At 36.0% G+C, this 72,089-nt stretch overlaps 1 long non-coding RNA gene across 1 annotated transcript; it reads left to right on the top strand.

The window, feature by feature from the left end:
• The first annotated feature begins 27,034 nt into the window (after positions 1-27,034).
• LOC121394147 lies at positions 27,035-41,243 on the top strand. Its single transcript, XR_005961509.1, has 3 exons — positions 27,035-27,555; positions 28,082-28,132; positions 39,635-41,243. It is a non-coding gene; the product is annotated as an uncharacterized LOC121394147 (long non-coding RNA).
• Positions 41,244-72,089: the final 30,846 nt, after the last annotated feature.

Genomic DNA, 72,089 nt, shown 5'->3' with positions numbered 1-72,089 from the left:
AGGCTCCACTTCTACCGTTATTATTTATTTTTTTGTTTGTTTCTTTCCTTTAAGGTCAACCTCTACTCATATAATCATACAAATACATGTTTGGAAGGGTAAGGGGCACAACAGGGTCCTACATTAACTCACCTCCCCCAAGTGGACCAGTTCAGGTAGGTGTGCCCTAAGTTGACTAATAGTATATGCTGGCACCTAAATGTATTGTTTATTAATAAAAGTATGGGACCTGTTATCCAGAATGCTTTGGACCTGTGATTTCTGGATAAGGGACCTTTCAATACTTTGGATATCAGTATCTTAAGTCTGCTAAGTATAATTTAAACATTAAGTAAACCCACCTATAAGGATTAATGCAGCTTACTTATCATCAAGTACAAGGTACCATTTTATTATTACAGTGTAAAAGGAATTTTTTTAAAATCTGTAATTATTTGCTTCTAATGTACTCTACAGGAGATGGGTTTTGTGCAATTCAGAGTTTTTTACAGTGTTGCAGGTTACCAGGGGCAGCATCGCTCTCTCTGCGCTCTCTCAGCCCCCCCCCCCAGCACAGTAAAAGAGTGGAGAGGGCGCTCCTGCATTAGAATCTGCATTGGTTTTCTGGATAACAGGTTTCTTCCATATCTGTACCATTAAAACCACCTATACATTTAAGATCAACCAACATCACCTAAAATATCTGTGGTGATCGACAGTACCCATAAAAACAATTAAAAACCCATAGGTGAACCATTATCAGTCATGGCTTTACACTATTGTGTTTAATTACTATAAACAAAATGGATTGTTGGTCCATACATTTCAAAATATTTAAGTTGGCTAACTACGTCATCCCTGATCTGGTCAGTTTTACACTCGCTTTGACCTGATTCATTAAGAATTGTATTACCTGCAACTTGCTCTCAAGATTAAAACTCCCAAATGGTTGTTACTGGCCACCACTGGGATCACCTAATTGTAGCTGAGAATGATGGTTGGATGATGGACGATGTAGTTGGCCAGCTTGAATGTATTCCAATATATTGAGAAACAATCCCTGTTTTCTTTAAGAGTAGCTTAAATACTTTAGTGTCACAGAACATAGATTCTACATTCTGCTGCATTTCTGGGTTCAGGAGCAGAGGAGCTGCTTTTCAAGCTTCATGAGCAGAGCGGGGGATTGAATGGCCCCTGGGGCACAATCACCCATGGGCCCCAAGATAGGGGCACATGAATTCCACATGTCCTGCTGCTGTCTGCACCTTCCACACCCGCAGCACCACCCACTCACCAGATATTCGCTGAAGACTTCTGCCTCCTTTTCGTGGGACCTCCTCCTGCAACCCCAGATGGATTGTCATGCGTTTTCCAGGTTAGTGTTACACTTACACACACAAACACACACATATTACACTGATACACACTTACATTCACACACACATGCATTTTTGGGGATTGGGGGGGTCACACACACTCACAGCATGGGTACCAATTTTAGATTCGGTAGAATATGTACTTTCCAAAAATATATGGTTTTGGGGGGTAAACATATCTCTCTGTGTTTTACCCCAAAATAAATGCAGCCAATGCATTGATTTTCCATTAGCTGAAGTTACCCATCGGACTATTTGTATGTGCTAACTTCATATTGGGGTCTTTTAATGCCAGATACTTTGGTAATCATATGCACAATGGGCATGAAACTGTTCAGTGGACCCCTAGAAATCATATTCAGGGTGCTTTTTCTTGGTACCTAATACAGTGTGGGAGATGCGGAACTGCTATGTTCAGACAAGCTTTGATATTTGGTAGTTATGAGCAGAGAGATTCAGTGACCCATTTTGGAATCAGCAGAATGTGTACTTTTCAAAAATAAAAAAAGGAAAGGTTGTGGGAGCACTCCATGACTTAATAAAAATGTACTAAAATACAATGGAAGTGCTACTGATCTGGCCAAATTAACTACAGACATAGAGAAAAAGAAGAAAATTTGATCAATGCACATTCCCTGGTCCCCTGTCATATAAGTAATCTATGCAGATTATGCATGTATTTACAAAGACAGGGGTTTTTTACTTACAAAATTATAATCATAAAATTGATAAGCCACCATACCACGTCAAGGTAAAACCCATATGGCCGTCCCTAACTATTTAATTCTGGCCATAATTTCAAATGCTAAAGCTTCCCGGCATAAGAGCATTACCTGAAATAAAGGTCTCCCGACCTGGGCATCATATGGTATATTTGAATTTGTTTATTTACCGTATATGAATGTTTAGAGGTTTTAGAGGTTTCTTTTGCAGATCGATCAGTGATTTTTTTTCATTCGTGCTTTTTCTATTCTTTTATGGCATTCGTGGTTTTTAGAAAAAATGTGTTTATTTGTGGTCTCAAAAACCTCTAAAACGACACAAATTAAAATTTTGATGAATGGGCCTCCCCAAATCTTAATCATGGATTTTATTTGACCTCGATGGTACTATTCAAAACAATGAACCATTTAAGGTAATATTTATTATGCTGTGTAAAAAGCGCAGAGTTAATAAACCAATTTTTATTTGTGCGTTTCGTCAGAAGCAATGTAAAATAACTGCGTCAAATATGGCATTCGCATGGTGTAAAATTGCACACACCTTGATAAACTCGCCATTTATTTTACACAGCTTTTTACACCGTTTTTTCTGCAAATTTCATTTTACACAGAAAATAATCTAAAATAAATGGTTTGGGCAAATGTGTTTGAATAATCATAAGGTAAATGCTTATTGAGTTAGTTAATAGTCATACTGTATAACAGTTGTGGAACTGTTCATGGTGAACCACAAGTTGCAGTATAAAAACTTACCTTATAAAATGCTTTGGTTCTCCTTTAAACTCCTGAAAACACATTTTCCTGCCACTGAATGGAGGGTGCACAATGTTCTGTCTTATAGAAGATTTAAAAACTGATGGCCATGCAAGAGGATTGCAGTAGGTAATTTAGAGGATTAGTAGACTTCAGTGGCCTAGGGCTGTTAGACATTGGAAGTGACACAGTAAGCTTATGTCATATGACTATTAAAATAAATCAAAGTTGAACTGGGGATTTAGTACAGAATATATTACATTTCTTATATTTTACAATTCAGCCGATTTCCTCATTACATAAGAAACACTTATCAGTGCTCTTTTACTTCTTTTATTGATGGCTCATGGGACTATTTTCAGCAAAAGTTGAGCCAGTTTCCTAGATAATCCTCATTCCATATTATTGGAAGTTCTGCATTGTAAAGTTAATTTCACAGAAGAAAAGCGTAAGGCGTCTTTTCTTGTTAGATAATGATTGATAACACACAAGGGAAAAATAAATTGGATTATAATATAATCTCCCAGGGAAACATAATTAAATTGTAAAACATTCCCATGAAATGCTGAAATCCATATATCTACATACTGCTGTGACATATATTATGTAATCAATAATAATCTCAATTAAGGGAAATTACTTAAAATAGATTTTACGAACTTTACCATTTTATGTTTTATCTTGAACTGTAAAATAATAGATGAGCATAATATTGATTGTAACATTATCCCAGGTTAAATAGTTTCACATGTAGAGTATTCACATTTCTCTTTGAAGGATCATACACTGTACCATGAAACAGAACAATAACAGAAAACTAAAACAGAAAACATGTTTTAGAGGATTTCACATTTCCATTGCTCCAAAAGACGAACATAATTATATATATATATATATATATATATATATATATATATATATATATATATATATATATATATATATATATATATATATACTGTATATACAGTAAACAGAAATTACTTTATTTTCTTTCAGAATTCTTGAGATTTTTTAAGGTATTTCTTAGGAAGGAGTGACTAGTAAATTGAAACATTGAAATGCTGATTTTTTTTATATGATGATTTATTGTTGGAGATATTAAAGAAACAGATAAGAAAACAAATATATCCATATATTAGGATATTAGAAATCATCCAATACATATAGATATACAGTATATATCCTCAATTCACCAAAGTCATAAGGAGGTCCAGTTGCACTGCCTTCAACCTTGTACATATGAGCAAGCACTCAATGAGCAGTCTAAAAACCATTAAAATTAGATAAATGGGCCTCCCATTGTTATAACAACACAAAATGTGTAAGGCTGCCACTTATTGGTACTAAATAAATTTACTTTATTTTACTTTCCTGCCTTAATGTATTGAGTGACTGTTTAGATGTACATGGTTGATAGTTACTATCAAATACAAGGTACTGTTTTATTATTACAGACAAAAGGGAACTCTTTTAAAATATGCAATTATTGGCTTAAAATAGTCTCTGTGGAAAATGAGCTTCCTGTAATTCTAGGATTGCTAGATAATATGTTTGCAGATAAGGACATACATACACAGTTATACTCATTTATAAACACTGGGCAAATTTGCACCTGGGCAGTAACCTGTAGCAACCAATCCGTGACTGACTTTTTACAGGCAGCTGCAGATTCAACAATTAAAGCAAACATTTGATTGGTTGCTATGGGTTACTGCCCAGGTGCAGATTTGCCCAGTGTTTATAAATGATGCCAAATAAGATTTGCTTGTTTAGCCAGGTCACCGACGAGTGACTCTTTCCACTCAATCAAATTACAATGAAGGGGATATGAAAAGTCAGTGCAAGGACCACATCAATGAGCCAATGCTGTCCTTGATCAACAGAAATAACAAGCCTGCCCGATCAACATCTAGTTCATAGTTAAGTTGGTGTAGGGAAGTAATGTAAAATCCTTGCACTTATCCCTCTGCAGTAGTGTGTGTGTGCGTGCGTGTGTGCGTGCGTGTGTGTGCTGTTACATATATAGACAAAAACACACTCAAACCGACCCTCCATACACTCACATAAACTATATATACCAATATCTATAGCAAGGGGTAGATTTATCAAGGGTCGAATTTCAAAGTATTTTCAAAAGAAATTTTTTTTTGCGGGCGAATAGGCCATTTTCATTCAAATTCAAATCATATGAATCGAAGTAACATCATATTCGATTTAATTCGATTCGAAGGGTTTTTTTTATAAAAAAAATTCCAATTTTTCAAAGTCCACTAATTAACTCCAAGTAAGTTCTAGGAGGTCCCCCATAGGCTAAAACAGATATTCAGTAAAATTTTTAAAGAGATAGCACATGATATATTTCGATATTCGATTTTTCTGACTTTTTTCAAATTCAGATCGAATTTGGACTATTCCCTAGTCAAAGTACAAAAAAACTAGCTCGAAATTCAAATGTTTTTTACTTCGAATTTTCACTTGACCCTTGATAAATATGCCCCTAATAGTAGATTTAGTATTACTATAGCTTTGGATATTGTGCTTGTAAAATAAATCATTGAAGCCCCACTTAAAGGCATTAACAGAATCAGCATCACAACATCACCAGGACATTCCACAACCTCTGGCCCAATGGGAGGGACAGGCAGGATAATTCTTTGCACATCTGCTTAAAAAATACAAACTATTCCACTGCCAGTGTTTTTAACCACCAATACCCTCTTACCAATGGCATCAACCTAACTCCTGAAAGGAGCACCCATTCCATGTACCTGTGGGGGTTGGTGGCTGCTAAGTTTAGCCACATTACATCTTCTCTGAGATTGCACGGCTGTTGTAGCCAGGCTGGAGCATCAGCATTAAAAGTCAACCTGGTCCTTACTTTCAATGCACATGATCCTTGTAGTGATACTGGTCAATGCTTACTGTTGTGGAGCTTCAGACAGACTGTGATGTTGCATAACATATGTACCTCTGCCCTTTTAGTTGCAAAATGATTCTTTTTAAAAAGAATTGGTTCTTCTTGCCAAAAATGTAAGACCAAATGATTAGCCTACATTTTGTTGAACAAACGTAAAATAAAAACAGCAGAGTTTAAAAAGAAGACAACACAACAATTAAAGCAAAGATAATCATGAAATACTGTGAATTAAATTTGTTTTAATTTAAGCAAATATTAACTTAGATCACTTCAGAGGAAAGCTAATAGGCATGGTGGTCCTCTACCATTTGCCAACATGAATTATCCTTGATCATGTCCTTTAATCTCTGAGGGGCACATTTACTTAGGGTCGAGTATTTTTTATTCTATTCCTTCACTCAAGCTAAGTAAATGTGCTCCTGAGTGTCCTACTTTAAAAGTGTGAAGCCATTTATAACACAAAGCACTGTTAAATGTTACATCTGTGCTCAGCAACCTGCATAGTAATAAGATCATTACAAGAGAGTGGTTTGAAGAACATGTTTACTTCATTGTGGTTTCTGTCACCTTCTACAGCTGACTCGTTAATATGTGGTTTGAAATTCAAAAAACACACAGGGCTAATTTTCTTGAATTTGCCCAAAAATGAGGTTGCATAGTTCATCTAATTTCAATTCTGCTTTTTATGTGTGGGTGTTACTCTTTGTAGAGAGTACTTCTTTTCCACGCCATTGAACTTGAACTCGACTGACCTTTCCATAATGAGTGAATTGAAAACATCTCCCTTTGCAATGCAGTTTATAGATACAGTGTAAACCAGTTTTAAGCATCTGATGAATTAAAGAGATAGCGTTATTATGTAACCATGATCAAATAAAACAAGTGTAATTTGTTATATTCTGATCATAAGGGATATTGGCATATCTGAATAATCAGTTTAGCAGGTTGGCACCATTGCTTTTAAAATGCATGAAAAATATCTCTACCTTTTTAACCATTTCTGCTCTGGCTCTAAATCCCCTTCATTATTTTGCCTCACAAGCAACTAGATCTTTGGTACAGTTCCCCTTTATTTCATAAACTGAAGAAGCACATTTTAAACCATTGCAACATAACAAGACCTGTGTTTAGATGAAAGAAATAAGAAATATGAGATTAACATTTATCATTTTCTGGTTGTAAATGGTTATATTAAAAAATATTTATATAAAGAACAAAAAATTTTAAAAGTGATTTTTTTTAGAATATTTTGTGACCACCTACCATAGAAATACACTTAAAAAAATCCTTCTTTTGTGCATTTTTAAAATAAAATTTCTACTGCATTTTTATTTAAAGAAGTGAGCAGATGGAAGACAGATGAACGTCCCCAGCAGTGTCTAATCTTAATCATAAAAACATTGTTCTGTCTTCTTTGTCACAATCTATCACAGGAGGACCATCATCTAAGGAGTGACTTTTTATGTCATATGATCTTATGAATGATAAAATGCTATGGAAATTGTATTCAACTGTGCAATCCAATTTTCACTGCTGTCATCCACTTTATACTGAAGCAGCATGTACCGTATATACTCGAGTATAAGCCGATCCGAGTATAAGCCGAGGTACCTAATTTTACCTACGAAAACTGCGAAAACTTATTGACTCTAGTATAAGCCTAGACACAACTACAGCCCTGTCTCCCAGCAGCGCACATTCCGCCAAAGAGACTCCCCCAGCGATCAACCGGACTTCTTTGTAAAGTTGATGGTGACAGAGAATTGTGCAGAGAGTGCTGTGTGATATTGCCATCACTGTTAATCTTTCGTATAACCAACAGATGGCGCTGTGTGATATTGCAGTCATGGTTAATCTTTGATATAACCAACAGATGGCGCTGTGTGATATTGCAGTTACTGTTATTCTTTGATATAACCAACAGATGGTGCTGTGTGATATTGCAGTCACTGTTATTCTTTGATATAACCAACAGATGGCGCTGTGTGATATTGCAGTCACTGTTATTCTTTGATATAACCAACAGATGGCGCTGTGTGATATTGCAGTCACTGTTATTCTTTGATATAACCAACAGATGGCGCTGTGTGATATTGCAGTCACTGTTATTCTTTGATATAACCAACAGATGGCGATGTGTGATATTGCAGTCACTGTTATTCTTTCATATAACCAACAGAGGGCGCTGTGTGATATTGCAGTCACTGTTATTCTTTCATATAACCAACAGATGGCGCTGTGTGATATTGCAGTCACTGTTATTCTTTCATATAACCAACAGAGGGTGCTGTGTGATATTGCAGTCACTGTTATTCTTTCATATAACCAACAGAGGGCGCTGTGTGATATTGCAGTCACTGTTATTCTTTCATATAACCAACAGATGGCGCTGTGTGATATTGCAGTCACTGTTATTCTTTCATATAACCAACAGAGGGCGCACTGTTATTCTTTCATAAAACCAACAGAAGGCATTGTGGGATATTGCAGTCTCTCCCCAAGTGAACTGTTGGTATAGGAATGATTAAAAGTGACTGCAATCTCAGCTACTGCCCCCTGACCCGAGTATAAGCCAAGGTAGACTTTTTCAGTACATTTTGGATGCTGAAAAACTCGGCTTATACTCGAGTATATACGGTATATGCATGATTTCTATTTCATATGTATTGAGTGGATCATTTTTCCAGTTGTCCTGAGAATTGATGACACACAGGGGCACATTTACTAAGGCTCAAATTTCAAAGTGCAAAAAACGTTGAAATTTGAATAGTGTATTCTTTTTAAAATAGTACGATCGTACAATAAAATCCTTCGAATTGAACCACTCGAGCGATTTAATCGTACGATCGTACTATTTTATCAAAAATCCCTCGATTTCTCAAAACTTGCCCAACCACTCAAGATAGGTTATAGGAGGTCCCCCATAGGCTACACAGCAATTCGGCAGGTTTAAGATGAAGTGTCAAAGTCTAACTTTTTTAAAGAGACAGTACTTTGATTTTCAAAGTCGAAGTTTTTCACTTCGAATCAAAGTCGAATTTGGCCTATTCGATGGTGGAAGTATCCAAAAATTACTTCGAAATTTGACATATTTTTGAAATTCGAAAATTCACTTTGACCCTTAGTAAATGTTCCCCACAGTGTATAAAGAATGATAACCCCTGTACGAAGTCACTTTTTTTTGGCAGGTTGCAGAATTGTCAAAATATATTGACATATCCGTTTTCTGCTACGTTTTTCTGCCTGAAAGACTGCTAAAATGAACTTTTGGGTTGGCGTTTGCTAAATTGGATTGCAAGGACTTCATAGAATGACCAACAAAAAATAATAACCCATCTCTCAATGCAAATATTTTGGAACTGTTTCAGTCCTAGAGGCCATTTTTAAAAACACAAGTCTAAACACAAGTTTGCATTTGAATCTTCAAATATTCAATATATTTAGTGATGTAGTTTTAGTGAACATAGTTTTTCCCTCTCTTAAATTCCACTATTGAAGGAAAAAAACTTTTCCAAATAACATTCCCTAATACAATTTCCTTTACTCTAATTCCATGTTGTTTGTTTTACAGTGACCAAATATATGCACCCGTCCTGCCATGCTTCATGCTGCATTTATTTTATTATTCATTGTTAGAAGTTGCAAAATAAATATTTAATGATACAGTTAATGATCAGTTTCATTATTTTTTGCTATTATATTTCAGTTGGGTCAAGTATTATCTAGATATTAGAAAGGGGACATAGAAGGAATGTAGAAACACATTGTGATGGAAAAGGAGATAGAGAGATGACACTCCTGTTACTGGGAGAATAATAAGTAGTTGAGTGTGTTTTATATTTCTTACAGCATATATAGGCAAGATAAAATAATCAGTCCATCCTTTCAGATATTCAAGTATCCTTAATGAAATGAGATATATGTGTTCTCTGTATTTTCCATTTCCATTATAAAGACAGGCAGGCGGGAACACCTTTGCTCTAAAGTTATAGTCTGCTTCAGACAGTGTAAATCTATTCTAGTGAAGTATCAGGATTTTATAATACCCTCCCATTCACCTTTCTCTCAAAACATTCCTGACTGCCTTTCTCAGTTTAAAGACATAATGGCCCCATCCCCCAGGTGGCCCTGGCACAATGCCCATGTATACATTTGTATCTGCATTTTGAGTGTTTTCAGAAGCCCATTAAGTTGTGACTTGGCAGGCCAGACAGGCTCAAGGAAAGGACCCAAGGATAAAGGTTATTACCAGGCACTCAGTTTCTGAAATGTTACAGTCATATAAGCAAATTATTCTGTCCATTACTGAAATATTCATTCAAGTGTGATTTGTACCTTAACTGCTAATATATTTGACTGTTGCTAATTGTCAGTATTTATTTGGATTATCTTTCTTAATTTTACATATTTGTCATTTATAGCGATGAGAGAAAATTCACAAAACCACTGGAAAATTTGCTAAACTGTGAAAACTAGCAAAATGGCTTTTTTTTGGCTTTTTTTTTTTTTGCAGCAACTTTTTTCACGTATATTGCAGTCTATAAGTATTTTTTTTCATGGTGACTTTTTCCATGCAAAATACATTGAAGTCTATGGCTGTTTTTTGTGTGTGCGTTTGGGGGGGGTGTGATGGTGAAACAAAAATATTTTCTGACGGCAAATAACATAGTAACATAGTAAGTTAGGTTGAAAAACACACACCCGTCAAGTTTAACCTTATAAGTCTATATATAACCTGCCTAACTGCCAGTTGATCCAGTGGAAGGCAAAAAAACCCATCTGAAGCCTCTCCAATTTGCCTCAGAGGGGAAAAATTTCTTCCTGTCTCCAAGATGCAATGGGACCAGTCCCTGGATCAACTTGTACTATGAGCTATCTCCCATATCCCTGTATTCCCTCACTTGCTAAACACCATCCAACCCCTTCTTATACCTATCTAATGTATCAGCCTGTACCACTGATTCACTTCCCAGCTCTCCCTGTAACACCCCTTTCCCTCCTCTAATCTCATTGGCTCCCTCTTGTCTGCTGGGAGGAGCTACTGGTGAATAAAGCATCCAACCCTTCCTTGTACCTATCTAATGTATCAGCCTATACCCCTGATTCACTTCCCAGCTCTCCCTGTAACACCCCTTTCCCTCCTCTAATCTTATTGGCTCCCTCCTGTCTGCTGGGAGGAGCTACTGGTGAATAAAGCATCCGACCCTTCCTTGTACCTATCTAATGTATCAGCCTGTACCATTGATTCAGGGGGAGAATTTCACAGCCACAACCATAAACCTAAAGAACTGGATGTACTCTCAGGTTGCAGATTTCCCTGCTCTTTTTGCTTTGACAACAGAATAATTCAGACATTAGAATGTGTTTCATATGAAACCAGGGCACTATCTTCAAGAAGTTTATATGTTCTTGTCCTAAGTTGATTTCCTCCAGGTTTCTACCCACGTTCAAAAAACATACAGAATGGTTAAATAGCTCCCTATAAAAATGACTATAGTGTGTGTGACTGTTATAGAGACCTGGGGCAGGGAAGGATTCAATTTACAGGTAATATAATAATAAAAGTAATCACAGTATGCAAAAACTAAGGCAGACTTTCAAGTCTCCTTTCTCTTTTCCTCTGTGTTTTATTCTAAAAATTATTAGAGAAATTTCTCTATTTCTCAATTTATAGTGTATAACATTTATTTTGCTGTATAATTTCTAAACCTCCAACACCATTTGCCAGAAAGGTGCAAATCATCAAAGCTTTTGACATATTTAAACTGTTTATTTACTTATGAGCAAGATAAAAAAAAGCCCCCCAGCTTTTCAAGCTAGGAGTGGAACAGCTTTGCAATTTGCCTGTGAAACTGTATTCTGATCTGAAAGGAACAGTAACACCAAAAAATGAAAGTGTTTTAATGTAATGAAAATATCATGTAGTGTTGCCCTGTACTGGTAAAACGTATCTGTTTAAAATACTACTATAGTTCATATAAACAAGCTGCTGTGTAGCAGTGGCGGAATTTGAAAAACGGCTATATGGCACAGGTTAACTATTGGATAACAGATAACACCATTAGACAGACAGACAGACAGAGCTTATTTGGTATCTGCTGTGTAACCTGAGCCTTTTCTCCTTTGAATGGCTGCCCCCATTGCTACACAGCAGCTTATTTATATAAACTATAGTAGTGTTTCTGAAGCAAACACAGCAGTTTTACCAGTGCAGGGCAACACTGCATTATATTTTCATTACTTTAAACACTTTTATTTTTTGACATTACTGTTCCTTTAATGAATCTAAAATGGCTCCCATTAAAAGTAAAACCGATTATTTCTGGTCTTCCAGGGCCTATAGCTTTTTGACTGTCTTGGAGAGTCACAGTGATCTTTCATTAAAACTTCACAGCAGGTCTCTCTCGCCATCAAATCAAGCTTTGCGGTATAAGAGATTGGCTACATTTAAAAGTAATTTTCAGAAATCTACACAGCTTTCCAGTTTCATAATGGAAGTCGGGAGACAATGTAGACCGCATTTGCTGAGCATTGTGACAAATTAATGTATAACTCACATTTATTAGAAATTAAACTGCCCTGTAACTGTCATTTTGATGGCAGTTTGCCATTTTATCTCCCATGCCTCCCCTGTCGCTTAATGAGAAGCATGTGCTAATTGTTGTCACTCATTTTTGATAGGCATTTTTACATCTATGTATAACGTCTCAAATTGCAACTGTCTGGCATAGAAGATTTTTTTTCTTGAAATTGGCACTAAATTGCATATACATTTTTAAAACTAAATAGCATGAGATATAGTGACACATAAAACTCTGTGCCTCAGTACAGTTCAGCAAGAAACGTATGGAAATTTCTTTAAACTGCAAGGAAAATGATTCATGCAGCTCAAATTGTGTGAAAGGTAAAATGAATGAAAGTATGGCAAGTTCACAAGTCTTTAAATCAGGTCATGAGAGATTGCACATAAAATGTCTATTGGAAGAATGAGATTATACAGTCTCAATGCATTTTCTGGTTCAGCAGTGTGAATCTGGGAATAGATAGGGACACTGCCCTCATGTGGTAACAGAGTCTGAAACAGAATAAATACAAATGATTTTCTTTGTGGCAACTAACATTTTTAGGATAATTAATATTTTTTTTAAAACCATGAGCAAATAAAAATTTATACTTTAATCAATACTGTATCTTTCATAATGGTAAGCAAAACCAAAAAATGCTGAATTATCAGATATTGGTTCTTAAAAACAAAACCTAAGTAAATGCGTAGTTGAAATCCATCGACTACATCTACTACAAGTGTATGCTATTTTTGTTTTAAAGAAATACAAATGTATTCAACATTTAATTGATATGTGAAGATGTATCAAATGGTACAAACAATACAAACAATTATATTTAATGGAAGTCATATGTAATAGAAATGCTTAAATAGCTATAATATCCCTATCCACATTACTTATAAGAATGTGTCCCCTTTTCTCATATTACTCATAATCAGAAATCATCAAGCAAATTAAAAAAGGGGGGATTTAAGTTGTTGAAATTAGCTTCAAATGCAATTTGCGTGATACCATCTACATTAAACAAGCAGGTGCCGTTCTGTAGCAGGATATATTGCAATTGATTGGGAGTTGTTTGCCTGTTTTATCTTGCATTAAGAATAAAGGGCACAGTTGCCACTAAGATCACCCCTTCACTAACCACTGATGTTCAGACCCAGATCACTAAGTGCCTTCTATCTATCCCCTCCGGGATGAACCAATGCCACCTCAAACACAACCTCGCTAAAACAAAGCTTGTGGTCTTCCTGCTCAAACCTAGCCCTTCTCTTACTTCTCCTTCTCCTTCTCAATATTAATATTGATGGCATGACCATTAACCCTGTAAATCCAGCATGCTGCCTGGGGTTTGTGACTAACCAATGCCTCTTCTTCTCAAATCATATTAATGGCACTGCCTAAATCTGCTGTTTTTTATTTACAATATCTCCAAGATAAATCCCTTTCTTTCACGAGTAACAGCTAAAACGTTCCCATTTAGACTATTGCAATCTACTACTAACCAGTATTCTAGACTTCTAGACTGTCGTAAGTTCTGCTGCTAGAATCCTCCCTCCTAGTGATGGGCAAATCTAACCCGTTTTGTCTTGCCAAAAATGTGCAAAATGGCAAAAATAGCCAAACACAATGAAGTCAATGGGTGTTTTCTCGCACAATATTTTTTTAAACCACGCAACCTTTTTTAAACCATGTGTCTATGGGTGTTTTTTTCTTGGTGGAAGAAGGTAAAATCATCCCTACTCTCTCCTTTTCCCGAAAGGCAACCTATTCAACCACAGGTAAAATCTCTATAATGACTGCCTCTTAAGCAAAATATAACATACAAAATCCTTCTTCTAACATTCCAAATGCTTTGCTCCTCTACATTTTTTCACTTGTTACTCTGTATGCTCCTGGCCATCTCCTCCACTCCACATAGCCTGTCTTTTACCTTATCTTACTGTTACTTACTTCTGGAATTCCATCCCTGAATTTCTTGATAAGGAACACTCTCTGAACCCCTTCAAAAACCAATTCAGACCCTACCTTTTGGAGTACTAGAACACTATCTGCCCAGTCCAGGAACTTAAGGGTCAATGTCCAAGCCCATATGTACTTTGCCCTCCTATTTGTGCCTGTATGTTATCCACTATACAAGGCAGAGACCTCTTTACTACTGTGTCTCTCACTAAATGGCCCTTATACATGTGTGTATTTATATCCTATACAGTTAGAAATGAATTTATTTTCTTGCAATGCTTGTTCTCCCTGTGTTTTCTTTTGTACACTGTACATTTGTATAGCAATGGGTATCCTTGTAGCTCTTTATAAATAATCGTTCATTACGAGAATTATCCTAAAACGCAAGACCAAAGTAACATTGGAGTGGCTCAAGAACGGAAAGGCTATTGTCTTACAAAGGTCACGTCAAAACCCGTATGTCAACACAGGTGAGAATCCACGACACTATTTAAATTAAGGTGTTTTTACATTTTCAATGTCACCAAATTTCAGTGAATGATTGAAATAAAAAATTAAGTTAAAAGTAAAAGCTGAAGTAAAAAATTAAGTTAAAAAGTAAAAGCTGAATTAAAAAATGCTTGCAGTCAAAAAACAAATAACATTTCTGTTTTGCTTTATGGTAGGGATTATGGATATTAATTCAGCTTCAGAGCACTTCTCTGGGATCAATTACTCTTTATCTAAAAGGTTATTGTACCTTAATGACACTGCCCCTTGAGTAGTCTTTGGCTAATTTAGTTGAACTTATTATCTTTCCTCTATAATCATCCTTTTCCAGTAATTGAAATTTCACTGATAGAACGCAACTCTATTTTTCATACTGCAGTCATTTTGCATTCACTATGCCTTTTACACTGGCTTCCCTTCAAACCCTTAAGACTTTTGCCATTTCATCTGCGCAACATTGTACAATGCACTCACAAGATCAGAGCAGCCCAGACAGGCTTATATGTTTGTTTTCCAGTGTTTGTTACACCAATAAACCAGAATGTAACAATGTGATGCCACTCCAATATATTAAAAACTCCTTTATTGTTATATTAGGAAACAGCAAAGCGGCAGTTCAAGCCTTCAAGGTTTGTATGTTCAAACTGGTGCTTTGTTGTGCCCTATTATGGCATTAAAGACATTTTTTACATATTGGAGTTCTGACACACAGATAAAAACTGTACTGCAATGCACAAATGTCCCATTTTTCAACTGGTTAGTTTAAAAAGGGGAAGGAAAGAGACAGAATAGAAGAGTACATGAAAATGATTATGAGAAGAAGTGGGATTATTATTATTAATAATAATAGTTTTTTTTTTTGTCTGTAACAGTAACTTATGCTTAATATTAACAATACTAGTATAGGGATGTGAAAATCTTAGACACCCTTACACTTTACAGACAGGCACATCCCTAGTAATATGGACACCTCAGTGGGTCCTTATGGGGACCTTGTGCTTATGTAACCCCTGCAGTTCACACAGTGTACACCAGATGACGCCCCTAGACTCCAATGCATTTTGGCTAATTTTCACCATTTTGCAAAGGGAAACCGGTCAGATTCACCTATCATCATAATTCGCCTGTCCCATGTGATCATAGTGAAGTTTTCAATTTACATGCCTAAAATTTCCGATCAAGTTACATATGCTCCCATTAAAAAACCTTGAACCCCAGGAGGCAGACTGTGGCACTTTGCAGTAGCACATTTCAGCTGACCAAAACCCACCGAGCTGAATCTGCCATTGCAATATTATTATTATTATTACTAGACATTAAGCCCGTTAAATTAACGGGTGCTAGAGGTCCGTGGGGCACATGCGCAGTGGCGCAATCCCACGGACACAGGGACTGGACGCAGAGACACTTCAACTTTATTATATAGGGTTATCAAGTATTTTTAGAGTACCAACATATTGTGCAGTTCTGATATCACCTGGAAGGGCATTCCACAACATCACTGCCCTTACAGTGAAGAACCACCTATACTGCTTCAATTAAATTTCCTCTAGTTTACAATGGTACAATGATCATTTTGTGGAAAATTAGACTCTTCGTTATCTGTCTATAATGCCCTCTAATGAATTTGTAAAGAGTAACCATGTTCCCTTACAATCATTTTTTTTTCAGAGAAAACAATCCCAATCTTGATAGTTTACCCTTATAATCCCTCATTCTTTTAACTAGTTTAGTTGCATATCTCCACATTATCTCCAGCTCATTTATGTCCTTCTTAAGCCTTCTGGAGCACAAAACTGCACACCGAAGGTGAGGCCTTACCAGGTACTTATAAAGAAGCAAAATTATATTTATATTATTATATATTTTTTTTTTATTAGCCTCTGAATTAAACTGCCTGGATTTAGACAATTATCTACAAAAATAGTCAGATCCGTCTCAATTAATGAAACCTCAAACACACTAATGTAATAATAATAATAATAATAATAAATAATAATAATATAACACACTAATAAAATAACACACATTTATATTATTATAATATAAATGTGTTAGCAAATAGAAGTTACCCGAGGAAAGCTTTAGAGAAATATAAAGGCGAAGTAATATCGATTACCCTTTTCCGTATCGATTTTAACTTGACTGATTTTGCATGATTTATTGGCCTCCTTGCATCTGATAAACATTTTGACTGTCCCAGTTAACTTTAAAGCCTTTAAAGCACATCTTTGCTTACCCACCTTAACACCAACATGTCTATTGAACCACAAAGGTTTTGTTTTGCAACTACATTCCTTGTTTACAAGTAGAATATACTGACATGCATATTTATTAAAGGAAAACTATACCCCCCAAACAATGTAGGTCTCTATAAAAAGATATTGCATAAAACAGCTCATATGTAAAATCCTGCTTCATGTAAATAAACCATTTTCATAATAATATACTTTTCTAGTAGTATGTGCCATTGGGTAATCATAAATAGAAAATTGCCATTTTAAAAAATAAGGGCCGCCCCCTGGGATCGTAGGATTCACTGTTCTCACAAACATACCAACAAACCATATATGTTAGGTCACATGAGCCAATTAACAGACAGAGTTCTGTCTTTTGCTTCAACACTTCTTCCTGTTACAGTTAGAGTTGAAGTATTTCTGGTCAGGTGATCTCTGAGGCAGCACAGAGACCATCACGAAATGGTGGCTCAAGGCAAGAGATGTAAAAGGGCAATATTTACTTAAATTTATATTCCAGTTTGGTAAGATTCTTTAATATGCCACTTAATATGATATGAACTATCTGTTGCTTAAGTGTTCATTTTGGGGATATAGTTTTCCTTTAAGCAGCATTTAAAAAATATATACCATTTTTGTTCTGTTTTTAACCCTGTGAAAGGCATTTCCCAATTAATATGTTGCAGAGATGCCCTTATTTTGTCAAAGTTTGCACTTTTAAAATAGTGTTTTAGTCACTCCCTTATAGAGTTGTCTCTGCAACATAATCTCAAAGGAGACCATGTTAAGAGACAAATGTTTTCTGCATGTTGGGTAGTGATGGGCGAATTTGCGCCGTTTCGCTTCGCCGAAAAATTTGCAAAACGGCTCCGGCGCCCGTTTTTTCTGAAAATTTTTTTGACGCCGGCGAATTTTTTCCGCGAATTTTTGCGGGCGTTTCGCCCATCACTAATGTTGGGTAAACAGATAACATTTAAATTAATGTATTCCACAATAACATATAGTAAAGTATAATTCTTTATGTAGAATTCTATTCTTAACAGATGATGAACTTGATGGACATGTGACTTTTTTTAACCTAACTTACTATGTTACTATGTGTTATCTGTCGGATTTTCAAATAAGATGATTATTAACTATAAGAATATTCAGGTTTATTAATGATAACGTATGATTATTTTACTCAATAGAATACATATTCATGATTGATATTATGCATATTTGATAAATCATATAGTGTTGAGTAATGAATGTTATATTTTGTTTTATATAAATTAATGTTTAGTTGGTAAGAAACTTCTGTTCTGAAAAGGATGTTTTAGCAGACTCCTAACACAGGTGTATAACCTTTGTGCTTAAAGCAAATCTCAAAGGTTGTATAATCCTTGGTGTCTGTGTGAATAAGATGAGAACACCTTGAAGGATTTTACAAACTATCCACAGTATAGAGCACACCTGTTTGAGAAGGTAATAATTAATCAAAGACCAGACCAATTTTGAATGGCTAGTGTGTTCACAAGTATATTGTATGTGTACTGAAGGTATTAAGGAGTTACACAGCATTGTTCTAGTCTGAAGCAATGTCAACAATAATGTGTAACATCAAATTAAGAAAGGTCAAAGGCTATTATGTATTTTTTAGATATTTTTAGGTCACGATGTTTGAGGCAATAGTGCCATCTACAGGTAGTGTAGGACATCACGCCCAGGGGTAAATGATTGACATTTTACAAAATATTTAGATTAGATGGTGATAGTTTAACTTTTGGAGACTACCCTTCAATTTCAATAGGTTAATTGATTAATCCCAGGGGTTGAGTTTTAGACAGAAAGAAGGGATAAATTAGGAGACACTGGGATACTAGAGAGATTAAAAAAAAATAGGAAACTAAAAAAGGAAAAAGGAGAAAAAGAAAAAGAAACTAAAGAGGATAAGAAAAGGAGGGCTGACTGAAGAAGAAAAACTCTACATCTGAAAGAAAGAGAAGAAAAGAAATCTAAAACTACTTGGAGACTCTCAACTATAAGAAGACTCATTCTTCAACTAAAAAGAAAAGAACCAGTGGGTTTTAAAGATCCAGAAAGTGAGATCAGGGTGACATCACAGGCCAGTGAAAACTCTACATCTGGTAAATGTAAATTTTTGTTATACTTTTTCTCGATTAAGTTGTATGCTTGGATATTTATTATTCCTATGTGTATTATAGTCATACCCTAAACATTGACTTTCCCAGAATTGCAAACTGGGAATAATCTGTTTAATTTGGGTCCATTTTATTTTTCATTAATATATATATATATATGATATCCAAGTTAACGATTTAATGGGGAAATAGGAAAATTTAAGGACAGAATTCCTTAGCAAATCAGAATCAGTCACATATTCCTCCTTTGATTCCAATACCTTATTATTAATAAGAGTGTATATTGTCTTGTGGATGCTCGCCATATTAATGATTTTGGTCTTATCAATTAATATCTGTTGATAAATTTTATCTTGTGTTTATATCAAGAAGTATTTGGTGGATTTTAAAAGAAGTGATAATTTGATTTGTTATTATTATATATAAATAAATTAATTATTTTGTTAAATAGTTGTCCTGATTTTTCACCCTTTGTACCAATTGATTGGGAAAGCTCGATATCGAATTCAGAGTTGGGCATATATTATTTAAGACTCCTCCTGTTTATTACTTATAAGGAGCCTTAAATTCTTTTAAAATAATTTTATATAATTTCATTAAATATTCGCACAAATAGCCCGACATATAAGATATGCAAAGTGTATCCCCTATTAGAGGACTCGGAACTGCTGCAAGCTTGGTTACAAGGCTATTTTATTTCAGTATGTTTTAATATACTGGAGCTGAAGCAAACAAAAATATAAAAGTTTATGATAAAAATATATCCCTAGCACAGCATGCAGCCAATAGTTAGGGGCATGTTTCTACATACCTACAGCCTTTCTCTTTGGTATATATATATATATATATATATATATATATATATATATATATATATATATATATATATATATATATATATATATATATAAAGTGTATTTTTTCTTGGGTTGTCCTTTGTCATGTAATAGCCTTCAGAGAAATCAAACATGTTCAAGGACATATGCATGAGATAAAATTTCCTAGTATTTGTTCAAACACCAATATTTAAAGCAGCCTAATTTCATTGAAAAGATATTCTAAGCAGCTGTGTAGTCAAGGCTTCACTTTATTGGAAATTGGCCTTTAACATTCTATCAAATGTACATACAGGAAGCACATTGAGACAATTATATTATAATATATATATATATATATATATATATATATATATATATATATATATATATATTAATAAAAATATAATAACAATATAATAATAAAAAGCATAGTTACAGTCTCATCAGTCATCATTTTTAGCAGACTGTAAGTACTGTAAGTGCATTGGATTCCCAATCTATTACCAACCCTTAACAGTTGACACTTTTTGGTTTCAGCAAAGTTTTCAAATTTTAATGGTTTTGCTAAATAGAAAATGTTTAATACATGAAGACAGTACAAATGTTTATCGTTCAGTAAAAAATCCTAATGCTTTCACATTAACAAAATTGTCAGAATTCTTAGTCTCCCCCTTGCAATTTGCATTGAGTATTGTTAGATCTCAGCGTTGATGTTAAATTCTAAAATGCAACAGAGCAGAATGGTGTTTGACAAACACATTCAAGCACACAAAGTCAAACACATTTTGCTGAACTGACATGTATCTGCATTGATAAATGTGTAAATGTGTTAACACTTTCCTGACTGTCAGAAAACTTTCTAGACAGCCAGAAAAGTGTATCATAGACTTGCTAAAATTTGAACTGGGGGAAATCTTTTAGGATTCTCGAATTCAAATTTTAGCAAATTAATTTGAATTTAACGCTTATATGCAAAAAATGCACAGTTGCAGTATATAATAAATTAAAACAAAAGGCAGAAGACAAAAAGCCTGTCATTAATTTGCTTATAATTTGTAGAATAGCCATTTTCCCAGATATCATAATGGGCCATATTTAACTTAAAGAGTCACAGGCTGACAGCACTTGGACATCAAAAATTGGGGCTCATTTACAAACTTTGCACAGTGCGGAAGGATTCACACAGTGAATATATTTGCTCTGCACATGGTTATATTTATAAAGTTGAATAAGAGTAGTGCATTTAAAGGTTCAGTGTAAGAATAAAAACTGGGTAAATACCGTAGATAGGCTGTGTAAAATAACAATAAAATAAAAAATGTGTCTAATATAGTTAGTTAGGCAAAAATGTAATGTACAAAGGCTGGAGTGAGTGGATGTGTAACATAATAGCCAGAACACTACTTCTTGCTTTTCAGCTCTCTAACTCTGAGTTAGTCAGTGACTATAAGGGGGGCCACATAGGACATAACTGTTCAGTGAGTTTGCAATTGATCCTCAGCATTCAGCTCAGATTCAAAAGCAACAGTTATGTCCCATGTGCCCCCCCCCCATTATAGTCACTGACTAACTCAGAGTTAGAGAGCTGAAAAGCAGGAAGTAGTGTTCTGGCTATTATGTTACACATCCAGTCACTCCAGCCTTTATACATTACATTTTTGCCTAACTAACTATATTAGAAACATTTTTTATTTTTTTATTCTCAAGGAGCACTGGGGAGCCACATATGTGTGCCCTGTTTAGCTTTAATAAACCGCCTGGCCCAATCCCCTCTGGCGTGTGTTGTCTACTGCAGAGCACAGAAAGTTAAAAATAAATACTATGTTGAGACAAACACCTGTCTTGTTGCATTTAATAAACAAATGTACAGTATATGTTACAACATACAAATTCAACTTAAAGGGAACATATAGCATCTTCACAATGCATCAAACCATGTAAAATAATGTCAAATAGAAGAAATTGTTTTTATTTTAATACCTTTTAGGTCAAAAATGTCTGTATTTGCTTGAAAACTGCTCAGCCCCTCCCCCTTTGCAAGCTTCCTGTCCAGGAGCTTCTAGTATCAGGCTATGGAGCTTCTGGCACTTTCTGTTAAAAGTCCCAGAGCAGCAGCCACTGAGGGAGGAGCAGAGCGGATTAAGACTAAACAGGGCCCTAGGCAAGGTAGTGCTTCTGGCCCCCCCCCTTGAACCACCTAAAGTTGCAGTTGTTAAAGAAGCACTGCTATGCTAGCGCATACCTCCAACATTTTGGAAATAGAAAGAGGATTTAAAAAGTTGGCACGCGGAGCGCGGTGACATTTTTTGACCACGCCCATTTGTGGTCACACCCCCTAATTACCATGTTCATTTACAAAATCTGGCAGGTTATGAAAGTTTGAACATATTTCTGTGGTTTTTTTTTTCCAGTTATTACAGTTTTGCACAGTCCACTCCCAGGGACCCTTTACAAATTACTTTGCCCCCAAATAATTTTTTTTGTAGGTTTTTTTTGGGGGTTTTTGTATTTTTTTTTCTCAGATCCATCTGCCCCTTCCCTCACTCCTTGTAACATTTCAACCGTCCCACACCCACTGCCCCACACAGACCCTTTTCAATTTCACCCCCAGATCACTTTCAAATGGCTAAAGCACAGCCTGCCAGCATGGCCTCACTGCCCCCCCCCTCCTCCTCACAAGACAGTCACAGTCCCACTCTTCAAAAATATTAATAATTTAAAAAAAAAACGAATTCAGCCTGCAGCAGGCACAGAGGCACGACCACACACTTGCTGCACAGACAGACCAGGCACAGGCCGCAAGGCAAAACACAGGTTTAGAGAGGAGCTCCTAACAAAATGAAGTTTGGGCGCCAACTGCAGCTCTCCCTGCGCACACCCAGTCTTTTATTGCCTTTGGCAGTGCTGGAATTGGGTCTAAAAAGGTGAAGGGATAGCACGAAAAAAATTAAGCCGCACCCACTGGTATAATAATCCACACCCACTGACACTTTCTAGTTTCCTCCACTTTAAAGAGATACTGACACCACAAACAAAACCTTTTTTCAACATCATAACGTTTCCTTTGCATGCTACTTATAATTTTGCCATAAAAGTATTTACCCCATGCACCTCAAATAATGAGTCATTATGCTAGTAGTCACTAAGTATGTAATTAACACCAATAGAGGCAGGGGATTTGACATCTATTGTCTGACAAATACAATGCTGTTTTGGCATCTCTCCCTGGAACATATAATTACACCTGAAAGCTCCAATCTTGCTAATACAATCAACACCTCAACTTCATGACATCATTGCAGATTATGATAAACATTGATTATGTTGATTGGAGCAACATTCCAGGGTATATATTCCTGAAAAAAGATCTTATTTACAAGACATTCCAAACCGAGGAAGCCAGTTGTATGATGGTGAAATGTCTTCAAGAAAAAACACAGCAACTCCAGTTGATTTGACTTATTTCTACAGACACACATTTAAGGAGAAGGAAAGTCATCTTGCACTTGGGGGTGCCAATTGTTTGTCACGCCTAAGTGATTGTATTGACTTACCTGAAACCCCAGGCCGGTGCTCCTATCAGCAGAAAACTGCACCAGCCCGGGGTTATACCAGTGAGCACTATGGAGCGATCCTTTTCCATTTTCTTCTTTGCTCGTGCAGCTGTGCATGAGCAGTAGAACAAAAAGACTAACTTTAACTAAAAAGTCGCTATTTCATTCTGTTGTGCATGCATCTGCCCAGGGAAATTTGAAGAAAGAAGAAGCCGGATGCTCTGTGGTGCTCACTGGTGCAGTTTTCTGCTGATAGGAGCACCGGTCTGGGGTTTCAGGTAAGTCAATACATTCACTTATTTGGCACCCCCAAGTGTAAGACGACTTTTCTTCTCCTTTAAAGGGTTGCCGCTAAAGGGATCTCCTTTCTTCAGGTCTGTCAGGACAATACTGTCCAATCATTATGAAAGCACAGCTCCACCATGCCCCTTTCTGCCCCACAAACAAGCACATGGCTATGAACAAAGGTTACCCATGGGAAAGGTCCACATTATAAATTACAGGTGCATATATAAATATAAAATATGTAAAAGCAACATACTGTATTACTAACCTTATATTTTTGTCCCCTGCTCTGCTTTTCTTTCCCTTTTATTTTCTTATAAATCTCCTGTCTTGCTTTCTTCTAAATATTTTTCTACCAGCATTTTTTTCTAATCTCTTACATTTTCTTTACAGTTTTTCATATTTATCTAGTTCTTCCTGTTCTTCAGCTAGCACCCCTCTTTTCTTTGTATCTCTCATTTCCCCTTTCTCTTCAGTGTGAGACTCCTGCCTCTTGACTCTTTTTGGGAGCTCTCTCATTTTTTTGTGCCCTGTCCTGGGGTCTTCATATTTGTTCTATGCACTGCCCCTGGTATTGCCAGCCCTGTTACAGTTAGCTACATTAGCCAGCCTTGTAACAGTTAACTAGAATGGCCAGCAACTATCTTCCTTTGGTGGCCTTTACCCTCCCCAGCAAAGGTTAACTTCAAACAGCTGCACTTCTCCACAGCATGAGGGCCTGTACACTACTGCAAACTACAGGAGCTCATGCAGTACAATCCTCCCACATACTTGCATAGTGCACTTTTACCGGACGGCTGATGTTTGAAGTTAACAAGTGGGGGAACGAGGGGGTTAAAGTCACGAGAGGGAATGTAACTTGTTGCTGACTATTTGAAGTTATTGGAGGCAGGTTCGGATGGCTTCTAAGAGGCCTAAAACAATTATGTGCAGGCTGGAAACACGCAGGGCAGAGGGTGAGAGGGAAGGAGTTTGACTGCTACAGCTCAGGAGTTCAGCCTGTCAGTCAGTGCTGTGACCACTTCCTGTGAAAGAATGAACAGACACTCCCACTCTTGATTTCAGCCTAGACACTGAGCAGAGAGGTTCTCTCTGCAGCTCTGATATAATGACAGTTCTAGGAGTTAAAATGCACACTCTTATTCAGCTTTATAAATGTGGAGCTGGTCATTTGCCAGCTTTTTCCCTTCATAACAAAACTAGTTGAGATTATTTTAGTGCAGATTCTTCTATTAGCTATATATATGGGCTGAGGGTCCAGTCCAAAATAAATATTACTGAATTGCACCTGCAGGTTACTATGCCTCATGGCAAATACACACTGAGTTAGTCCAAATCAATTCCACTCATTTTGCAAAAATATGTTGGCCTCTGACATCAATTTAGAAAATCAGGATGCTGTTCATTCTTTTCTTTAATAGTTACAGTAAGAACCTTCATCCTTATATGTGTGGTGCCATGCAGGCCCAGATTTGTGGTGAAGCCCGGGGCCTAGGGCGGCAACATTTTAGGGGCGTTATGCCACCAGCCACATATCTGAGGAGCACTGGGGACTCAAAGCTCTCCAATGCTCCGGTGCAAGTTCTCCCCGCTAGGCCTGCGCTAGGACCATGCTGTTGCGGCCAACTTTAGGATCATGTGGCCTTGGGGCACTGCTTCGCAAAATCTGGTGCCATGAGCCTCTACCCATAACTATTCTATAACTAACTACCCATAATTATGGGCTGGGCCAATACACAATCTGTATTTCATGAATTAAATATATTCACCCCACGTACAAGTTTAATCTGAGAGTTTATGGATCTCCCAATATCAAAGATTTTCACTCACTGAACACAATTTTCACCCCAGTGATTACTGTCCAATGCTTTGGGTATAAACACACACACAGATATATTACACAAGAGCCATTAATAGCCTGTCAATATATCCTAATAAGTGGTGCTTAGTGATGTCATCAGTCACAGTCGGCACATAGTTAGAATTTTCTGCAAAGCCCATTTTACAACAGGGGGTAATTATTCTTTATATATATATATATATATATATATATATATATATATATATATATATATATATATATATATATATATACACAGCCTGCTGACAGTGTGGATAGAGGTTGTTAAAGATATTACCCCACATTTAGAAAGAGAAAGCAGGAATGTGAACATATCTACAGGTACTAGTATGCAAGAAAAATTAACATCAAGAAAGCAAATTTATTTTGAGACACATCTGCAAATTTTGATTTGACAAACATTCAGTCAAAAATAAATCCATGTTTTATATGCATGAAATGCAGAAAGATGGAACAAATATATTCATGTGAGTTTCTATTCAGTTAAAAACACAAAGCCTGGAGAGATAGTTTACTGTCCACAATTTACAATTTGTCAAACAGCAACAGAAGCTTCTGGTGTTCTGCTAATTCCTTGTATAGATCTGACAGGAATTCCTTGTATAGTTCTGATAGTAATTCCTTGTATAGTTCTGATAGTAATTCCTTGTATAGTTCTGATAGTAATTCCTTGTATAGTTCTGATAGTAATTCCTTGTATAGTTCTGATAGTAATTCCTTGTATAGTTCTGATAGTAATTCCTTGTATAGTTCTGATAGTAATTCCTTGTATAGTTCTGATAGTAATTCCTTGTATAGTTCTAATAGTAATTCCTTGTATAGTTCTGATAGTAATTCCTTGTATTGCTGCTCGGCTCACTCACCCATACAATTACAGTACAGGGTATGGATGCCAGTATTTCAGACCCAAACCAAGCAGAAGAACACAAAGTAATTCAGTGTCAGCACAAAGATGACAGCGAATGATTATAACAGCTTGGAATGTTGAAAAAGAGTGTAAATAAGTAGGATCCCCTGTGGGCTCCCTCTGCCTGCAAACATAACAGCCCTGATGGACAGCTACTAAAGCAGTGATCCCCAACCAGTAGCTCGTGAGCAACATGTTGCTCTCCAACCCCTTAGATGTTGCTCTCAGTGGCCTCAAAGCAGTTGCTTATTTTTGAATTCCAGGCTTGGAGGCAAGTTTTGGTTGTATAAAAACCAGATGTACTGCCAAACAGAGTCTCAATGTATGTTGACAATCCACATAGGAGCTACTAAATGGCCAATCACAGCCCATATTTGGCACCCCAGGAACATTTTTCATGCTTGTGTTGCTCCCCAACTCCTTTTTACTTCTGAATGTTGCTCACGGGTTCAAAAGGTTGGGGATCCCTGCACTAAAGCAACAAACGTCCCTCTGCAAAGATGCAAAAAATGTTCCAGTGAAACGAGCTTTAACTGTCACCTTTCTGACTAACTCAGCTAATTTCATAGAGAAAATGTATCAGAACAAGGTTTTCATTTCAAGTGCAAAATGGGGAAAAATGTATTCCTGTGTGGGCAGTATTTTTATTTACTATTCTATATTGTTCCCAGCTTGAGAATGTTAGCAGTAAAATAAACTTACCGACCCTAATAAATTAGTAAGAGCCAAAAAAGCTGCAGTTAATGATGTTCCTGCATTCATTATACATATTTAAAATGGTTAAATTTTTCCAACAGATTGGAATAAAGCTACTTTAGCCACACACAAGCATCTGAGTTGCATCACGTTTCATTCCCACTGGTATTTGAAGGCTGAATCTTCTGTGGATAGATTTGTCATCAATAAATCTTTAACCACTTGCCTGACGTAGAATAAGGACTTACAGCACAGGTTGTCAATGATATGACTGCTTCAAGGATTCAAGGTATGGAATCCTTTATCCAGAAATTTGTTATACAGAGGGCTCTGCATTACAGACTGACCATCTCCCATAGACACCATTATAATCAAATAATCCAAATTTTAAAAAAGTATTTCCTTTCTCTGTGTAATAATAAAACAGTAGCTTATAATTCATCCTTATTGAGAGCAACCCCAGTTTATTGGGTTTATTTTATGTTTACATGATTTTCTAGTAGACAAGGTATGAAGATCCAAATTACAGAATGATCCATTATCCAGAAAATCCCTGGTCCTGAGCATTCTGGATAACAGGTTCCATACCTATATTGTACACAAATTTTTTGTTTCACTTTTTAATAAATAAGCCCCTCAAAATCCAAACATCAGTTAGTAAGGAATAGCATTCAGAGTATAACACTGGCCACTATAACAACACTGCTAATTTCATGGAGCACAAGGCAGTTGAATTCATAAAATCCTCATTTTATAGGGTATATTTAAAAATGTAGAAACATTTATATCACCTGCAGTATTGAATCATCCCCTAGGCTCAAGCATGTCAGCACAAGGATTCTGATGGTCCCGTGGCGTGGAAGTGGGTGAGTGCTCTCATCTCCATTTTTGGTTTTCGTGTTGCAATTGTAACACGATGGGGCTCATTTATTAAAAATCAGTGAGCAAAGCTAGTGCACAACTGTTATCACTTTCAACTTTGCAGGCACTTTAGGGTTACGGTTAGAATACTAGATGGATTAGGGCCAGTGGCAGCCAGATGCAGCTTTCCATTAAAAAGTCAATAATGTAAAAAAATATAAGGGTTTCCTCTGCACTGGAATTTTTTTTTTAATATTAATGGTAATGCCATGAAAGTTATTAAAAGATCTGAATATAAAAATTACACATGAAAAAAGAGCTGAAAGGTTCAACAATTAATACAAATATCTCTGAAATATTGAGTTTTTGAATCACAAGCAAAACAAATCCAAAAACCTCTAAAAGTCTGAATGCTTTAAAAAAAAGGTCCAATTCAATCAGCACTGCTCCCATTTACCTCTACGTGGTTTTACACTTAATAAATCTCAAAATTCTAGAGTTTAAGAGAAAAAATCACACATTTTTAGTGAAAAAATAGAATTGGATAAAAACATAATTTTTTTTGTATTTGTGTGGTGGTGAACACATGGGTGCGACGTCGCTGCATGATGATGTCATCACTGGTGCCGGGATTAAGGGCACCCTGGACACTGAAACCCTGCCCAATTATAGGTATTTAATCCTGTGAGTACCTGAGTGTATTATTGTCTGTCTGATTCCTGGTTTTGATTCTCGCTGTGATCCTGACTTTGGTCCTTATTTGCCTGCCTGTTTGAACTCTTGCCTGGACTTTAACTAACAATTGTGCCTGATTCCTATTTGTACTGCATACTCAGACTTTAACCCGTGTTTGGCTTCCTCCTCGGTCCTGACTACTTCCGCTGGGAGCCGTTTGGCCCCTGACATTCTCTGACCATTGATTAACTGATTCCCCTATTTCATTCTTTATTTCAATAGGTATCTGCAAACAATAAAGACTAAGGGCCAGATTCTACAACATGAGGAAGAGGAAAACAAATCTCATGGTTTACCTCATGGCCTCTTCGCCTGCTTTCTATTCATTTCTATGAGATTTTTTAGAAGCCTACTTGTGGATGAGTGAAAGTTAGAGTTCACCATTTGATAACTAAACTTCAAAAAATTCCATAGGAATGAATAGACAGTGGGTGAGTTTTTCTATAGCAAGCTATCTCGCATTTTTATTAATCTGCCCCTGAAGGGGATTTGTATTCTATTACAGGCTGGGCATCTTTCAAATCACAGAATTCTGTAGGGGGTGTTAATATGTTTGAAGATAAATAAATTCCTGCCAAGCATTCAGAATATCATTACATCAATATTATGCAGTCATTAGATTTCTGTTTTCATGTTATAGTTGTTCTATGGAATTCATTGTGGCCATGTTCTTTATGTATTGTATGTTTAGACAAACTCACTTCTATAAATTAAACCTGATATATTAATTTGGCAGTAAAAAAAATCACATATTCTACAACTCTATATCACATATTATTTCATTACAACAATCAAAATTCTTTGAAGGTAAAGCAAGATTACAATATGTTAATTTTATTGTATCTATATATTTGCTGTACATTTAATGCATTTGTTTTCCATTAAAAATGTATAAAGCATTATCTGAAAAAGGGGTTTTATTTTTACTTGCATTTATTTCTTTTGTAATTAGTACATCTCTGTTACAGCGCACTGACTTTGAAAGATAATATTTCAGTTTTTAATGAGCTTTAAAAGAATAATTTATACAACAATTATTGGATTACACAATTTTACCTGAAGAATAATGAAGGAAGTATTTTAATGAGAAATGTAATCATTATTAGTAAAAGATGTACTTAACTGACAATTAAATGCTAAACGGCAATCACCTACATTTAAGACTGGATTGGTGCGATACAGAGAATTTGTTATTATAGGAATAATTCTGCATGCATAAATGACATTCCTCAGAGATTCAGCATCTAATCCAACTATTGAAGTGAGTCCTTGGAAATGTCTGATTGAAAGAGAACACAATTACAATGAAGTTCAAAGAGGAAAAATAGTTTGCAAAGTTCATAAACTACAAGTTTCATCAACTTCTATACAAAATACTCTGAATAGTGCTGAGATTTAAATGAACATGAATGAATACATGTTTTTTTCAACATGAATATTAATTGAATTTTGAATCTTTACACAAATATTAATTTTAAATTAAGAATGTATTTTTAATCCAGCTTTGTCCATAATAACATTATATTAGTAAGTGTTTCTGTTTGGGAAAAAAAATCTGTAGCCACATGAAGATCTGCCCACAAGCATAATTACTAAGGGACTAAGGGATTTAAAAATAATCTAATTTATATTTTTTCCACAAATCTCTAACATTTTGTATTTTTTTTCATATTTCTTAAAAGCTGTAAAAATGTGAAATGTGAGTTATTAAGTGTAAAAACCACAAAAAGACATACATTTGCCAAGTAAAAGTTGTAGAGGTCCTATAGAACTCTGTAGGAGCTGCACTGTGATTTTTATCTTGGTTTTTAATCAATTTGGACTTTTAGAGTTTTTCTTAATTTCTTTGCCAGTAATTGTGCAAAAACCTAACATTTTTGACATTTTAGAGGTAATCATATTTTTTTAGATGGTTTGACTCTTTTTTTTTTATTTGTGTTTTTTTTTAATTAGGATAATTTGATACATTTCATGACATTTGTGGTTTTAGAGAAAGGAAAGAAAGAGAAAAGACAGCTTTTAGCCTGGAGTGCTCCTCTAGGAAAAAACAGACCTTGGATTTAGACTAAAATATTTAACAATTGTACTGTATATTAAATAAGTTTTCAAAAATATCCGTAGGTCCTAAAATTCATATCCTTTCTAGTTACTGATAGCACAGGAAGATCAATCCTTAACTACATCTGTTACAATTACCCAACCACTAACTGACCTAGCTGTCTTGTTTGTGTGGGTACGCAGAAACATGGTTTGGATCAAAAGTAACCCAGTAGTTGTATTTTCTTATTGATCATAATCTTGAAACAATATATATATTGTATCTACCAAGACAACAGTTTCAAGGGGATGATTCCATAATGATAGATAAGAAGGAGATGTACAGGCAAATTTCAAAAGCTGTGTTAGAGACTGAAAGCTGAAAATTATCTTGTCAATTTAAGCAGAAGGGCTGCTGCAATTCTGACCCAGTATTACCTTGAACTGAAAAAAATATTTAAATGTTTTCATTCAAAACATTTCAATTTTAAATATACTGTACATAAAGATAGACAATTGCATTGTTGGCATGCTCAATACATTGTGATCTAATTGCTAAAATAGCATAAAAGGATAAATTAAAAAGCTAATACAAGCATATTTTTAGCTTCCCCCACTGTTACATGTGCCCTGTTTACTTAGCAATAACTCTCTTTGGAGTCTGTTATGTCAAGCAGTTAAGATCAAGCTTGTTAAAGCTCTGCGGTATTTTAACTTGATGATTATTTATTTAGCAGTTTTATATAACTCTGTCATTGATAAGTACTCTATTAATTTGTCAAGGGACAAATCAACACTAGTTATTTTTATATTCTGTATTAAACTCTGTGCTGTTACCAGTATCAAGCTACTTGCCAGTTAATTATAAATGATCCTTCCTCTTTGCCTTTATTAATTAATATTTCTTCTCTTACTTGGACAAAATAACTTTATGAGAAGAATTAGAGAAAACATTTTTCTTTATTTATACACCAATTTTCATTTTGAGGTTAGGACCCAGTGAAAATTCATTCGGTGATTCTACAGCTACTGGTGCTCACCAAAGCACTTTTGATGCCCTGGAATTTCTGTGGTGGCCCATACACATAACCAGCTTATCTAGGGACACCAGTAGAATAACAATGGGTGCAGCAAAGAAGAAGCAAAACTGAGGTGCAGAGTACCTCAGAGGGTTCAGAGCAAGGTTAAATAGACAGAATGTGAAAAGCTAACCAAGAGCCAAGGCCAAGGCAAAAGTTATGGCAGATGAAAAAAGAGTAAAATTGGATAACAATTAAAGATCAAAACCAGAAATTTAATCAGAATAATTGAGTGGCTGAATTGGTACTGCACCAGAAAGAAATAACTTTTTAAATATTTATTATGCTTCAAAGCTGTTAAATATCCAAATCCAAAAATAGACCAGCTAAAACCTGTCAAAGTCATGTAAAAGTCAATGGCAGATGTCGCTTTTACAATTGGAAGATTTTTTTTGCATTTATGTTATTTCAAGGATTTGAGGTTGTTTGATTCTGGTTTTGAATTTGTGCTTTTTGAGTGACAATTTGAAAGATTTGCATGATTTTTGAGTAAATTAAGCCAAATTGTGGTTGGGAGTTAGGTCTAACTTTTTTAGAGTCCAACCAAAAACCGAAGGGCACTATAAGAGCACAAGAGCACCTACATATCAAACCCTCTCATCCCTAATAAATACTCAGGCAGTGCAGTTTTCATGAGGGTGGCAGCAGGTCGCTGCATTTTGAAATGAAGTGCAGGAACTGAGATTTTAGGGCGTGTGGTAGAATGACTGAGGATTTGGTTAAAAAAATGTGTTGTTCCTTTGATTTCTCCCCAGTAGAAGATGTAGGCACCAGGAAGGGTTACATAGTTATATCGGGTTGAAAAGTCCATCAAGTTCAACCGCTCCAAATGAAATCCCAGCATCCATACACACACCCCTCTATACTTTCACATAAATTATATAATAAATTATATCATATGGAAAGGTATTTAATTCTAGTGAGGCTGGAAGGAAGGTCTCTCAGAGCAGGGCACAGAGCAGGAAGAATACCTGCCTGAGTGAGGAACTCCCAGAGGGGCTGAGGGTTCTGCCTGCCACTGCAAGGTGCAGAGAGAGCCGAGACCAAGTGACAGAATTGGTCTGAGTCTGAGTGAGGACTTGAGAGAAAAGCCAGGAGGTTGAGCAATACACCAGAAGTAGTGTGAGTACAGGGTGACCCCCAATACAAAAGTATTCTTATTGGTAGTCCAGTTTAGTGTGAGAACTCTTCATATGTGTGAAGGTAGTGCCCAGTGGACAGGATTTATTTTTATGATTTTTGTTTTGTATCCTGAAATGGTCATCCCATGTGTGTAAATAAAATGCCTTAAAGTGAATAAAGTGTCTGTTGTGGATCCCGAAAGCTTACAGGGGGTTTACTAAAACTTGACTTTTTCTCACTATATGAAAAAAAAATTTGACCAATCGCCCAAACCCGGATGCCCTTAATTTAACAAAGAATCTAAACAAAAGAAGCATGTGCAGGAATAATTTGCAACAATATTATGTGTCAAATCGAATTGTGACTCTTACGCATTATTGAATTAAAACCAACCTGAATCCCTTGAAGATCATGAAGGCAATGTCCAAATCTAAGTAAGTAGTGGGAGCACTCACCGATCACTGGCTCAGCTTGTGCTGCACATCCGACCGAGGTCCCATCGGTAAAAGTACAAAGTCCAATTCATGCATAGATGGAGCACCAAGACGGCCGAAAATCGATTTAAAAACTTTGATTTTTATTTCGTCATGACCCAGGGGATTACAAGGGCATGCTGTTTGTTGATTGTTTTAACATGACGAAATAAAAATCAAAGTTTTTAAATCGATTTTCGGCCGTCTTGGTGCTCCATCTATGCAAGATCATGAAGGCAAGAAACATCTTCAAATTGTTACAGGGACTTCTACCATTGACTTTTACATGATTTGGATAGGTTTTAGCTGCAGCATTTTCAGATTTTTAGCAGCTTTGGAGCATAATACATCTCAAAGAATTCAAGGTTTTTTTTTGTCCCCCTAAAAATCCCGACCAGAAAAAAATCAAGGCTTCATAAATAGGCCCCTTAATTTAGACTGGAAGGCAAGGCTCAAACTGCAAAAAAGCACTTGATGCCCATTTTTGCACCTCACACCCTGTCTTTCACTAAATTACCTATCTTCCTCTGCTGGTACCTCTTTTTGTTTGGGGGTATTTTGCGCAGAATAATGTATTATTAGGGCCAGTAACACCACAAAAAAAACTACCCTAAAAGCATTTACATATGGTACTGTATAATGTTCATTTATTCTGCATTATAAATTCCTAGATATTTTTATTTATACACTGTATTCAAAATCTTCATAGTGTGACAAAAGCAATTTTGGCACAATTTGCTGTATTTATTGCCCCGGATGAAATTTTTTCCATAAATTCCAGCATAGTTTGGCACCCCCAAGTGATTACTTTTACTTACCTGACACCCAGGGCCAGTGCTCCTATCAGCAGAAAATTGCACCGGCCCTGTGTTCTTCAAGCGAGCGCAGTACAGCAAAAAGCCAGCTATTTCACTGTACTCTGTGTCTGCCATGGAAAATTTGCAACCCACTAGTAACAAATTCTGTATGCATGTGTGCTTTGCAAGTGATCACTGAAGTTGGCAACATTTGGTCACAAGTTTCTCTGGAATTTTAAAGAAAACATCTCCCAACTAAGTAGCTTGTGACTAAGATCTATAGTTAGAAGCTTCTGGAAGGCTGCAGCTTGGCATTAATTGAGCTGCAAAAAGCAGTTTGGAGGCTATAGATTGGATATCTCTGATTCACCATGATCTATGCTTTCACACAAAACATTGCTAATTTATTTAAAGCAGTGAATGACAAGTTTGGGTGAACTAAAATTGCATGAGTAAAAATTCTTTTTGTATTCAAAAAATCATATCTGTTCCCTAGGTGAAGTTTCTTTGGTGCAAACCTGAATATTTGTCAATTTACCAAGAGCTCTAGTCAAGAGCTGTCAAGGATTAGGTAGGGGGCACTGTGGAGACTGATGATGGAAGGGTGAGTCCTTGAGGCAGGAGCTTCTGTGCCTAGGGAACAAGTAAAGGGAAGGCAGGAACAGGTTGAAGAGGGCAATGAGTCAGACTGGAACAGGTGTAGAGCGGAACAGGATGGAGAGGATGAAGATCAGGACTGGACTAGACAGGATGAAGAGGGTGAAAGTCAGGACAGGAACAGACTAAAGATTGGGAACAGGAGGACTGGATAGTGGAAGGGGACTAGAACTGAATAGAGAATAGAGCATAATAGAAAGAGGAATGTAGCGGATACCAGGAGAGGACTGGAGTGGATAGCAGGTGAGGACTGGAAAAGGTAGGCCAAGATGCAGAGCAAGACAAGGGAAGATATAGACAGGGGACAAGTCAGAACACAACAGGAAGCAGGAACCAGAAAGACGTGGTCAGGTCAAGTTCAAGGCAGAGGCAGGCCTGGACTGGGAGTCAAAATAGACCCTGCCATTCTAAGTACACAGAGGTCCAAACAGTCCCCTACGAGCCCAAACAGCCCCCTACCAGCCCACTATATGGTAACTTTCTATGGAACCATACAGCAGCCCCTCTGGCATTAACCAGAACCCACAGATTGCCAGTCCGGGCCTGAGAGTAAAGTTAAGGCAAGATCAGGTTTGAAGTGAGGAGCAGAGCAAGATTTAAAACAGCAAGGAAAGCTGGGCAGGGCAGAGTCAGCCCTGATTGGCTGACTGCAAACCAATCAGGCTGCTGCTGGGCTGGGGCTTCAAAGGCCAGGTAATATATAGTACACAACCCTGCAGGCTGCTCACCTTGCCCAGTGGTCAAGGCATCGAGCCAGAAACCCCAAGGTCCCTGGCTCGAATCCCAGCAGAGCCTGACAAGAACAGCTTTTTTCCCCAATAAAATTCTCCAATTTAAGGCTGGCAACTGCCATTGTAAAGAAAGAGCAACTACTTATGCTTCTCATTATTCATGTCACCTCCTTGATACATACATACACTGGTGAATTTTCAGAGAATTCAGAGAATTTATGAGAAAATTCACCACATTTGTCTCATAACAATGCATATAATGATTTTTTTGTAAATATGATTTGTGTTACAAAGTATACCTGAAGGTTTAGGTGAACTTTGGATGAGTTAAACAAGGAGACAATTCACACTTACAATAGGTATTGGATCCATCATCAAAAAACCCATTATCCAGAAAGCTGGAAAGACCATCTCCCATAGCCCCTATTTTATCCAAATTCAAATTTTAAAAAATGATTTCCTTTTTCTCTGTAAAAAAAACTATACTTGATCCAAATGAATAAACTAATAAATAAATGATTCCTATAGGAGGCAAAGAAGCCTATTTGGTTTATTTAATGTTTAAATTATTTTCTAGTAGATCTAAGATATTAATATCCATTATAGGGAAAACCCCAGGTTCCATCCCTGTAAATATGCTCCTATAATTGGCTAAAGGAAAATCTCCAGGTAACCTTGGCTAACATAAAAAAAAACCCTCATTGCTCTGCCCTGGTCTCTGTTTTTCAAAGGTCCACACTGCTGCTTATGAATATATAGGTGCATTTATCATCAATCACTGATTTACTCCAAGTGATCTTGTTTATGGAGCACTGACCTATTATTTGTATTGACTTTGTTTTTTTGTAGGAATTTTACTTCCTTTTAGAATGGAGTGAGATAATCAGGTGACGTTGGGCTGCGCTTATTTTCATTAAGACAAGTGGAGACTAAGCCATGTATACTATTGCCTGATTTGACCCAAAAAAGGCTTGTGTGTATTTTTGTGCCAAAACCTACCCTGTGTGTGCAGTGGCATGGGAATTGCATTCCTGATACTGCACATATGGAAAATAAGCAATTAGGAGAAAAAGGAAGGAAGAATATGAAAGAGACAAAGAGAACAAGATGGATATTAGTAAGACAAAAGATGATATGAGAGTAAGAAAACACATGGGACTAAAATTGAAAATAAACCATAAAGAAAGAAGGAAGTATGGAATGAGAAAAGGGTTTACATCATGGACTACATAGGGGCCCATTTACTAAATTTGTATTTATTTTTTTTTTCACAAATCTTATTTTTCTCTATAAAAATATATTAGTTTTTTTATTCCTATAAAATTCTAAAAAATGTACATTTATTGAAAAGATTCTATGGATTTGATGTCAATTGCAGCATATGGAGTATAGGAGTGTTTTAAAAGCAAAATGAGGAAACATTTGGATAAAGGCGGGGTCAGCTATTATTTCAAATATCTCAGTTCAGCTAGTTAAAAAATAAAACTGAGCCACAGTTTACTAGATCATTGCATTTTATATTACCCATAGTGTTATCCCTTGCTAGATTAACTATACTACTGCATATATAAAAATAATCTAGAAACATTGCCTTAAGCATCTAATGCAATCATGAAAGACTGCTCATTAAACCTAAATTATCTCTACATTTAAGCCATTATTTCAAATCAGTTTTGCCTAATTCGAACGAAAACCAATATAGTCAATTTTTGTGCAGGAATAGTAACAGTTTTGCTAACTATGTACCAAAAGTGTGACTGTTGGGACATTTTTACAATAATTTGGGTCACTTGCAATCAAAATTCAAATCCAGATGTCAGTGATGAAGTGCCTTTAGGCAATCAAAATAACTGAATATGTCACCTTGTCCCCCTAACGATCTCTACATATTTAATATACACATAATAAAAGTAAGTGCTTACCCAAGCAGGACTGGTACATATGTTTACTAAGGTTTATTTCTTTAAATTGCTCAGAGTACAAAATAAATTGTCAACACTCTCATCTCATTTTACATTTGAAAGTTCATTGTGCTTGGTACAGTATGTAATTGAAAAACAGATATTGGTTGGGTCTGCACGAAATGAATAGGAATTTTGATATTTCAAACCTCTAATAGTTATGATCTCTCCCGCAATATTGTATCTGCACTGACGCAATGCAAATAACTACTACATTGTCACAAATGTACTGTATTTTGTAAAACTATTCTACCTTAGGGATAAGCCATGACCCATGGGTATTTATAATGCATTCATTTATGCTGATGGCATTTTGATTTGTCTCCTATTGTAACCCTAAGGGGCAATAACTTTCTGTTAACATTAGTAATTTTAGTTTGTATTTATTTTATTATCTTTTTTGTGGAAAAATGATTTGGTGAGCACAATGAATAGGATATTTGCTGAACTTTAGATCATGAGAGAACAAGTACTACAATTATTTTACCAGTTAGGGTCAATAAATGCATATATTATAAGGAAAAATGCACCATACATACCATATTGCTAACAATATAAAAATACAAAATAGAAAAATATATATTAGATTTCTGCCCTACAAAAAAAAATAGCTTTGACCTTTTCTGTAAACCCATTAATATTATTGTATGGATGGATAGTTAATTATATAGACTATATGATAGACAGATAGACAGATAGATAGATAGATAGATAGATAGATAGATAGATGATAGATAGATAGATAGATAGATAGATAGATAGATAGATAGATGATAGATAGATAGATAGATTAGATGATAGATAGACAGACAGACAGACAGACGGACGGACGGATAGATAGATCGATCGATCGATCGATAGATAGATAGATAGATAGATAGATAGATAGATAATAGATAGAGAGAGAGAGAGAGAGAGAGAGAGAGAGAGATGATAGATAGATAGATAGATAGATAGATAGATAGATAGATAGATAGATAGATAGATAGATAGATAGATAGATGATAGATAGATAGATAGATAGATAGATAATAGATAGATAGATAGACAGACAGATAGATAGATAGATAGATAGATAGATAATTGATAGATAGATAAATAGATAGATAGATAGATAGATAGATATATAGATACAGTAGATAGATAGATGATAGATAATTGATAGATATCCATATACATAAATGTACAAACTAGAAGCAAAACAAATTGCAGTAAATTGGAATCATACAGCACTCCGTATTGTTGACATTAAAGGCATCAGTAAAATAAAGCAGTTAAATGTGTCATGTTTTTACTCCTTTCTGATCCAGCTGTAAACAGATATATATAAATTATTGTCTCAGATCCTGAAAGTGCAAAACTCTGCCCCAATTAGTAATCTGTGTGCAAACGGGTGGGGCTGTGCATGTGAGGGAATGGTTGGTAGATGGGCTGGAGATGGCCATACACATATATTGCATCTGATCTGGTGTAATATTTAGCATTTATAGGTGCAAGAAAGAAGAGGAAAGCGAGGTTACCACTACAACAAGGCAATATTGAGCTCCCTTGCACAGCAATTTAGAAATGAACAGTGTATTGAAGCACATGTTCCAATGTAGACACTTTGTCACCACTTTGCACACATTAATGCCAAGTGTCAAAACCAAAAAATACACAGTGTTCACTGCACCCATAATCGCTTAGGCCGGACATTCTTTGTTTGATTAAACATGCCTCTTGTCTCTCTTCTTATTTGTCCTCAACCTGATTCTGGTCTATTTTTTGACCATCTCTTGGTTATAATCTTGGCAACCTGAAGCTTGCTGTTTGTCTTTGACCAAGCCTGGCCTGAAGATTATTTATCTTCTATTTGTTGACCCTCATTTTGTTTTTGCTACTCGTTCACTGAACTTGGTCTTCTTTCTTGCTCTAGATTGATAGATTTTGTGAAGATAAAGGGGTGGCTAATCCTCCTCAAGTCTCCATTCTTTAACACCTGCAACCTGCAACAGAACCTCAAGTTTAATACTAACAGTTTGCAGAGTCACTTGATCCTCTATTTAAGGAAGACAAGAGAAGAAAGACAAGGATGTGGCCTAATGCTGTACAATTTACAGGACATATGTGAGCGGAGTTCCACTAAATAAAATAAAATACTTATCACAATTGCATGATATGTAAATGAATGCATGTTCCTTGCTCACTTGTGTGTGTTATTTGAATTTAAAGTGTGAACAATGACTGTTTAACTGTTCTGCTACTGAACTGCTTGAGCATCTAACAACACGTGATATGGCTTACTCTAAATAAACTCACAATACAACATTTCTGTAAAAAGCTTGGCATTCACTGAGGTCACCTTCTGCATATCGACAGAGTCCAAGTTCACTTTAGTTAGTTTAGATCATATTCCATACAGTTGGAGACAAGATATTCAAACAAAGGTCTGGAAAAACCACAAATCTATCAATATACAGGGGAAAGCACTGTACAATGCATAATGAACTCTGTACAATGCATAATTATCCAAAAAGTCTAATCCCTAATGCAGATATTGTCCTTTATATTGCACTTTATTTGTACCAACATAATACAAACTAGCAATCAATCTTCCATGGTAGAATGTCAATACAAGGCTAGAGAACTGTAGCACGTTTTAAAATATTGTTATTTGTTATTAGCAATTGATGACATTTACTATACTGAGAACATCCATCTGCTAAAAATTACATGTCATTTTCAGTATTTGTCAGCCCTGCTCGTTTAGTCATTTAGAAATACACTGTATACTATTTATTTTTCACTTTACAATATGCTCAGTTTCTCAGAATTTTGCACTTTTGGCCTTGCTCAGTGCAAAACAGATTACAAACATGAAAAACAGAAATGGTATTTTGTGGGTAAACATAGAATATTGGCAGGATTCCAAATGTATACTGTTTCAAGGGAAACTGACCTATAGAGCAAAGCTTCAACTACTTCAACTAAAAAATATCAATTAAACTTATAATGGATACATCAACAGCCCAGTGGGGTACAGCAGTTTTACCTCTTGCCTTGGAATAATATCATGCATGAACCAAAAATTATTGTATGATACTGCAAATTAGAACAGATTTTTTTGTTTCTTTTTTTGTAATGAATAGACAATTACATTCCATAAATTCAAACCAGTCTGGGTGTTTGTACTTCCTCTCAAAATAAGTTGCTATGGTTATATATATGGTTATACTGCACCAGCAACCAGCTAGAATGGGATGGATGCAGTCAATGGCTGGAGGACTTTTGTTATTGGGTGGGTTTTTTTTGCTTGCTGATGTATGGCAGCAGTTTGGGGTAATGTGTGAGACTGAAGTGTTAAGTTAATGGGGACTGGAATTAGGGCCATTATATGCCTTGTTTGGTCCTTGATGACCATGTCTGAACAAAATGCATTTGTGAATAGTTTCAACCGATCGAATAGATTTTTCCACCTATTGACTCCAAAAGGTTTCTAGGGGGTCCTCCATAGGCTAAAACAGCAATTCGGCAGGTTTTAGATGGCGAATGGTCAAAGTTGAATATATAAAGAGACAGTACGTGATCAATTTCGATTTTAGAATTTTTAAAAATGTTTAAATTTGAATCAAAATTGGACTATTCCCTAGTCAAAGTACACATAAATAGCTCAAAATTCAAATATTTTGAATTTGAAAATTCACCTCGACCTTTGATAAATCTGCCTCTTAATGACTATGCCATCTGACAAGTGTAATACATTTAAAAAAATAAAACAACTGAGGTACTTCATTCTCTATCTCATTTATTCTTAATCCAAATTGTTTCCTTTCTTAATATTTTCAGTAAAGACATGCAAAAACATTGATTTCTAATTACTTTTTTAACCACATCTTTGTTTCTTTTTCACTCAGAGGACACATGAGGGTCTGTATCTGGATAACTAAATGCTATTTGTTCTGCATGCTGTTTTCAGTAGCACAATCCATACATGAAGCTGAGAGCTTGTCCAGAGTGATGTGAAAAACACCAATTTTATTTTTATGTGAAATGATTCAAATACTGCTGTACAGCATGAACTACCTGAACCAAATCAAATTCTTGGGTCAATTCCTTTTTCCGAATGCTCCTTAGATAACAAAGTCTTGTTCTGTGAATCTGTTCAATATATTAAAGTTGATTCACTCAGACAGTGTGTAAGATATTATACATCAATCTGGGCCATTTAAATTTCTCAGACTTTGACTATAAAACTGCTGTGCTGCATACCTAATTTTTTGAATACCTGATTAATGCATCTTTGTTGTTATATTATGGATATGCTTCCAGCATTAACAACAGGCTTAACAATCAGCACTCAAATCTTATCTTTTTAAATCAGACAAATGTAGCTCAGTGAAAAGGAAGGAATAAATGCCTGGATTGGCTGGATAGAAGGAATGTTAATGTATTTGCTAGGGACTGTTATATGATTGCTGTGCATGAAGTGGCCACCTATTACCTGCATTATTGCAGTATAAACATAAATACATGCATGCATACATAAATACTAGAGCTATAAACATTTAAACAGAAATCTGTAGGCATTTCTTCTTTGCATTGCAAACCAGGAATAATAAAGGATTTCTTTCACTTTTAACCAACTAATTCTAAAATAAACTTCAATAGATAGAATCTTACAATAAGACTTTTTCAAACTTTTCAAGTTCTTTTTAAACTGCAGTTTATTTTTGTTCACTAGCGAAAATATGTGTAAAAATAAAACAGAATTTATTCAATGCTCCTGTGCCGGAGTTAGTTATGTAAAACTGGAAGAAGAAATTTGCAGATTTGGTGATTTCACAAAAAGGGCTCTTTTCTCTGTAATTTACTTATTTGCTAATAGAAAGTTTCCTATGGCATCAAGGTTTTAACTCTTTTGATTAAGTTAAGGACAACGGCTTATGTAGTGGTTAGAGATTCTAGTTGCTACTGCTTGGTATTTGTCACTTGAACTGATATTGTATCTGTTTTTTTCAGTCACGATTTTCCATCTTACAAGGCCACTATTACTATACAAAACAGTTTTGTTTAAATTAAAAATGCATATGCATTGACAAATGAGAATATCATGGGCATAATAACTTGCTCACCTGCTTAACACCTGTGATGTTGATATAACTGCTCTGTCTGATTCTCTCTGTACCAGCTTCTCCTCCGACAGTAGTTTGTCTAAACCAGATTCACTGGTAAATACCTACAACTAAGTTCTGTCCGCTGCCATTAATATCTATACCCCTCTACAGCCACAGTGCAGTTGGGCCCACAATCCCTGTCCCTGGATGAACTTTCAGACATGATTTATTTATATTTATAATACATACAAAACATCACCATGTAACCATATGGTGACCCCAAAAATACATTCAGGGATATAGTTGATAGTCAACACTCAAAAGCAGAAAGCCACAGTCAATACCATAACCATTAGTGATGGGCGAATTTATTCGCCAGGCGCGAATTTGTGGTGAATTCATGCGATTCGCCACCAGCGAATAAATTTGCGAAACGGCCGCGAAAATTTGCCCGGAAAAATTCGCCGGCGTCAAAAACGGGCGCCGGCGCTATTTTGCGAATTTTTCGCTGGAAAATTCACTAATTTCCTGCAAAATTTGCGAAACGTCGCAAATTCGCCCATCACTAATAACCATTAAAGCTCACAACTCTTCCATAACAAAAAGATTGAAAAGGGATGGTTTTCATGGAATATTACAAAACTGGATGTTGCAATAGCACAATGCAAAGATCTCCAGCAGAATGGCTGAAATTACCCAAAATCCTGCAGTAACAGTCAGGACTTTTATCAATCAGGATGATACTACAAGCATGGCTGATACTTTATTCTCCTTACAACATGCAAGGAAAAGAAGGATATAACATCACACCATGGAGACTCTTCCCAGAATGCAAATGTTTCAATAAAACGTTGGAAATATACAACAATATGAACACTGACACCAACTGGCAGAAGTGAACAACAGTATAACACAGTATATGAGTGAGTAGGTGTTTATTGCTAACTGACAGTGTACACACACTAGTATAACATTATCAGTGTATATTATGTGTGCTTAAAGGTTACGTTCACTTTCAAATGGATATTTGGCTATTCTGCCTCTGTGCAAAATTTTAGCAAGTTAGTATTTTAACTATGGCAGTAAACAGAGTGTGATTTTTTTTTTACTTTCTTTCTGATATAGCCTTTACCTATCCATTGCTCATTATTAGTGATGGGCAAATTTGTCCCGTTTCACTTCGCCATGAATTTCGCAAATTTTCAGCTAAATTCGTGAAAAATTTGCAAAACCCTAATCCATTAAAGTTAATGGGTGTCTGTTAATCATTGAATATACTTTGACGCCGGGGTCAGAACCATTGCTGACGTCCAAATTTTTTCAGCGCTGGTGAATTTTCGTGGCAAATTTGTACATTTATTCACCGTCAGCGAAACACGCAAATTTGCAGTGAATTAGATCCTGACAATTACATTCGCCCACCACTACTCATTATGACTTTTAGACTAATTACTCACTGACAGGCTTGAGGTTCAACAAATCTAAAAATCAAATGACGATGCCAAAATAAGTGCTGCAGAGCAAAAATGCAAAAAACAACGATTAACTATAAAATGTCTTAAAAAATTTCTTAAAATATCATTGTGGTTATTAACTGCCGCAAGTGCAGTGAGCAAAGTGCAGTTTTAAACAGAATGCTCATGTTTATTCCTTTATAATGCAGTGTTTTCCCCAGAATTCCAGTGCCATTGCAGTCGCAAGGGGGAGTTGTGTCTGTCGTAATTGTAGCTGATGCATTAATGTAGGTTCACTCGAGCTTTGGCATAAATCAATGCAATGGCACTGAGAGTTTCCCCAAGTCCGGATGGCATCATTTCTGGAGTTTAGAGTGACGTGTGTTTCGCGAATTTCGCGAATTTTTCGGCGAAGCGAAACGGCGCAAATTCGCACATCACTATTTATATTTTATACTGTAAGGAAATCACTATCACTATAGTTTATTGATATGGCACTGATATATTGATATATTGATATATTGATACAGCTATCATTAATGGCAAATTTTTTTGCGGCACATCTTGTTTCCTATGGAGACTGAGTTTTAGTTGGATTTGTGGTCTAGATTTTAGCCCTGTCTGTGTAGAACTTGCTGTCACATTCCATCCGCTTTCTTTTTTATGCAACACTTTTTATTATTTTACTGAATTTCAAAGAGGGGATTTCATATATTCTGCATATCAAAATCTGTACACTGCTATCTATGTGTGTTTTATAAAGGAAAAAAGAATGCTCTGTATTTAAGGTTGCAGAACACTGACCTAATTGACTGGGCTAATTTAATTGTGCCGGAACAATAGTTCTGTACTCTTCTGCCAGTGAAGTGCATGCTAATTATTTGACTTGCCCTTGATAAGACCTTGGTGGGTCAGTCAGAAGATCTGAACTGTCACTGACTTCTAATCATATATTATATGGGTGAGAAAGAATGGTACCCCCAGCTTTCTGTGCTGTGTGGCACTGTATTTGACTTATGCCAAACAGATATACTAATGTAAACTGAACAATTATTGTTATTATTATCAATATTTTATCCTGCATAGAATTTATTTTGCAATACTTTGACAACCTTAGATGGATGGCCAAAATAGATATGCTACAGTATATAGATGATGCTATAGGAAATATATACTGTATCTATGATGCTATCTGAAAAATTATAAAAACAGATCAGATAGTTACTCCATGTTTTTGCCCACAATGAAGCTGCCCCCCACGCAGTTGTATTTTTTCCCTGACAGACACAATTTTTTGTGCTTCCAGAATAACATACATGGGGTGGTATATATTCTGTGTGTCTCATTTATGATATTCAAAGTAAAGATTGTCAAGGTAGACAAGGTGCTCTGGAGCTAGCAACAGAAAAAAAGCAGAGTTTCTGAACTCTTGTATTTTGTCTATCTACACAAATGAGCAGGGCAGTGTGCATGCGTATAGGTGCAATGAAGGAGAATCGGAGGGGCAAGGAAGGGAGCGACAGAGGGAGGGACAGAGGAGTGAGTGACAGAGGGGTAGGCGAGACCTGCAGAGGGGAGCGAATCCAGACTAGGGGTAGGCAGAAGAATCTTGAACAGGCACCTGCCTGGCATCCCCACAACATTGCACCCTAGGCAGGTGACATTTCTGCCTACCCCTAGTTCTTGCCCTGCAAATGAGGAACCAGTTAATGAAGGTTTCCTTCTTAATAGTCCCAATCCTAATAATACGACTAATGTTGCATGGCAAAGGCATACCGTATGGTTTGCCACTTGGCCAGTATTTTACCAATCTGAACGGTAAAAATGATGCCTGACACCAATGTTATTAATAGGGAAAAAATATAAATATATAGGAGGCCAGTATTTTTTCCCAAAAAAGGTGGCATGAGGAAACATTTTTACATAAACAAAGGTCCAGGACTGGATGGGATTCATCCTTAGCTTAGCTCTGTGATTGTCAAACCTTTTTACTTAATTTTTCAGGATTCATTGAGGTCTTCTGGCACAGTTCTGAGAGTCTGGTGTATTGCTAATATGGCGCCGCTATTCAAAAAGGTATACCGTTCTGAGCCTCAAAACTATAGGCTGGTTAGTCGGACATCAATGCTAGGAAATCCTTAATAAAGGATAAGATGCTGGATTTCATTGCAAATCATAATACTATAAGTTAGCTTCTCAACAGCTGCTCAGAGCCCACTGAGCATGTGAGTGTCACAGACACTTTCCAAGATGGTGACCCCCTGTGACAAGTTTGAAGTCCTGGATCATTGCTGCTATTGACAAGCTCAAACTTTAGCCTCGTGCAATAAGTTCACTATAGAAAATAGGACATTTTTAACCATATTAATTTTTAGGGTTTAGGGGCTTGGATGATTTCTTGGATGAGCAGAATATCCAAGGCTATTGTGATACTAAACTCTATAGTGTATGAGTATATACTGTATAGTTTATGTGAAAGTATGGAGGTTCAGGTATATATTGATGCTGGATTTTATTCGGAGGGGTTGAACTTGATGGATTATGGTCTTTTTTCAACCCAGTTTAACTATGTAACTATGTAATGCCATCAAAAGATAGGGCAGCATTACTGACTAGTTCTTCCAGTGAAACCCTATCTGAGGTATCAAGCTTTTTTTAGGGGCTACATAAGTTTCCATTAGTCGGATGGAGGGTGAGCACAGACGTGAATGTCCATGACACAATCTCTAAAGTTACAAGTAATTCTCTAAAGCATCTACCCCATTAAATAACATGGCACATACTTAATTGGTTTTATAGTTTAAAAAATAATTCTTATGCTGTGACATTGCTTTCTGTCTCTCCCTCCTTCTCTCTGTTACTCCAACTCTTTATATTTACAGTAATCTGAGTATGTCCTTCACCTCTGGTTAGTACCTAGAGTACACTGTATAAATAATATCATTTGTTTGAACATCCATCAGTGCCAAAGGCTAGACAATACTACATTCTGCATCCCTTTCATCATTGAATATCTGATTAAATATGTCTAAACATTTCAGCTGCTTTTAGATGTAAAAAATGTATTAGCAAAAACATTAGTTAAAGGGTCGCAATTAACCTCATACAAATTCAATGAATTGATTATACAAATTCAATGAATTGCTATAAAGCTGGAAGAATACAAGAGTCTCTTATGTTGTAAATACAATATACACGCCGTATTTCCACTTCTGATTCCTTTCACTCAAAAATCACTCAAATTCTTTTCTTTCCCTGTCAGAAATATTCATTAAAAAAATTTCACTGTTCTACCATTTAATATAGTGCAACCATTGAAGCTGCACTGGAAGCTCCTGGAGCCACACAAATACTGTGTAATTATCTTGGGGCTCCCCGCTGGTCACTGCATATTCCAAGTACATAAGTGAGCAGCACATTTCTACAGCTCTGCCTCTTTCTTCATTGTCCATGCTCAGAATACGAAGCTCCACTTCATTATTGCAGACCTGATCAAACTTGATACATTTGCCCATTATTCTTCACTGTGTCAACTTTCAGTTTTTTTCCCTTGGGCTCTTTTGTTTTGCCACCCAGGAGAGCGTTCTTTCTAGTCTGCCTGGCTTTTTTTTTTATATCCAGGAAAGTACGGTTTCAGCAAATAATAGATCTAATCATGTGACTGGAGAGAAATAAGACTTTTTTTTTTGTTCAGATGTTGCTTTTGTGTATTATATCGACTCTACCGAGCTTTTGTTGTTATTGTTCTGGATTATTTTAAAGCAAAAATAAAAATGATGTTGATATTTGCTTTTTGATGTCTTTGCAATCTACATAGAAATCATGCTGACAGGTTGAAGGTATAAAGCAAGGAAATGTTAAATATAGACCCTAATATTGTGATTGTGTGTGTGAAGGTTTTGGGTGAGTTTACTGATTTCTCCACTTTAATGACCAAGTGACTGAGCACATAGGGGCAGATTTATCAAAGGTTGAGGTGAATTTTCGAATGAAAAAAATTAGAATTTTCGAGATATTTTTTGTGTAGGGAATAGTCCAAATTCAATTTGAATTTGAAAAAATATCGAAATTTATCATGTAAGGGCATATTTATCAAGGGTCGAATCTAATCGATATTCTTTTTGATTCGATTCGAATACGGACTTATTCAATTGAAAATGGACCTATTTGACCAAAAAAAACTTCGACTTAATTTTGGTTGGTCTTTTTGAATTCAAATTTCAAAGTTTTTTCAATTTAAAATTCGACCCTTGATAAATATCAACTATCCATAGTTTCATTAACGCTCTTCATATTATACACAAGGGTTAATGTGCTATATTATGTTGAATCCTAAAAGAATATGGTTGATTCATCCAAGTATCACAATTTTCTGACTCTGCAGATTTCAGGACTATAAAAGGGTGGGCTCTGCAGCTCATAACCCCTCCCCACTCCTTTATTTCTGCAGTCATTTTTACTTATACTTATCTCTATCTATCTGTAACTTCCTAATTTGTTGCTCATGAATACCTTTCACTGATCTAACAGAATATATGCTGTGCCTTTGTACCTTTCATTTCTATTTTGCCTGACGAAGGGGCCTTGGTGCTCCGAAAGCTTGCAATCTATTTTTTTTATTGTTAGCCAATATCGGTAGCACTTCTACAATACTTTTTGTATTTGTTTGTTTTTTTATTTGTTATTTTTACTCATACTTATAACACCTATGTTCCTATACAAATGCACAGTCCAGTGTTGATGTTCCCTACATAGGGTTGTGCTAGAATCTCTACTATTCACATTTGTGTTATTCTTTCCAGTATTCCCTTTTAAATATAATGGATGCAATTACTTTACAACATGGGTAGTAACAAGCTGGAATTTGGTTTATTAGATTAACATCTAATTGCTTGTTGTGATGATGTGTGATGATTTAAAGTGCCGGTAGAACTAAAAAAGTGACAGGTTATGTTATTTATTAAAGTCAGACTTTTTTCTGGTTGGAGTTTTAAAGGACAAAACTTCAAATTTTTCACAGAATTTTTTTTTCTCGAGATTTATTAAAGCCTGATGGTGTACTTTATAGTCAGACTTTTAACACCGTCAGGCTTTAATAAATCTCGAAAACCTCTTAAGTAACCTGTGAAGCAAATGAACAAGTTATTGTACTGTGAAAATACTGTACATGCCACCCAAATTTTTGTAATTCTTGGCGTCCTATAAAACAATTAATTGGGTATTAACACTTTAAGTGACTGTGTTCACTCAGGTTGAGTCCAGGGCAAGTGCACATGCTAGAATTAATGGTATCACCTGGGATTGGGGGAGGATTGAGTGTTTTGTCCAGGACATAAAGGCTACAATCTAAGGCAGCTTTAAGAGAGCTAAAGAAAAGAAAACTAAGAGTAAAAATATTTGAGTTTGATAGCTTGAGTTATCCTAATAGTGGCTGAGGAACTTACAAAAGACATGCTTGAATTGTGTAAAACTCAGTAGAGCCCACAATAAGACACTATTGGAATTTTCTATGAAAAATGATTTAAAAATCACACGTTTTTGATATTTATTAATAAAAAAAAAAAACATCTAAAATTGCATGTATCTGAAAAATAGGCCTCCTCACACCATTTCCAAAGTGCAGTGCAGGGTGCAAAGCATGAAAAATAGGCCTCCTCACACCATTTCCAAAGTGCAGTGCAGGGTGCAAAGCATGAAAAATAGGTGCAAACTCCCTTTGTACTTTTGCACCCTGCCCTGCACTTATAGCAATGGCCTTTTTGTTCCAAAATGGAGCCAAGACCTATTTCAGCCCCATAAATACAGTGTTATGTGCATTCTGCAGCATTGTATTCATGAGGGGTGGGGAGGCACAGGGAGGACAGAGGACAGCAATACCCCTGCAATGTGAACAAGAATGAAGGAGCAGTGTTTTGCCCCTTTAGGTGCTCCTTCACATGCTGTGGGGGCACTGATGAATGAGGCCCAGTGTCTCTTTAAAATGTGTTTTATTCTGTGGAAGGTGTATTTTGTGTAAATATTTTCTAATACATATTTAAGTTTCTATCCACTAATGTCTGATGTGCAGTTCAATCCCATTACACAAAATGAAATTTGTACAATATATTTTTGTCATTTTCAGCTTTGGTGGCTCATTTACAAGCTCTTATACACATTGTTTCATGTAGTGAATAAAGCACAGTTGGATTCAGAAGAGAACCTTAAGCGTTATCATCATGCTCAGAAGCAATTACTTTGCACTGTATAATCTATCAAAGGTGTCAGATTTACAAAATGCAGATTTTTCTGTCACATTTGAACACTATAAGCACTGTATCTTTGCACTGAGATACAGACTTCTGTTTTAATGAGGCCCTTTGGTGGCTGTAAAACAGTAAAGAAGAGGATTATAGGGGTTAGTCAAGGTATTGTCTATTTGTCTTACAAATTTCATACTAACTACCAATTACATCTCCATAAACCTTTAGCTACCTTAAGATACATGCCATATAATACATAAAAAATATGCTATATTAACCTCTCTCCCATTATAAGAGTAACTACAGCCGGTGATGCAAGTAACATATCTAATGAAGCCAATAATGAGCCTCTTTAGATGTTCTCTTGTCACAGAAATAATATTCCAGCAGTTCAGTTTAGTTAAAGGTAAATGTCCATTATGGCCTTTTTTTCGCAAGGTTGGCCCAGATATAATGTTTGGAGAGATGCTGGCAAACTAATTTATGTTTCAGTGTGCCATTAATCTTGAAACTTTAGTCCTGCATTAACTAATAGGACACCTTGTCTAGGTGGAATAGACTTCACATATTTAGGCAAACATATTTTAATAAAGATAAATGTAAATGCAAGACAGGATAAATACAAGGGGAATTATTAAATAACTCTTTTTAACACATTTCATTTTGCCTTTCATATCATTTAATTTAAAAGACGGGAGGGTTAAAAGCAAAGAAAAAAATTTATTTAGTTAAGATTTAGCTTTAGTTAAAAATGAACTTAATACTATTAATTACTGACGGAGCTGGATTCCTAGAATCCATAGAAGCATGCAGGTGGATAGCAATAAGGATAGAGAGAAGACCAAGAGAGAATAAAAGTTGGAAGAATGAAAGAACATTTTATTATATGATCACACTCAAACAAAAAAGACTGCATTGTGGGAAAATAAATTGCCAATTGCACTTTGCTCACAGAGTCGAGGTAAGTGAATGTACCTTATTATGGGCATAAAATAATTGCAAAATAATGGATGAGGTTGTAATTTATATACAATGAATACAGACCATTTAGACTGAGTACTTCTTTAATGATATAGGTTTCTGTTTATGCACACTGATAAAAGTTGATTTATTTTAAAACATACCAATAAATACTATACAGAGGTGTAGGATAGTAAAAAATATATAACCAAGTTACATTTCTTGCACTAGCCATGTTTTCACAGGTGTGTACACAATTTTGATAGCAATCTGAAATTGCAGGGAAAATGTGACATCTGGACACAAAATTCTAATTTGTGTGCTTTTAGAAATTTTTGACCCACGAAGCAAAGGAAGATTTTACAGTTGAAAAAAGACAGCTAATTGAAATCTTCATGATTACAACAGCTTTTAGATGGTAACGTTTTGTATTAGTGTTTTTCACTACCAAATTACAGATTTTCATGGTTTAAAGTATATAATATGATCCATGATTTTTAGTGATAAAAATACGAGTTCGGGAAACAAAACAAATATAAAACAAATAAAAAAAATAAGGTCTCACAGGTAGTGATGGGCGAATTTGCAGCGTTTCGCGAAAAATTCGCGAAACGGCGCCGGCGTCTCGTTTTTGACGCCGGCGCCCATTTTTTCGATGCCGGCGTCCGTTTTTTCTGAAAATTTTTTTTGACGCGGGCAGATTAAAATCCTTTGAATCGTTCGATTCGAAGGATTTAATCGTTCGATCGAACGATTATTCCTTTCATTGTTCGATCTTTCGATATTTTAAGTCAAAGGATTTAACTTCGATGAACCCTTGATATTCAACCCTAAGTAAATGTGCCCCTTACTTACACTTATTTACCACTGGATTCAGGATAACATTGTCAATGGTTAGGTAAAGGCGCTGTGGAGGCAGGAGCTGTATGTGCCTAAGGGAACATGACTAGGGAAGAGCAGGACCAGGGTGACAAAGGCATAGTCTTTTTAGAGTGGAACAGGTGCAGAGAGGAACAGGATGATGCAGGCAAAGATCAGGACAGGAAGGAGAGGGTGAAGATCAGGACTGGACAGGATGAAGAGGGTGTCGAGTCAGACTGGATAGTGAGATAAGGGTGAGGATTCAGGACAGGAGCAGACTGGGCAGGAGCAGGATGGAGCATGTGTAAAACAGGAACAGACTAGATGAGACAGGATGGTGCAGACTGGGGATTGAGTAGCAGGAGGACTGGAGCAGAAGGAAAGGACTGGATAGAAAGAGAGGAAAGGTGAACGCAAGGTCGAGATAGAAGCAAGGGGCAGAGCAAGGTTCAAGATCTAAGGCACAACAGAACTGGAAGCAAGGCCAAATCAAGGTCAGGACAAGGCAGAAATAGGTTAGGGCAAGAAAGGATCAGAATAAGGCAAGGTAACAAGGCAAAGTAAAAAAAGGAAAGAAGACTAGAGCAGTAACCCTTAGCTTGGGGCAATGCCACAATGCTTGTATGGGTAGCCAATGCTCAGGCAAAGAATGTGAGCATACAAAATGTGCACCTTGCACTTACATATAATTGCCTTCCTCCTGTTACAAATCAATATGAGAATTGTATTCTAATAATGCACTTATTGTTACTTTTTATTCCAATGACCCCTTGTTTGTTACTACTAATTTATTGTTTTGTTGTACAGTGCTTTGCCCTCAACGAGCGCTTTACAAATAAAAATATACATACATACACACATATATACACACAGACTTGTGCCAAACACTAGAAATTTTGACAACCAGACTTAAAAAATGTTTAGTTCAATTGCATCATATTTACATCAAAGCCCAGTAACAAATGCATCGGTCACAATTGCATCAGAGTCAACTCCTCCTAGTGGCTGCAATAACACTGGAATTTTGGTATAAAACACTACATTAAGGGCCAATATATGCGGATTGTTCTGGAAACTGCACTTTACTTGCTGCACTTGCAGTCAGGAATGACCTTTATCTTTTTTATGGAGTAAAAACATATTAAACATTTTTATTCTAAATGCAATTATCACTGAAAAGCTATAATAAAATTCAGCAAAGAAAAATGGTCCAGTTCTGCTTATGTTTATTTCTGTTGAGTTTTCATAAAATTAGTATTTTTTGCTGAATTAAACCTGCCCCAAAAAATATTGTTTGTACAAGATTAAGTTTTCTTATTTTTCATTAGTCAATATACAGTATTTCTGGATTAAATGTTACCTGAATATGGATTCAGAAAACAGGAATTTCAGAACCATTACATAATTTCCCCATGACTGGAGAGCCACACGTGTCCTCTCTTTCAGATACATCAGGTAGATGTGGTTCTGTGCTTGGTAACACTGATTATGATGTTACACCAATTCATTAAATTCTGATTAATTTACTGTGACAACATATAAATGAGACACAAATCAAGAATAAATAAATAAAATTGGTATGAGCACTGTCATCTTTTATTGAGCATGTAGTTCCTTAAGTCACATAGACAATGAGGGAAGGGTAGATGACCCAGGTGTTCTTTCCCCACATCATGACAACAGACAAGCGACACATGAAAACATTAAACTGAACAGTGATGGGCGAATCTGTCCCGTTGCGCTTTGCTAAGAAATGTGCAAATGGTGAAAAAATTTGTAAGACTGTGAAAAATTTGTGAAAGGCATTGAAGTGTCCAAATAATTTTGACGCTCAATAATTTTTATGTGCGCAACAATTTTGACACGTGACAAAATTTTTGCGCCGCAGTTTTGCTTAAACATTTGGAGGTGAAACATGGAAATTTGCTGCAAATCCATGCCTAGCGAATAAATTCGCCCCTCAATAAACTGAACAGCAACAAAAACTAAATTACTGCATATACAGTATGTCACATTAACTGGTAAGATAAAAGTATAAAACATCAAGTAGGACCTTTTAATATAAATAACCCATCACATAAATAACTGGACTTTGCAATGTGGAGAACTTACATTTATACACACAGAATATAATATACTAATAGCCTACTGGCCATGTTTTGTCACCTTCCCTTCCTCTTTTTAGGGACAATAATCTAGGGTCCTTTTATACTGGTATTGGCCCTGCTATAGCTTTACATAGAACTTGTTTATCTTGCATATAAAAAATGTAGGGCTAATTTGCAACATCCTTTAGCCAGAGGAGGCATCGACTGCAGGTGCCTCCCTCCTCTCCAATACAGTGCTAATTAAGTGCTGTAGTCTAGGGGGCAGGTCACTGCATTCCAAAACAGAGTTCAGAGGCCCAAAGCAATTTACACAATGTACAACAAAGAATGCAAAAACAATTGGCCAATTGCAATACTTCTGAATTGTAAATGACACCTTGGACCCAGTGTTATAAGAAACGTTTCTCCTAATTCAATTCCATATTTTCCCACATAACCAGATGCAATTCATTGTATGTTTATCACATGAAAATTCTATTGCAGTCTATAAGGAAAAATGTAATCTAAATTAGGGGAAAAAGTATTTTCTCCTCATATTGAGTCTCAAACATATATTTTCATGTTATAAAAATAAATGTTTTCTCATTGATTTGAATTTGACTCCTTGTATCTTAAAAGTCCTCAGTATTGGACAGTATTGTATTTGTTTCTACTTTGAATAAACTTGAATTTTACAAAATGCAAGTGTCACCATATTTATTTAACAAATCAAATTCAAATAAAATAGATTCAATAAAACTGTGAACAAAAAAGGAATACCTCTAAGTTCTGCATAATAAATATAAAAAAAGTGTGTTTTTAAAGACATTTTTCAAATTCATGATTTTTAGTGTAGAATGTTTTTAAACAAATTTTGATAAATAACCACCAGAGCTTGATGCATGTGCATCTGTGTGGTTATGAAGAATGTTAGAATTGTCATCTGTTTTTTCTATTTCTGCTGAAACATTATATCATTTGTGAGTGTTAAGGACATAGTGACACTAGACATAACTTACATTCATATTCACTGAATAAAAATTAGTAACCTATGAAACATCAGTTGTAATGATATTACTGTTATTAAAAAGAACAAGCAGTAGATTTATATTGTATATCATTCTGATTTTTTTAGCCAATGCCTTGTTATATTGGAGCATAAATTCAAAAGGCTAGAAGCCTGTTTAAATCTTGTATACATATTATTGTTGCTCACTTGCTTTGCATGGAAATAATATAAATAGAAATGATATAGCTTACTCATACCAGCAGGTTTTGTGCATTCTAACAAAGTAATATAAGTTATTGCACTCATTAAATTAGACCACAAACAAGTCAACAATGATTCAGCAAAATGGTTTTGTTTGTATAGAACAAGAAACTCTGATGTATAACCAGTCATACATTTATGGCTAAATGGGTGAAGATTTTTACATTACTGCCTAATAAAACCCCATACTGTGTGATTAAATAAGAGGGAAAGCAGTAAAAAAACAGAGAGCATAATGATGGTAACATGTAGGTCAGTTACAATTTAATTGTCATTGCACTTCATTGCTAACATATCAATTTTGATGCTTAGCTTTGCAGAAAACATTAGCTTAACATGCCAAAGTCCTTACCTCCATTATCTATGAAACCAGCCAGCAAAGTCTCCTACCATTCAATGCATCCCTACAGTAAATTTAGTCCGGCCTTTATATAGAAGATCTCATTAGACTATAGATTTTTGTTTTACAGACTTTTCATACATATTCAAAGCTTTGAATATTAAAAGTAATTTTAACTGTTTTAAACTGCTTGTTTAAAAGAATTGCACAGGTCTTTTCTACCATTGCTTTCAAAAAGCTTGCTGCTGTTCATATTACGTAATTCAGATGTATCTAAACATTGTTCTACTTTAAACAGTACCATTCAATGCCCATTCCATTACTTGAAGGCCTATTTATAAATATGTGGATACATACAGGCCCGGACTGGCAATCTGGCTGCTATAAGGTCCCATAGAAAGTCAGTATTTCGTGGGCTGGTGGAGGCTGATTGGGCCTCTGTGTACCTGAAATGCCAGGGCCTATTTTAATTCTCAGTCCGGACCTGGATACATGTATGTATAATTTTTTTTGGGGGGGGGGGGGGTTTGACTTAACCTTAATTAATGTAAAAATAAAAATGCAAGGGTTACTTTATATATTATATATAATAGAATATAGCAATACAAAAATGAATACCTCAAATTAGAATTTGAGGTATTTTTAATGTGTGAATATGCTAAAAAAGAGAGAACTTGAATAGCTTACTTTTTGTCTAGGAAAGCTCCTATTGACTGCTAGATGACTTTGCAAGCTTTGTGGGGTTTTACCTTGACGTGGTATGGTGGCTTATCAATATTATGATCATAACTTTGTAACAAAAAAACCCTGTTTCAAAATTACATGCACTGGCATATTTACTTGAATTACTTAGACAGGGCTTTATACTTTTTGAAATTATACTTTTTGAAATTGGCCTTAGGTGTGCATCCACAAACCCCCCCACATTTTAACATGCCAAAGTTTTACATTCGAATTTTTCACTTAACAAATATCAAAAATTCAAGATTTTTTAAAAACATTATTAACATTTGTTTTTACCACAAAATAATACAAATTGCAAAAAGAAATATGACTAAATAACCCCCAGTATGTGACAGCTATACTTCTTTCCTCAACAAAGCAGCAGCTCTACCAGTTTCTTTTAAGAATGCCTTTATTCAGCAAGGAAACACATTTCAGATTGTTCTTAATTAATGCGTAAGCTGACTGCACCTGCTGTTTTGAAAGTAAACAGCAGAAAACAGAGGTCAATGGATATACAGGCATGGGGTCTACTTGAAACTCCAATTATCCAAAAAATCTCTGAAATCCAGGAATATCACTTTTTATATTTATGCAAATAATTGTTATTTTTGACTCATTACCCTTTTTCTGTAATTGCAAAAAATAGTATATTGCCATTGTTTTTTTGCATTTTGCACCATGCCCTATGCTAAGCACAAACATCCTGTGTCCCAGGAATTAATGTCAGTTTGGGCAAAAGCATTATATGTATGAGGGGATGAGTTGGGAGCAGTAACTGGGCTTTTCTGGGATGCCCCCTAGCTGGTGCACCACTCAGAATCACAAAATAGGGAGCACCAAAAGGCGAAAGGTGCTACAGAGCCCTAGAGTTAGTGCTTGCCTAAGAGCCTGCCTTGGGTCTGACTGCACTGTAACCTGCTCATACTATAGGTTTTTTTTTATCTAGTGCAAAGAACAGAGGAAAAACTACAAGAGCAATTTCCCTGGAAGTGTCCTTTGCAGTTGTGCCTAGTACAATGGTAAATTAGATCTTATATCCACATTTACTTTTTAAAACATTGTCCATTGTTAAATATATGCAGGTGTTGGGCACAAATTTAAACTATGTGACCTTTTTAAACACTGTGATGCGTTAATAGGTGAGCCTCAGTGACTTCTAAAATCTTTATATTTTACAAAAAGAACCTAAAGTTTCACAAAGTTACTTGTTTGCTAATTTTAATTCTGTATTCTTTAATATTGTCACGTAGACAACAAGCATAACATTGTTTGTGAGGTGACAACGTCTTTTAACTATTGATTGCTGGAAAAATAATTGTTGTCAATACAGTTGTAAAATTTGTAAAATGACTTGCTGCCTTTCCATAATGTTTTTCCATTCATTGAGTGACAGACAACACGCGAGAGTCTTCCATTCTTCGCTAATCTTTTTATAATAACATTGGCAAAATCCATTTTTATTCATCTTAACATAGAAACGCATCTTTTATTTAGGACTGTGTGCCCTGATGTGATTACAGTGATTTTAAGCACAAGACAGAGCCCTCGTTGTAATAAACTGATAAAGGCTTATCTGCCATTTAGAGTAAACACTCATTGTAAAGTTAATATATATTGTGACATGCTGTCAATTTAAAATTGTTTCTGATTCAGAACTAGAATAAAGTAATAGACAGCAAAAATAAAATGTTTTTTTTTTAGCAGCGTTTATAATAGGTCATTTTGTATTGTTCTAAATATCAATAACAATATCTAAAACTTTAATTCAATTCCTCACAGAATTTTACAATTTGTACAGTTATCTCAAGTAAATGAAATAATAAAAGCTTATTTGGCTTTACAGAACATAATTAATGTACAAAGAAAATCTAATTTTACATGTATGATTTGCAACTTTAATATATATTGTATATATTTGGAATGATAATTGGAACTTTCATTACTACTTGGAGTAGACTAAGCACAAAAGGAGAATTGGATAGTAAAAAACTTTCATCTCTTTGACAAGGGTAGTTTGTGTCCTTGCTGAAGCACAATGATTTCTTGGGAATGTACAGAGACAAAGTTTTTTGGGGTAATGTAATATAGGTCGCTAACAGAAAAATCGTTCACAATGCAAATAGTTATTTGCATTATGAACAATTTTGTATTTGCAAACATTTTGCAAACCCTTTTGTACTGGTGTGCTGTGTCAGGTATATTCAGGATGCATCTACAGAACCTTTCAACCAAAAAATCAATGGTTTTGGAAAATAGAAGGATTTACAATGTCTACTGCATTGTGAAGGATGATAGTAGGATTGTAGTATGTGGATCTGTTAACCCAATGATCCCTGTTAAATTAATAACAAACATTTTAAATTGTTCAACACTACGACAATTATGTCTGTTATAAATCATCATTAAGGGGGTTATTTATTGAAGTCTGAATGCCAAAAACTCCAAAAACAAATTTATGTTAAAAAAAAAATTTTCTATAAAATCTGAATATTTAGTGGAAAAAAAACTTTTTCAAGATTTATTATACCCCAAGGATGCAAAAAGTCAGAATCCCAAAATCTGCCATCTCAGAGCTGCCGAGGTTGTATATAAGTCAGTGGGAAAGGTCCCTATCCTTTTTGGAAGTTTCTGGTCTGCACTGAAATTAGCCTGAAAATCTGACTATTCAGGCAAAAATCCATAAAATTTTGACTATTACAGGCAAAAGCCTGAAATAATCTAGTGATTTTGGAAAAACCTCAGAATTTTTTTTTCGACTTTCCCCCCAAATCCAATTAAATCGTGATTTTTTTAATAATAAATTGGTCAAATTGTTTGGTCTGAATTTTTTATTTTAAAAAATCAGAAAATTCTGATTTTGATAAATAAACCCCTTAGTTATTTCTGATGATGGCATGCCAGAACTGTACTTGCCATATTTGTACTGATACGCACAGAATTGTAAACACCAATAAAGTAAAAGAACCAGCCAAATACATTGAGAAATAAATATAATCTTCTCCAAAAGAACTTTCAAAACAGCCTGTTAAGTCTAGTGCTCTAGGCTGCTATTTTCAGTTATTTATAAGATGCATTAATTATGGGTACAAGAAAAACCTGTGGGAATCCCCATCAAATTAATAAAATTGTAATAAAGGTTATCATGTCCAAAGGCAAAGTGTTTTAACTGCCAGAAAGATTTCCAGTAATCGACACTCTTTGTCATGTTTTTCATGTTATTACAGGAAGTTCCATAAAATAAGATTCTTTCCATTACATTGTGCTTTGTGACACCCACTGTGACAAAAACAGCTACATTTAATGACCTTTTTAAATCTTGTTCTTAGAGTCAATAAAAGCTTCCTAATTCAGTTATAAAACACACTTTAATAATCAAAATGCAGCTGTTAAGATAGCATTGGTCATAATTCTAACTTCAGGCGCATTCCCCCCCTTTTTTATGCAGAGGAGCAGACCACAGTTTAAAATGCCTATGAGGTCACAATTGGCCGTTACAGTGTTTTTTTGCAACTTAATAATAGATGTTTTAAAGTTTAAGTGCAGCCTCAGGCACTCATAAGCATTTATTACAAATCGCTGGTTGTCTCCCTTATGCAGAGAGGAATAACATTTACATACAGAAGCATGGATTAATAAAATAAAAAATGTAAAAAAAAATGTGTCAGCCAGGGACTGGAACTGTTCCTAATAAAGCCAACTATATTCTTTGGGAATATGAAGCCGTCTGCTCCAATATTTGCTGTTCCCCTTGAGGTTTACACATCCAGATCAGATAAGACTCAATGACACAGACATGCTGCTCCAAACTCTGGTGACAACCAGCTGAATCTTTTATTGATCTGGCATGCAGGCATATGTTCAAAAATATACCAAATAGGAATAATGGTAAATTATCCGAACTTTTTAGAAAGTTGCTTAAAAATATAACTGTATCTGTAGAAATAAATCATATCAACTGGACTTGCTCTGTGTTTTCCTTGAAGACGTTTCACAAGTCATCCAACTGGCTTTCTCAATTCAGAGTAATTTAAAAATTGGATCTTTCTTCCGGAATATATCCTCTGGAATGTTTCTCCAATCAGCATAATCTGTTTATCATAATCTGCAAGGATGTCATTAAATTAGGTGTTGATTGTAATAGCATGATTGGAGCTTTGAAATGTTATTAAGCCTTCCAGGGAGAGGTTCCAAAACAGCATTGTATTTGGCAGACAATAGATGTCGCACCACTAGCGTCTATTCAAACTTGGTTTTCAGTTTTTACATATATAGCTTCTTTAACACCTCTTTTGAACCAGTCGCTCTCCCGGTCTGTATCCTGATGTACTGGAATAAAACTACTTATGATTTGACAAGTCTATCTGCAAGTGACTGCACTTTTTCTTTATACAGGGAAAGTCCAGGTTAATTACTTCAAACAGATAAACTTCTTGTCTGATGGCTGGTGGCTTGATCACTGCAAGGGTGCTATCCTCAACTACTCTCCTTGTTGGAGCCAGAAAGCTGCTCACTAAAATAATCTGCCACTATTTTCACTCCTAGAGTGACTATAACATAAACTCCTACCACTTAATAAACGTTTCCTAACTTGGGGCCTGATACTGTCCAGAATTGATCCTGTACCCACAAGGCGGGACCCAGGAAGAGAGCCTTAAACTATAATGGAACCAGGAAAAGGGGCATAGCTGCCTGGGTAAATCAAAGGACCACTTAGGTGTCCAAATACAGGGGAAACTGCCTGAGTAAAACCATACATAAATCTCAGGATTTCTACATTTTGGAGTTTTTTAAAAACTATATTACAACAATAATAGCAAAATTGAATACATCCAGGAAAAGCATCTTGAAGAGCATGTAATTTGGGAGGTTAATGACAAACGAGATTCTATGTTGTTAAAGGTAAATTGTTGCTGGAGAATGATCTAGAGGTGATTGTAGATTAGCTGTAATAAGCAATGCCAGTCATCAACAACAGGATTTTTTCCTGTATTAAAAAGGGTATAGATTCATAGGACAAGAGGATAATTTTTTCACTTTCCAAAACACTGGGAAGGACCCATATAGAATATACAGAGCAGATTTGGTGTTCAGTTCTCACAACTCATTGTTCTCATTGTTCACCAGTAAATCCAATAGGAACAGGTGCATCCATTAAGCTGTGAAGTTATTTCCTTAAAGTATGTTGTACTGGCAGATATGTTATATAGGGTTGGATACTCTCCCTTTCCCATTAATTAATCCTGAATACAAAGTTGATCCAGGGACTGGTCTGATTGCCACCTTGGAGTCAAGAAGTATATTTTTCCCCTCTAAGGCAACTTGGAAATTTCATATTTATTTTTTTGCCATTCTCTGGATCAAGTAGAGGTTAGGCAGTTTTATTTTGTCAAGTTTTACTTTAATGGATGTTTGTTTCTGTTTATTTGACAGAATAACTCTCTGTGGCGCTTTGGTTGTTTTAAACACATTATTATACACAAAACTGCTTGATAATAAACAGCCAAATTGATCCATCAATAATACACATTTGCATTTGTACCTATACATGTAAATATTAGTTTATTTTATGCAGTGAATAATACACATTATGAGATTTGGAGATTAGGTTTTTCATCACTTCAGATGATTTCCTGCTGTTTGGCTTCTATCATAGAAGAGGCAAATCAAAATATCTCTGGAAGGTATTTTTAATTTGTAGAATGCATCACAATTCCCCTATTAATATGTTTCACATTAGAAATTATGCATGAAATTACACATTATCTATTATTTCTAATGCTATTGGGCAGCTAAAGTAACTGTAAAAGCAACATGAGAAAAGAAAAGGATGCAGACAGGAACATTTTTTAGCAGCGATGCATTTTCCATTGTCGCCCGAAGTTGTCTTTGTGAGGCAACTTCGGGCGACTATGGAAAACGCATCGCCGCGTGTGCATTAGCGCAGGTGACTTTTCATTATAGCCTATGGGAAAACACGCTGAGGCAGTTCGGGTGAACTAACCCTTAGTAGTGCAAGACACTACTAAGTTACATCCATAACATACAAACATATTTTTTATATCATATATCTTGATTTCAAATATTATTTTAACTAAAGCATCAAAATAAAATATTAGTATACAAACGATTCTCTTATGTAAAATTAAAACACAGATGCTCACATGGAGGATGCACACAAAACGTTATTGTCATTAATGAAAAAGTTAATGGGCCATTTTGTTCTATATTAATTTACATTTCAAATATATACAAGAGACATGACTATTCTTGCTCAAGGAAATAAGTTTAATGTGTTTTACTGACAACAAGGGGCCGATTCACTAACTTCGAGTGAAGGATTCGAAGTAAAAAAACTTCGAATTTCGAGTAGTTTTTTGTGCTCCTCGACTATCGAATTGGCGTAAATTCGCCTGAGTAGAATGATTTGAATAGATTGAGCGCAAAAACGCTGCGACTATTCGCCCAATCGATAGTCGAAGTATTGTCTCTTTTAAAAATACTTCGACTGCCTACTTCGCCACCTAAAACCTAACGAATTGCTTTAAAAGCCTATGGGAAAGTCCCATAGGCTTGTTTTCTATGTTTTTGATCGAATAAAAAGGCATTCGATCGAATGAAAATCCTTCGAGCGAATATTCAATCGATCGCCTATTCGCCTGGCGAATATTCGCCAATTCGACTATTCGCCAGCGCGTAAATTCGCCCGAATTGCCTATTCGATTCTATTCGATTCTATTCCCCAGTCAAATTTCGAGGGATTTAACCCCTCGAAATTCGACCCTTGATGAATTTGCCCCCAAATGTTGTGAATAATTATGCATCTAAAGATATGTAAATAGAACAACATATCTGAACACTTGCTTGGAGAAGGTCAGTGGCAAGACTTTGATGGGATACATTTTCAAAAAATAAGATGGTGAAGAACCATGCAATCATTTAAAAATTCATGGAAAAATAAATATATATACAACTGAAAATTACAACTGGATTAATAAACTATAAATTATTAAAGAAAGTTGCTTGAAATCTTTTAAGACAATTTATATTGATTTTTATAGAATTTGGCCGCTTTTTCTTGCTGGGCTTTTCCATATGAATCTTTGGAATTTTTTTCATTAAACCTAGACTATTCAAAATATTGAAATATTCTTGAGTACATTGGCGTTCATTTTTTTCTACACATTTATTTTTCGGTCTCAAATTTTAATCTCTATAAATCTGTCCCTGTAAATCACTGAACACCAATTATAAGATCACTAAGCACCATTTATTAGGATATCATTTATAAGTGTGGCACCCAGCATCACTGACTACAGCTCTTGCTGACTGTGACTCTTCAACAGAAAAATAGTTTATTTACAAATTAAAAAAATTTTTATCACAAAAAAACCCAAAAATACAATCCAAACAACTGAATTTATGATGGGTTCATTTGGATAATTTGCATCAATTACAAGTCTCAGTCTTATTATTACAGAGGAGCAGCTAATCATTCAAAAATAAAGAATTTGTTATTTAAATAAATGTGTGTGAATAAGATTTTGGATCATTCAGTTTGCAGATAATCATTCATATATTGTAACTGTACATGCTAATATACAAAGCAAACAGGAGCCAAGCTCACACACCAACAATCCATATGTCCTTTATTCTCTGGACTGATACAAATTACCTCTTAAGTGGAAAACTGGTGCACAGGGCAGTTGGAGAAATGAGGAGTAATCTGGAAAGAAATCAAACAAAGTTCCCTCAAAAGCACTGACTGGGGCTGATGTAGGAGACTTACTGTATGTGTGGTGGCTTGTGAGAAGTATCAAAACCAGCAGTGTTGCAATTTCTGTAGTGCAGTGGTTATCATGTTTAATTAACGCTCAATAGGTCCCCAGTTCAAGACTGGGGACCATAAAAAGAGTTTGAAGGCTTGACACCTTCCGATTCAGAGGTTACTCAGGTAGGAAACCAGTAACAGTTCAGAGTCCCATGGGGCCACATTAAACCAAACTCTCATAAAGGCATTAACAATGGCTAAGCCTTGAGACTGTGGGCATGCTCAACATCTGCAGTGTAGGTGGTTGCCACATTTGCATGACACGCTAAAGGTACCCATTGCAAACTGGGCAGAGACATGCTTTTTCCAGAATTTAGGAAGCAAAAGCAGACCTGACCTATATCGCTGCATTATCTTATTTTGCTCCATCAGGAAAGAAATGGATATTATTCGACAGTGTCAATCCTTGATCTGTCTCTCAAGAATCAGGTATGATAGAAAAAAGAAGTTGTTCACTCTCTGACTTCTGAAGAGGTAAGTGGCTCACTCTCTGACCCCTGATCAAAACAGCCAAGGATTGCAGACCAAGCAAATTTATCACAGTTTCACGAATGCTCCTTTTCTGAATGTGCTTTCTCAATGCTCCTAAAATGCTAGAATACCCTGCATATTAATAGTTAACATTATACCATGATATTCTATTTATACAGTTGTTATGGGCTTTTGTGTGATTCCTTTTTGCCTAATATGTATAACTTAATTTTATGTGGGTTATTTGATGCCATGTTTTAGAGGAAGTAAAATCAGTCTGTCATTTCGCAAAGGCCTAAATTGGCATCTCTCCCATCAATGCCCCCTTGGAACCACTGGATTTGTTAATCTTATAGGAACAATAATAACAAGGACTTCATCCGTATTCCTACCTATTAGACACACTGGGCAGAACCTATGTTTAACAATGGAACCAATAATTTGTGTTGATTACTGAATAAATTTTGTAGAAAACCATTTTCCTGATTTTTAAGTTCTCATGCTCTATAAATGTAACATGTAATGGCCTATGGTAACAGTGTACCTAAGGACTTTAATTAGAGACTTAGAGATTTATTTTTCCCTTAGTATTCTATAAAAATATGGCATTGAATCACCCACATGAAATTCAAGTTTTACAAGATAAATAGGACAGTCGGTTATTGCTGTCTAGGTTCCATAACTAATGGAGTATTTAAGTGTAACTGTCCTGTATTTCTGACTTACTTGTTTTTTTAATGTCTTTAAAAACAAATGTTACCACCCTTCATTGCCCCACTACTGTCATCTTCTGTTTTTTAATGCTCTTGTAATATTTCAAAATCAGATTAAACTACAGTAACCGTATTAGCTCTAAGCATGTCTAATGTGCATTCAAAACTAGTGATGGGCGAAAAATTGGCGAAACGGCGCCTGTTTTTTGACGAATTTATTTGCTGGCGGCGAATCGCGCCTGGCGAATAAATTCGCCCATCACTATTCAAAACAGTTTTTCTATTCATATACTACAATTGTCTTCATTTAACAACATCCCCCCACAGTAACTGACCTCTGTCAATACACAAATGGACATTTCTCTGTACCTGTTGAATTTCAATAACAAACATAAACACGAATAACACAGTTTAACCTACTGCTAATCCCAGGGATACCAGATAGCATGGTGTCACCACTGCACTGCTGCTTGTGAACACCAGTAATTCAGCCCCTGTGTAAATGCAGATCTTGTGTGTCCCTGCTATGTAGGATGATGATAAGGAATCCTGGGAAGTTCCTGGAACTGAACTGAACAATTATTTTAGTCAGACAGACAGAACCCACTTGTCCCCAGTAAATATGTTCTTCTTAGTTCTTATGTATGTGATGCCCGTTGCCAGTTGCATGTTGTTATTGTTGTTGTTGAGCAGCAGGTATGTGCACTGTGTATGCTGAAGTGTTATTCTGTTCTATAATGGTGTGACAAAAAGAAGAGTTACATTAAAATTCATTTTTAATTGCTCCATACTCAGAAAAGCTTAAAGAGGATTTATACAACAATAACAAAAAATTGCAATATTGCTTAGAATTACATTTGCTTAATTATGCAAATTTATAGGGGCAGATTCAATAAATATCAAGCTGGGGAATCCTGATGGATAACATTACTTTTTTTAATATTTAAACATGTTCTTCTTTGAACAAACAAACAGCTTTCAGATTTATGGGTGTTAGAGCTCAGCAACATTCAACTGAATCACTCATTTCCACTTTCAAATGTGGATTAAGGATTTTAGTTATTTTCATATTTTAACTGCCATTTGATCCAGAGGAAGTCAAATTGGCCTCAGAGGGGGAAAAATTCCTTCCTGACTCCAACATGACAATGGGACCAGTCCCTGGATCAACTTGTACTATGAGCTATCTCCCATATTGTACCCTGTATTCCCTCACTTGCTAAACACCATCCAACCCCTTCTTATACCTATCTAATATATGAGCCTGTACCACTGATTCACTTCCCAGCTCTCCCTGTAACACCCCTTTCCCTCCTCTAATCTCATTGGCTCCCTCCTGTCTGCTGGGAGGAGCTACTGGTGAATAAAGCATCCAACCCTTCCTTGTACCTATCTAATGTATCAGCCTGTACCCCTGATTCACTTCCCAGCTCTCCCTGTAACACCCCTTTCCCTCCTCTAATCTCATTGGCTCCCTCCTGTCTGCTGGGAGGAGCTACTGGTGAACAAAGCATCCGACTCTTCCTTGTACCTATCTAATGTATCAGCCTGTACCCCTGATTCACTTCCCAGCTCTCCCTGTAACACCCCTTTCCCTCCTCTAATCTCATTGGCTCCCTCCTGTCTGCTGGGAGGAGCTACTGGTGAATAAAGCATCCAACCCTTCCTTGTACCTATCTAATGTATCAGCCTGTACCCCTGATTCACTTCCCAGCTCTCCCTGTAACACCCCTTTCCCTCCTCTAATCTCATTGGCTCCCTCCTGTCTGCTGGGAGGAGCTACTGGTGAATAAAGCATCTGACCCTTCCTTGTACCTATCTAATGTATCAGCCTGTACCACTGATTCACTTCCCAGCTCTCCCTGTAACACCCCTTTCCCTCCTCTAATCTCATTGGCTCCCTCCTGTCTGCTGGGAGGAGCTACTGGTGAATAAAGCATCCGACCCTTCCTTGTACCTATCTAATGTATCAGCCTGTACCACTGATTCAGGGAGACAATTCCACATCTTCACAGCTCTCACTGTAAAAAAAAAGTAAGGGGGGTTATTTACTAAAATCCAAATTTTTCTCATTATTTTATTAAAACAACTGCGCCCAAACTCCCATCCACAATTTTACCATATTTCTCAACAAAATAATTTAAAAAATTCAATTAGAAACATACGATTTGACACACAAAAACTCAGAATTTTTTCAGATTATCATACAAAACCCAGCAGAGATCATGATATAATTGAAAAAGGGCCAGCTGCTACTGACTTCTACATGACCTTGGCAGGTTTGAGATGGACTATTTTTGAATTCGGACTGTTAGCAACCTCTGGATATAATAAATTTGAGGGTTTTATTACCATGACAAATTGGTGTTTTCCCCTCTAAAACTCCAACCAGAAAAATGTGGGTTTTGGTAAATAACCCCCTAAATGTTTATGTCATGAATACTATACAGTATCTTCCCCAGTGTGACCAAATGCATAGTGTTTAATAGCAGTTTTTACATTGAACAACATCAACAGCGTCCCCACATTGCTATGACTGGAGGTAAACAAGTTAGGGACCGCCATATGGGGTTTACCTTGACGTGGTGATCATAACTTTGTAACTAAAAACCCCTGTCTTTGTGAACACATGCATTAACATACAGTATATCCAGGGAATGTGCACTGACCCATTTGCTTATGCAGTAGCACTTCCCTTATACTTCTATACATTTCTACTTAGCAATGTGAGTGCTCCCACAATCCCATTTTGTATGTGAATGAAAGTCACTGCACTCTGTTTTGGATTTTTTCAAGCTACAGGGCAGGATGCAAAGTGCAAAATAAATTGCAACAGTTTTTTGCATTTTGATCAGTGAATTGCACACATCCATGCAGTGTCCTAAATACACAGAATGTAGCTTCAGTATCTGTATCTCTTTAACAGCTTCCCTTTGTCTTCAGTTCATAGTACATTTGTAACTGTTGACTGGTTACTCATGCGATAAAGCTGTCACCTCTCCCTTTAATAAGTAAAATGAAGGTAGCGTTTGAACACCTGCAGCAGTATCTTCCTACATACATAGGAATAATATATTAAAAGTATTATTTTTTCATTGTCATTATAAATGAGAAACAACAAGGATAGATGAGATAGATTGGCAGAGGAGTAACCAAAAGAATAGCATATAAATGTCAAATATATCATCATTATTTCTGTATCAAACTAGGCAATAATGAGATTTGATGATATACGTATGCTATTGATCTGACCTCAAAATTAGGGGATCTTAATTTTATTCCCATCTAATTAAGACTCTGCTATTATTTTGCATGCAGCATAACACAGAATAAATTATTTTCCTTCCAATTGAATATTCAGATTGATTAATAGATTTCTTGAATTTGTTTCATATGGTTACTGTACCTATGCAATCAGCCATACTGTGTATCATAGTCCAAGACAATGAAAAACCAATTCTTCTTTTTCCCTGGCAAATTAGTCTAACACCTAATTGCTGAACCCTGCTAAGCTTTTGGAATTATGAGGAGAAGCAGCAGTTCAGTTAGAGCACTCAAATGAATTATATCAATTCATAAACTTGTTCATGTCCAGATTTCATTAGCTACACATTAACAGCATTTTATGTTTATTACTGCTCTGACACAATCTATAAATAACTGAAATGCTAATCATAGTGTTCTGCCAGGCATCATCATTTAATCATAAGAGATACATTATTATAAACTATAATAGTTAATAACAGTCCTGGGTCAATGGGCGCATATTAAAAGACCACAATTATATTGTATAAGGGTTTGTACTTCATACACTTGATGACTCTGAGGTCTTTATCTAATCATATGCAAATGATCCCTCTGACACACTTATAATACTAGATGACACAATTAATGAATTATACTTGTTAAACATGCAAGTCCACAAGTGTTCAAGTAAACAGACACTGATCAATTACATAGCTGAGAGAGAAAATTAGAGAGGTATGAATATGAATTTTAAATGATTTCTCTAAGAGTGTACTTTTTTCATGAGAGAATGTCATGGAAGTGTATTGAAGTGTATTGCAGAAAGTGGAATCCCTTCAATCTGTGCACTAACAATATTGCTCAGAAATGCAGAAATATATGCCCTGTTTGAATGTTATAGTAGATTGGATTGATGCCAGGGCCAGAACTTGAGGTTGGCACAAGAGGCACCTGCCTAGGGCACAACAAAGGGAGGAGGGGGGCTGGGCAGGCACCTTTTGAAGACTCTTCTGCCTACCCCTAGTGCAGATTTGTTTGCTCCCTCTGCTTTCCTATCTTCTCAGTGCGCACAATTACATTTGTCCCATTGACAAGGGAAAGTAGTTGCAGAATTCCAGGGAACAAGAGCAAGAGCAGTCGGTGCAAAACCAAACTTCTTGGTTCTCATTCAAAGGATGTTTGCCTCTGGGGCCTGGCTGTGCTCACAATGATGCAGTAGGAGGTGGGACTAGGGACATTTAAATGACCCCCACCTGTCCCTCAAAAACAGCAATACCAAAAGCAGACAGTGCTGAATTTATGAGGGTAATGCAAGTCTCTAGATCTGAAGTGGAGTGCAAAGACTGCAGCATTTTTGTGCACAATACCTGTATGTGCAATGCAGGGGGTACTATTTATGTATATGCATTTCTCATGACTAATGGGGTCAACACTGAGGGGCCTATTAATGAAGCCTCAATTTTTTTTCTGGTCCAGTGTTAAAGGGAAAAAAAAACAAATTTTTAGAGGGAAAACCCCACACATTTTTAAAGATTTATTATGCTTTGAAGCTGCTAAAAATCCAAATCTAAAAGTCGATGGCAGTATAATTGGAAGATAATATTTCCCTTGATTCTCAATAGTTTCGGGGCCTTTTAGAACTGGTTTTCGTTCAATAATCGGAATAATTTGCAGTTTTTTAAAATGACCTGAATTTTTGAGGGTTTCTGGGCAACAAGTCGAAGAAGTTGCACGATTTTAATTGTCACACAGTTTTGGTGCGATCTTTTCCACACATATAATTATTGCTCCAAATTTTTAATAAAATAAGCCAGAATGTGGCTGGGAGTTAGGTTGATTGTTTAAATAAAAAAATGAGAAAAATATGAGTCTTAGTAGATATCCTCCTGAGTCCCAGGGCCATTTGGTTGCAGAATTGGGCTTAGGGACCAAGGAGGAGGCTGAGCTGGAAAACAAACAGGCAGATATTTGGTAAAGAGAAAGAAGCATTATTGCAGCAACACATGTGTAGAAGCACAGTAAGATAACAGACAACACAGACAAGCAGAGTTAATAGACAGGCAAGCAAGCTCATGGCAAAGTACAGAGAGTCAAAGGTTTAGCACACAGCATTAAAAAGGTACACAGTCCAGAGTCCTGGCAAAGGTTCAGGGCTAGAAGCATTCAGACAGATTTAGACTGGCAGAGTGACGCTAGGGTTGCCACCATTCACTGAGCTCAACTGCAGTCGGCCAGTGATGTCAGGAGTGGTGTTAAGATGTGGCAATTGGCCGATCACTGCACCAATATCAGGTTGGTAATCCTGACAGGTTTTCCTAATTTGGATCAACTGGCAGGCAGTTTGGACCTGAATAGCCCTTCAAAAAATGGGGCTGACTGGGTCAAAACTGGCAAACTTAAATGACAAACAAGGGAAAGTTGTGCTCACCACTAATTTTTAAAATCATTAGGCGGGGGTGCAATGAGGCTGTGACCACAAAATACATATAGACAAATACAAGAGTCCTCTGCACTCAACCCATTATCAATATATTTAAGACAGCGACATTTTGTGCTACTGCTACTGAAAAATGCCTTACCCTTTAAACAAAACAGGGATTGTTTGTCCATATATTGCAATATATTTAAGCTGAACAACTACGTCACAGTCATCCCATATCTGGCCAGTCCTACTCTCAATTTTCATCTGATTCATTAAGAATTATATTGCTTCATTATACATTTTACACAGGGACTAAGTTTTACCTGCAACGTACTTGCTGCTTTCAAAGTAAAACTCCCAAACTTGGCTGCCCTTGACACCAGTGGGATCACCTGACTATAGCTGGGAAGGGTGGGAGCTACAACATGGAGCTGGTCACTGCTCCTGTATAACTATAACAAACAAGGGAAACTTGTGCTCACCACTAATTTTATTTTTAAAACCATTAAGTGGGGGTGCAATGAGGCTGTGACCACAAAATACATATAGACAAATACAAGAGGTCTTCTGCATAAATATATTGATAATTGGTTGAGTATAGGACTCTTGTATTTGTCTATATGTATTTTGTGGTCACAGTCTCATTGAACCCCCTCCTAA

This window comes from Xenopus laevis, chromosome 5S (genome assembly GCF_017654675.1).
Source record: "Xenopus laevis strain J_2021 chromosome 5S, Xenopus_laevis_v10.1, whole genome shotgun sequence".
NCBI lineage: Eukaryota > Metazoa > Chordata > Amphibia > Anura > Pipidae > Xenopus > Xenopus laevis.
Note: the sequence above shows the minus strand (reverse complement) of the source record. Positions and strands in the feature narration are given on the sequence as shown.